At 44.1% G+C, this 71,430-nt stretch overlaps 5 protein-coding genes across 7 annotated transcripts in view; 3 read left to right on the plus strand and 2 right to left on the minus strand.

Annotated features, from left to right (window-relative positions):
• Window positions 1-2,642: 2,642 nt before the first annotated feature.
• Window positions 2,643-6,150, plus strand: si:dkey-8e10.3 (serine/threonine-protein kinase SBK2). 3 transcript variants are annotated; one of them, XM_060058533.1, is made up of 4 exons: window positions 2,643-2,986; window positions 3,381-3,548; window positions 4,137-4,339; window positions 4,953-6,150. In XM_060058533.1, exons 2-4 carry the CDS (start codon window positions 3,386-3,388, stop codon window positions 5,727-5,729), a joined length of 1,143 nt encoding a protein of 380 aa, XP_059914516.1. In that variant the 5' UTR covers window positions 2,643-2,986; window positions 3,381-3,385; the 3' UTR covers window positions 5,730-6,150. The 3 variants fall into 3 exon arrangements, with proteins under 3 accessions (XP_059914516.1, XP_059914525.1, XP_059914507.1); XM_060058542.1 differs by having other exon boundaries at window positions 3,384-3,548; XM_060058524.1 differs by having other exon boundaries at window positions 2,647-2,986; window positions 3,356-3,548.
• A 4,031-nt stretch (window positions 6,151-10,181) lies between these two features.
• LOC132463946 (scavenger receptor cysteine-rich type 1 protein M130) lies at window positions 10,182-26,576 on the minus strand (the record flags this gene model as incomplete). The annotated part of the gene is made up of 19 exons (XM_060060075.1): window positions 10,182-10,986; window positions 11,913-12,092; window positions 12,628-12,723; window positions 13,782-13,907; window positions 14,323-14,431; window positions 14,639-14,736; window positions 15,299-15,400; window positions 16,623-16,898; window positions 17,693-17,995; window positions 18,265-18,570; window positions 19,748-20,041; window positions 21,983-22,288; window positions 22,702-23,010; window positions 23,564-23,717; window positions 24,228-24,367; window positions 24,809-24,992; window positions 25,257-25,519; window positions 25,930-26,031; window positions 26,246-26,576. Coding segments are annotated over 19 exons (3,870 nt in total), but the record flags the coding sequence as incomplete, so codon positions are not given.
• Window positions 26,577-33,033: 6,457 nt separating this feature from the next.
• On the minus strand, window positions 33,034-37,091 carry LOC132462876 (insulin-like growth factor I, juvenile form). Its single transcript, XM_060058655.1, has 4 exons — window positions 36,917-37,091; window positions 35,580-35,724; window positions 34,305-34,582; window positions 33,034-33,805 (listed from the first exon to the last, which is right to left on the minus strand). The coding sequence occupies exons 1-4, from the start codon at window positions 36,968-36,970 to the stop codon at window positions 33,602-33,604; spliced, it is 681 nt and encodes a 226-aa protein (XP_059914638.1). The 5' UTR covers window positions 36,971-37,091; the 3' UTR covers window positions 33,034-33,601.
• Window positions 37,092-41,692: 4,601 nt separating this feature from the next.
• On the plus strand, window positions 41,693-59,318 carry LOC132462591 (DENN domain-containing protein 2D-like). Its single transcript, XM_060058180.1, has 14 exons — window positions 41,693-41,977; window positions 44,234-44,272; window positions 45,700-45,795; window positions 49,535-49,701; window positions 50,057-50,169; window positions 50,535-50,604; window positions 50,688-50,765; window positions 51,540-51,680; window positions 54,958-55,106; window positions 55,601-55,772; window positions 56,646-56,696; window positions 57,095-57,176; window positions 58,224-58,472; window positions 58,585-59,318. The coding sequence occupies exons 1-14, from the start codon at window positions 41,914-41,916 to the stop codon at window positions 58,647-58,649; spliced, it is 1,536 nt and encodes a 511-aa protein (XP_059914163.1). The 5' UTR covers window positions 41,693-41,913; the 3' UTR covers window positions 58,650-59,318.
• An 8,852-nt stretch (window positions 59,319-68,170) lies between these two features.
• The window catches only part of LOC132462573 (immunoglobulin superfamily member 21-like), a 12,764-nt gene continuing 9,504 nt past the window's right edge, over window positions 68,171-71,430 (plus strand). Inside the window, exon 1 of the mRNA XM_060058156.1 lies at window positions 68,171-69,005. Coding sequence (XP_059914139.1) covers window positions 68,927-69,005 — 79 coding nt within the window. The 5' untranslated portion in view covers window positions 68,171-68,926. The remainder of the gene's footprint in view (window positions 69,006-71,430) is intronic.

Below are 71,430 nucleotides of genomic sequence, written 5' to 3' on the forward strand. Positions count from 1 at the left end.
TCTCCATCATTGTTTTTTATATAAAAGTGGGTGAACAAAAAAGACGATAGGAGATGCGATCAACCAAAGGCATTTTCACAATAGTTATATGTTTCGACTCTGATTACATATATATTTTTAATTTTAATTTATCTTTTATTTCTGAGTCAGTAGTATTGCTATAGCAAATAATACAAATATGTTTGTGAATCCATATTTCCCCCCCATCCCTCGAATACATTATGATTCACACTCACAACGCACACCATGTGAGGGGTTGTGGGTTGTCATGGGGATATATTTTGAATTGGAAACCGTAGAGATGCACTGGCCCGATGCAGTCTAGTGCATTGTAGGGTCCTGTCAGGTCAACAATGTAGGAAATCTTTCATTGGGTATTATCTTGTTTGTAAAGCACCCGTGAAACCGTAGCTGTGATTAAGGGCTATACAAATGCATTCCCCTCGACTTGTAAACTCACCCCTCTATGAGAATGCTAATCCCAGAAGCATCTCAGAGTTTAAACTACCGCTGCCGCTGTTGAACGATGCGACACACTGGTGGCCAGGCTGTTTGTATATGTTTCTGGATAATCAGGATATAACCTTAAAGCTTTCACACACACACACACACACACACACACACACACACACACACACACACACACACACACACACACACAGCTGTTGGTGCTGTTGGTCGATCAGGGTTTGCTGATTGACATCTCATTAGCCCCGCCCTCCCCTGCGGCCAGTGCTGCGTCCCATTCACCAGGGTATCCGTTTCTTTGTATGGTCGCAGCGCTCGGAGATATCTAGCAAAGGTCATGTTGCAGCGAGAGAGAGTGCCCGCACACACAGACACGTGCACACACACACGCACGCGCGCGCCCGGGCACAGTTGCCGGCACACAAATACCCCCCCCCACACACACACACACACAAACACACAGGCACGGACGCATGCACTCATGCACATACCTACACACACACACACACACACACACACACACACACACACACACACACACACACACACACACACACACACACACACACATACCCCCCCCCCCCCACACACACACACACACAAATATCACAGCTTTCAGAAACACACATGCTTACATGTAAACACACACTCTCCACTGCACACACACACAGACACACCTAAAAACATACAATACACACTCATACATTCTCTAACATGTCTGCTCTGAACACACACCATAAATGCACGCACACACATACACTGACAACACCACATTTGGACCTGTCTTAGACCACACGGCCCCCCTAAGAGAGTTGTCGATACGTGCGCCCGGCTGTTAGTTTAAACAACACCCCCCCCCCCCCCGGTGGTCGTCATGATGTGATCACATGATCTGATTCCCCTCCCGCCAAGTCACACCACCGGTTGCCCACGGCAACCTTTGGGCGGCCTGGCTGCAGTATTTAGACTAAACACCATAAAAGCATCTTTAAATAGGACATGTGTTTACCAGCGCGATACGATACGCTGAATGATGTGCAACGCGTATATGTTTATCAGTGTGTTTGTGTGTGCGTGTGTGTGTGTGTTTGTAGCTATTCAGACAACGTAATGGTGAACAGTGGGGGGGGGGGGGGGGGGGGGGGTTAATGTGACACCCCGTCACATTATGTTAGTGAAGCAACGATGTAAGTGAGCACTGATGTAAGCGATCACTAGTGCAGATGGGAATGCCCTGGCAATAAAAACCCAGCCTTTTTTGTTTTTGCAACCGAGTGAACCTGATGGAAACAACTTCAGACAGACTCACATGGTGGGAAAGTAAATAGACGACAATAGATCTTGGCGTCAGTAGTGGAAAAAACATTTACTGGGATTTACGAGGAGCTATAAAATGTCTTACTGATTCGGAATTTAATAGAAATGTGTGTCTCTGTGTGTGTGTGTGTGTGTGTGTGTGTGTGTGTGTGTGTGTGTGTGTGTGTGTGTGTGTGTGTGTGTGTGTGTGTGTGTGTGTGTGTGTGTGTGTGTGTGTGTGTGTGTGTGTGAGGCGATGCAAAGCTAATGAGAACGTTGATGCTAATGCTTACGACAAAATACTATCTGAGAGAGTGTCGGAGAGGCTAATCTAATCTGGCCGTCAGTCTCGTATGCTGAAGATCAGCACTTCTGTAGAAAACCGACTCGGGCAGGGAAGTGTAGGGTGACAAATCATTTTCCACATCAAATCCATCACTGTGAGACTGATGAGAACAGACTGGTGCCAACGTATCAAATCCCAATTAATAGTGAAGCTGAGACTGCAGCATGTGAGACTGATGGATTTGTGGGTATTCTGTGAACACACTGTGCAGTTTAGTTTCAACCAGTCTTTTTTTATGACATGTCCGTCTGTCTCTCTGTCCGTCCGTCCGTCCGTCTGTCCGTCCATCCGTCCGTCCGTCCGTCTGTCCGTCCGTCTGTCCGTCTGTCTGTCTTTCTTTCCGTCTGTCTGTCTGTGTGTCTTTCTGTTTGTCTTACTGTGTTGGCTACATGCTCTTTGAAATGTACTCTTTCTCTCTTCTCTTCTCCCCCGCCCTCTCTTTTTAGTCATTGCATCCCTGCCTTCCTCCCTCCCTCCCTCCTTCCCTCCCTCCCTCTATCGCTCTAACTCCCTCTCTCCTGTACTCTCTCTCCCTTCTTTCCTCAACCACTCTCTCCCTCTCTCCCTCCCCCCACCTCTATCTCTCTTTATCTCTCAGTCCATCTCTCCCTCCCTCCCTCCCTCCCTCCCACACTCTATCTCTCTGGCCCCACATGTTGTTCCAGCAGCAGTAGCAGCACCAGTAGCTAAGCTGGTTCAAAGCACATTGTCCAGAGCCTACTTGAGACTAGTGTTGCTTGTTGTGAACCAGCGTGGTTCAAGAGAGGCTCACAGTAACCACTAGCAACTACTGAGTCAGTACAGGCTGAGTGGGTGGTGTTGTTCTCAGCTGCCGTGTCGCCTGGACGAGGAGCAGAGCATAAAACATTTTAAGAGGTGAGATTTAAATGGCTTTTGAATGAAGTAACGGTAATAGAAGTGATAAGGGTGATGTAATGATGATTAGCTAGGTGGATAGCTTTGTTGGATAATTTGCGCTGTTAGTAGTTGAGGTATATATTATATATAATATTATATATTCTAGTTTTTTCGTTGTAAGAGATTCATGTTCAAGTACATTTAACTTTAACTTTTTTGTAATTGCCTAAAAATAGATGTTTGTTTTGAGATAAAAACATAAAATTGAGAAAGAAATTACTTGATGATTTATGCAAAACATAAAATGATTTCCACACAAGAGTCGATAAACCGAACGAAACTTAATTTGACCCAACTCTTATTTTGAAAATATCAATTCCTACGCAGGACTCTTACTTTGAAAATCCTCCAGCAGCGATGATTGAGCTGGGCCCCTCGGACGGCAGCCAGATTGACGAGCTGATGGAGCTGACCGCCCAGAGCCTAAGCCAGCTGGAGATCAAGGAGCACTTCAATGTCATCAAGGAGATCGGCCGCGGGAAGTACGGCCGAGTGCTGCTGGTCACCCACCGTTGCAGAGGTCAGGGGTCGTCTCCCTCCACCACGTTCACATTGTACACACACCGCGGAGTCGCTCACACTCGGGAGGCTCCATGTGATTCACACCAGGGAACCCCCAGGATCATGGGTTCCAGATCAGAACTGCACTGCTGAGTGTTGATGTATTTTGGTGTAGTTGAAGGATAAGGTAGTGCAGTCAAGGGGTTTTACTCCCAAAACAAAACTTCATGGGTTTGAAACCCAGTGACTTTAAAGGCATCCTTGAGCAAGATGCCCAACCCCTACCTGATGATAGATGACATGTATCTGACGTTTATTGTATGTTGCTTTCTATAAAAGCAGCCGCAACATTTTTTGTACTCCTTAATAGTGAGTTTTTCTGTCGCTGTTAGCAACGATAACATCATTCAAAGTTGATGGATAAGTCACACTAGCAATTGCTCTCTCACACAACACAGTTCACAACAAGAATCAGTGAAGAGACAACAGAAACGATCGCTGAAACCCACTAATTGTTCCCAAAAGTAACATCGTCCACGACCGTATAAAAACCAAACACAAATCCACCGGGTACACCCCCCTGACCGCCTCCCTCGCTGATCTCCAGGCACTCCCATGGCCCTCAAGGTGATGCCCAAGTCCTCCACCAAGCTGCAGGGGTTCCTGCGCGAGTACTGCATCTCCCTGCACCTGTCCCGCCACCCCTGCATCGTGGGGCTCTTCGGCATCGCCTTCCAGTCCGCCGACCACTACGGCTTCGCCCAGGAGCTGGTCATCGGCCGAGACCTGTTCGCTGTCATCAAGCCAAAGGTTGGCTATGCCGGAGCACCGTTGCGCTAATTATAGCCGGGGAGCCAGAGGTGTGAAGGGCTTACAGCGCACCGCCCCTATAAGCCCTGCTTAAGCGGCTGGCCGTCTTGATGCATGGAGAAACGCAGGGTGGAGGGGGGGGTCCAGGGTTAGGGTTAGCTCAATGTTGTTATCGTTGTTGTTGTTGTTGTTGTTTTCGGTCTTACTTTCAGTAGGGTGTCAAGGCGTGAATAAATCGAGGTAGCGTGATACCTAGTTCTGCTTTTTAGGGTGTGAAGTATTCACCAAATTTGAGGTTGAAAACGACAGAGAACAAAAACAGTGAAATAAGAAGATTTGTTTTAGGCTGACCATCATATCTGAAATTTTCTGGAAATGTAAATGCTATGTTCCGGCACAGCCATTTGAATTCTTAAACATATTATCTATGTTACCGATATGCATTGATATCAGGTAAATGTCTCAAATATTATTGGTATTGCCGCCCATCGGCCTGTCCTACTTTAAAACAAGAACGAACTAGAAACACCGCCCCGATTGCGTTTTGTTCGTTAATCAAGACGCATGCCCCGTTTGACGTTCCTCCGTGCCCGTACTTCCTGTGCTCCCCCAGGTGGGCATCCCCGAGGCCTCGGTGAAGCGCTGCGTGGTGCAGGTGGCCAGCGCCCTGGAGTTCATCCACAGCCACGGCCTGGTGCACCGCGACGTCAAGCCCGAGAACATCCTGCTGCTGGACTCCAGCTGCAGCCGGGTCAAGCTGGCCGACTTCGGCCTGGCCCAGAAGAGAGGCACCCTGATACGCTACATCACGGGCACCCTGCCCTACATGTCCCCGGAGCTGTGCTCCCGGGTCCTACCGGAGGGCCAGGGGGAGGAGGACGAGGCCACGGCCCCCCCGCTCAGCGTGGAGCCCAGCCTGGACACCTGGGCGTTCGGGGTGCTCATCTTCTGCATACTCACCGGCTACTTCCCCTGGGAACGCTGCACGGACACCGACGAATTCTACCAGGACTTCGCCGACTGGTGCCACGTAAAGGAGGAGGAGCGGAAAAAGGAGAATGATGGGGAGAAGGTTCGGCAGGAGGGTGGGGAGGAGGAAGAGGGCGAGGAGCTCAATGCCCTGGAGTATGAGGGAGAGGAGGTGGAGGAGGAGCAGGTACCACCGCTGTGGAGAAAGTTCACCCCGGAGGCCATGGAGATGTTCGGGAAGCTGATGACCCCCGAGGCGGGGAGCAGGTTCACCGTGGGGGAGGTGAGGGCGTACGTGGAAAAGGACTGGCTCAAGGAACAACCACAGGCCCCGGAGAAGGACAAGGTCAACCCCAATGCCAGCGCCAACTCCAACGAGGCCAGGGTGATAGAGGACAGGGAGAAACCCAACAAGACTTAACGCCGCACATCAGGGGCTGGGACTTTAGAATCGAAGCGGTGATTGACTGAACCAAGTATGTGTAACCATGCGAGGACTCTGTCTTGGTATGTTGGTGCAAGCCGGAGATACAGGGAACTGGAACTTGTGGTCGACACATGGTCGGGGTATGCCTGGTGTGATCCAGCCTGGATTCTGGTACCGTGGAGTTAAATTAGATTTAAGTTGTCGTTGTTTTGCATTGCTGCTAGATCGTATGACGAGAGGACTGAATGTAAACAGCAACAGGAATTTGAGTTGCACAGTCGGTGGGCGATCATATTAGGAGAACTGCTACGGATGGGAGGCATTTGTTAGGCCACATGTATCAGCTTTTCGTGAGCTAAACTGTGCTTCGATCAGTGTGAGCCCATAATATTTCTACATTGAAACGAAAAGGCAGGTCAGCCTTTTTGTTATATATCATAAAGCGGGTAAATATAATGCTAATAAGAAAAATGCAGGATATTCAATGACATTGAATATAGTAACAACGATTAATGGTTTAATATTCTGCAGTGATATGATTGCATTATTGTATATGTTTGACAACGGTAGCCATGGAAATGTCTCTGTGTACAATAATCACAATGTATTAAATATTAATATTGAATACAACCTTTTTATTAAATACCTATTGAAATCCTCCATTACTGAAGAGCACCATTCTCACTGCCAAACTACACAACTGATCTATACAAAAAACATACAAATCATGTATAGAGCACGACTACCCTACCACACTCGGTACAACTATCCTCAAGGACCCCACAAAGTATGTAGGAGCTAGGGTCCACAAGATTGCCTGGGAAATTAAATAAAATGCTTGGTTCTGATTGGCCCAAACCAGACACTCATTTGACATCCCTAGAAAACACACAAGTAAACACAAATACTACTTATGAATCAAATAATGACAAAAAAATAAAATAAAATGCTTCCCTCTTTTTCTCACTGACACTCGCTACGTTTCTCCCTCTCACTCACTCATTGACGTACATTCACTCGTTGACTCATTCACCTACTCACTCATTTGCTTAATCATGAATTCATGAGTTCATGAATTCACTCTCTGCCTACTAACCCTTGTGGTTAGCACGCATGCATGTTGTCTCCGGTATCGGCCAGAGTTCAGTTGTTGTGTTGTTTACCTCAGTCTGGTTATGTCGTCCAGTGCTGGCCGCTTTAAATCAGTTTTTGCTGCGTTGCTTATTGTTGCGTTGTGTGGTTTTGTCTATATTGCGTCATCCGTTTCAGCGTTGTGTATTTATGACCGTGGTGAACCCCGTGAAGCCCTTCTGATGATCACATGACCCTCCCTGAAACGACAGCATACATGATTCTTACTTCAATCGTTCTGTGTTTTCCTCCTCCGGTCTCCTCCCTGCTGACCGCCCCCCTCGGTCAACCCTCTGGGCATCGACTGCAGCTGGCCCCGTGGTGACGGACATCCTGCTCAGCTAGGCTTACGGGGGACACTGGAGGGCCCGTGTATCTCTCTGAACCGAACACCCAGGAATACAGGGGGTGGGGGTGGGGGGCGTGGGGGGTGAGCCAACCCTGGCCCCTGGAGTCCTGGGTGTTCGGTTCAGAGAGATAGAGAGAGACACGGGCCCTCCAGTGTCCCCCGTAAGCCTAGCTGAGCAGGATGTCCGTCAGCCCCCCCCCCCCCCCCCCCGATCCCCCATCATGCTTTACAACGTGTTTAGCACATTACGCTAACCGGGGTCATCTTTCAGCTAACCTCTTGGTTTTGCGTCCAAGATCCCGCTGACAGAGAGGGCTGCGGGTTGGCCCACACCGACCTCCTAGCTATCCCTCCTGTGGAGGCAGGGGGACAGGCTGGTCAGATGCGGTTCAGGGCGCTGGCTTATATTGAAGGCTTTATTATGGATCCACATCCACGCAACGCAAGGACCACGCAGACGCTTCGACGCATTCGTGAACCAGGACCAATCACAGCCCTTGCTGTATGTCGCCTCGAAGCAAGGTTAATTTTTTTTAGGAGGCGCACGTCAGGCCCTTGCGGTGGACGCAAGGAGGGTCCGCAAAGACATAATGGGTTCGTAAGCCCCCTTGCGTTTTGTCGACGTGGAGCCATAACTAAGCCTTTAGACTCTTCAATAGATGTGTCCACCATCCATAAGCATTGGGATCCAGGCTGAAAAGTGGTAGACCTACTCAGGAACTACCCCCCCTAGCAGGGTCACACACTTCATATACCTAGCTGGTTAGCATGCTAGCTAGAATGCTAGTTAGCATATGACATAACATTGTTCACAAGGACGTAGCTCTGAGTCAAGCTATTCAGCAAATACAGTTAGCTGAATAGCTAACTGTATTTGTTTACAAATAGCTAACTGTATTTGCTTACAGCATACCACAGGCTAGTTACCTTATGGCATGTAATGTTTCAAGTTGTTGCAAAGATGTTGCAGTGATTTCAATTGCTTAGCATGCAAGTTAGCTCATGTTATAGCATGGGTCACATGATTCCAGCAGTTTTTTTACAGACCACTCCATTAATCAAACCCCCTGCCAACCGATTGCCAACAGATCGTTTTTCAGGAAACCGCATCTCCAGACTGATCAAAAGTCTATCATCGCTTGGGAGATGAATCAGATGTCTGAAATAATATCCACAGATTTATTTCCCTAGATCCTGCCACGTCTTCTGGTTGAAGTCTGGTAGAACGTGGAGGTATTTTAGAAATGTACACGATGCAAAGACTCCATCTAGTTCATCTTATTTATTGGAGTGCTTTCAAATGCATATTAAAATATATGCATCAAAGACCCTGTATAGCCCCTAGAAATAAACATGCCACTGACAAGAAGAAACATGGGATGTTCCTGATCACTGAGGCGGGCTGAGACGGCTTATCGGTTGGTCATTTAAGGATGAACACCAATAACATCTTGTGAAGATGGTCTAGTATTGAGTGAGAATGCTGCAGCCGGAACCCGGGAAACGGGGCTGCACTGTAATGCTCTGTTTTGGGCAATGGCACCCCATCAATGTAGGTCCTCTGGGTCTGGTTTTGGGCCCAGATTATACTTGGTTTATAATTTAACACTAAGAAAAGGATCCCTAGAGAATGCTACTTTTCATTACCTTCAGCTGTTTGTTATTGTGTCCGTCCGAGTCTCCCCAGAGTTGAGTGGTCTCAGAAGGAGAACGGTGCAGACGAGATGAGTGAGAGCTTGGGAGGGGAGAGTGTGTTGTGTTGGACTAAAGGCTTAGTTATGGTTCCACATTTACCCAACGCAAGGGGCTTTACGGACCCCTTACGTCCTTGCGAACCTTCCTTGCGTCCACCGCAAGAGCCCGACGTACGGCTCCCAAAAATGTTAACCTTGCTGGCCTTGATTGGTCCGCTCACTTAAACCCGACGCAGAACCAAAACAGGTTCACGACTGCGTCGAAGTGTCTGTGTGGTCATTGCGTTGCGTCAACGTGGGACCATAGCTAAGCCTTAAAGGAAGTGTTATCTAATAAACGTGGGAGAAGGAGAGTTGATATCATAATGACAATAGAACAATTCCCTTCAAGAACACAACAACAACATTTCCGAGCGAGACTTCGGCTTTGACCCTGGCTCCTACTCAGTCCGTCTAAGTAGGGTATGGCAATAGCGGCTGCCATGTTTACATATGATCCCACGACCCCCACACTCAAATGAGTCCCTTTGGGGGTATATATCGCTGTGCCGTCGGACCCTGGCCCCCTAGATACCTCAGAGGGGGAAACATTTGAGGCTAGACAGTCTGTCTGTCCGTCAACCTTTCAGAATCCATCCGCCTGTCTGTCCATGTTTGTCACACAACAGTTCTTGTGAAGCGATCATAGCAACCAGCTGTTGTCTTATAGATCTCGTGGTCATTGCTTGAGTGGGGGGGGGGGGGGGGGGGGACACATTGCACATTGGATTGGTAGTTAAGAAGATCCACATAGGATATGAAGTGATGGTTGTGTGTTTTTGTGTTTTTAAGGAAAGGCTCTTTGTGCTGTGGATCAAACTATACTGGACCAATACACACATACAGTTTGAACCTCAGCATCAGAGCCATTCCTTGAGGGCATCTCGGAGGAACACTCCAGTGTATCAGACCCAGTAGAGAGGTGCTGGTTCGTCTCCTGGTGATGTCTTTGGGCAAAGCGCCTCCGGCCCCCCTTGATAAGCCATATACTGGTGGTCGTCTGCGTGCGGCATTGATGGTAAAGTGCTTCGGGAGGGATGAGTTATATAATTGCACAATGTATTTGCTGATTATAAATACAATCATATTTTCCTTTTTTGAAACAAAGGAAAAAGGCTGAAGACTTGAATGAGTATATATTTAAAGGTAACTGAACATTACGCCAATTTGATCGCACAACTAAGAGGTCCACTTATTTAAGTAATAAAAAAAATTGAAAGCACACTTTTTTTTTGCATTCTTTTTTTTAATGAATAAAATGTATGTGGCTAATTGACGGTCAATGATAATCTTCAAATGACCGAAATCACAGAATCCATTTTAATCCTTTTAATCCATGCCATATTGAACAGGAGTATTGTTTTGAGTAAAGTCATTTTGATGAGTTTCTAAACACACATTTTTTTCACTGCTTTACAGTTATACAAGGCTTAATAGCTGCATTTGAAAGCAAAAAAGGCTAAGCATGCGTAAACATATTTGGTTAAAAGCTAAAATATTTCTATATGTATTTTAAGCGATTTGACGGCATACAAGTTTGAAAGTTTGAGGACAGTGGCAGGCCACTCATTGTAACTCATTTCAACAGAGAAAGGAAACTTATCCTACTTATTCTTTATTACTTATTTAGTAAAGTTCCTATTACAGCGTATCAGTAAAAACATTTAAAAACGGGTTAAATATTCACATTATTACTAACTTACCGAAGAGTGAAGCTTTAGCTTCAAGCAAGATGAGCCTTGAGTTTCCCCAGCATAATTTTGAAGTTTCAATTAAACATACATTTCTCCTCCAACCAAGAAAGACAACCTCGTTTCTCTCTCACTCTACAATGGAGTGGGCGTGTCTCACCCCAGCGGATCCTGCTCCAGATATTCATGGTCTCCCTCCATGTCGTCCGGGGGCACCTCTGGAAGCTCTCTGTGCGGGGTTCTCAGCCCGCTGTCAGCCTCCGCGGCCGTCCCCGCGATCTTGGGTCCAGGCTCCAACACGTCGTCGTTATCCTCCAGGATGTCAACCCCGTGGCTACCGCTGTCTGCTAAACACAACCCAAAGCACGAGGCAGATATAGCATGACATATGAACACGTATAGGCTACCTCTGTCTGCTTAACACAACCTATAGCATTATAGTAGTAAAGCATAGCATATGAACACGTATATTATACCTCTGTCTGCTTAACACAACCTATAGCATTATAGCAGTAAAGCATAGCATATGAACACATATATTATACCTCTGTCTGCTTAACACAACCTATAGCATTATAGCAGTAAAGCATAGCATATGAACACATATATTATACCTCTGTCTGCTTAACACAACCTATAGCATTATAGCAGTAAAGCATAGCATATGAACACATATATTATACCTCTGTCTGCTTAACACAACCTATAGCATTATAGCAGTAAAGCATAGCATATGAACATGTATATTATACCTCTGTCTGCTTAACAAAACCCATAGCATTGGGGAGAAATAGCATAGCATATGAACAGATATATTAAACCTCTTAGCTGGCGGCTAAACACAACCTATAGCATTATAGCAGTAAAGCATAGGATATGTACACGTATATTATACCTCTTAGCTGATGCTGTCAGCTAAACATAACTCTTAGCATTATATCAACCCATAGCTTAGCATAGCATTAAAACACATGTATGTCAATATTTATATTTTATATTGAGATGTATTTATATTGTGGTATTGGGTAAGTTATTGTAGTGGGATGTATATTATTCTAGTAGTGTAATAAATGGCAAATATATCTCTTCATGTTGTCTCCTTTAAGCGGTAACTAGGCATAACTCAGCCGAGGAATCTGATAATGGTTGAGCTGATTATTAGTAGTATTGGATATTAATTAAGTAGGACAACACGATTAACATTAAGTCTTCACTTTTGGATTGCATTTTTGACCAGTGAGTCAACATGGCTTCCTTGGTTCGAAAGCCTGACCTGCTTTTGAGCTGGGAACGACGTCACTGTACGACGTCACCTCCGGGGTCTCCTCTTCGGGGGCCTCCCCCTTCATCAGGGACAATGTCTCGCCGGGGCCCTCCTCAGCAATGTCATCGTATGACTGCGAGGCCTCGTCCGAGTCGTTCCATTGGACTTCAGCAGGGAGCGACCTGGAGTCTGGAAGGAAACCATGAGCGGTCGAACCTGTCAACCTTGCATCCGATTCCTTCCTTGTGCACAATGACGCTTATTGGGTTCCTGTGACACACTACAGGACGCAGGAGCACACATAGATTGGTTCAGAGCTAACTGAGGGAGCATAAAGTCAATCCAAAATGGGTGGTAAATGGAGTGCATTTATTTGTGCTTTTCTGACCAGTGGCCACTCAAAGCGTTTTACATTTTTGCCTAACATTCACCCCTCGCAAACTGATGGCGGTGTCAACCATTCAAGGCTAGAGCCAGCTCGTCTGGAGCAGTTAGGGTTTGGGTGTCTCACTCAGGGACACCTCGACTGTCAGCTAGGAGGTGCCGGGGATCGAACTAGCAACCTTCTGGTTGCCAGCCAACCCGCTTTACCTCCTGAGCCACATGCCCCTCTCGCCCCGATGGAACAAAATGAGGAGCAAATGGGGAAAGAATTGAACCCATCAGTTAGGCCACTCAGGCCTCAGGATAGGCCTAGTCCTGCTGGCACCATGAGCTCACTCACCCATGCGGCTTAAGCTGCCCTTCCCGTTGACACTGCTGCCAACATCGTCATAGTCGCTGGTTTCAACCTCCATGTCCCGGCGCTTGGGGATACCCGCTGTGCTCAGAGCAAGACATGTTGGATTCGCACTCACATGAACACACAACACACATGTAGGCCTGCTCAAAAGTACAGTGTCCTATGCAAAACACAAACCCGCACACGCACAAGCAGATCCTTCCTTTATACTTAATTATTTAAACTTGAATTTAGCATAAAATTATTTATTCAGATATCAATTACATTTTGTTTTCAATTTTTAACGAAAGTTTGAAGTGCTGTAAGTTCTGAGCGCCGGACGGAGATGTGTAAATTGCCCAATTAAAACACATGTGCATGAAGGCTGACCTCTAGTGGCGTGATTGTGTCATTACGACCCCTGCATAAGTATAACTGGACCAGAGGGAGAAAGTTAGACAACTGCTTCCTAACAATGGGGCAGAGGACTACATTTGAACCCTTTTATGGATATGGGGTCATGGGAGGTTGTGGATTTATAAGCTATATTTGTTGAGAAAATTATGGAAATGATTGAAAAGGTTTGTCTCGCTGAAGGTCAGTTTATGTACAAACAGACCCACTGAACAATTTGTAGCCAGATACTAAAAACTGCATATATTCATGGTGGCATTGTCGGACTGATGTTGATTGGAATCAAGCGTGTGTGTGTGAGACTGTGAGTGAGTGAGTGAGTGAGTGAGTGAGTGAGTGAGTGAGTGAGTGAGTGAGTGAGTGAGTGAGTGAGTGAGTGAGTGAGTGAGTGAGTGAGTGAGTGAGTGAGTGAGAGAGAGAGAGAGAGAGAGAGAGAGAGAGAGAGAGAGAGAGAGAGAGAGAGAGAGAGAGAGAGAGAGACAGAGAGAGAGAGACAGAGAGAGAGAGAGACAGAGAGAGAGAGAGACAGAGAGACAGAGAGAGAGAGAGGGAGAGAGAGAGAGAGAGAGAGAGAGACAGAGACAGAGACAGAGACAGAGGGAGAGGGAGAGGGAGAGAGAGTGTGTGATTGAGTGAGTGTGTGCGTTTTTGTATGTTAAAGAAGGGGGTCAGTTGGGGGTCACAAAAAAAAGTAATTCCCCACATCTCCTCGGACCGAAGTTATCGTCCGTCTGGATACTCACTCCTGAGGATGTGACGCCTCAGCAGGAAGAAGACCCCCACGGTCAGCAGCAGAGCCACCGTTCCCGCGGCAACGCCTACCGGGAGTTGCAGGTCGGTCTCCTCGGGGGGGAGCTGGGCCACGTAACCTGGGAACAGTCACACGGCCACACATCTGTACGGCAGCAACGCTCAGCCATGCTTAGTCTACGAATCAATTATTAGATATTTTCACACACACGCTCACAGTTGGACATTTGCTGTTGATAAAATACTGACAATTTGATTTGGTCGATAAGCTTATCGACCAAAGAATGTATCAAATCTAATATTTAGTATTTTATCACCAGCGAATGTCAACTTTGAGCGTGTGTGTGGATGATGGATGGTCCAATCGGCCTGACTTTGGCCAGGTGAGGCTGTGTGAACCAGCCATCATCCACACACACTCCCACACATGCATTTGTTTAAATGCATGGTGACGGGATTTATATCCATACAGCGGTGAGGTTGCGGATCATAAGCACAACGTTGGAGCAACGAAGTTTGCCTGACTTGACTCACCTTTACAGTAGATCTCCGCCGCTTTGAACCCGTTGCAGGAATCATTGCGCACGCAGTAACTGATTGCGACGTGTTCTTGAGTACAATTCAAGCTCATTTTAAGATCACCCTACAAAAGACCATTACAAAGTGAGCCCTTCAGTGTTCAAAAGTATTCCAAATGTTTAAAATGTCTAGCCCAGAAAATATCCTTTATTCCTTGCTGAGGTTTATTGGAATATATAACAACATCAACAAAAACACATATTTAATGAGTTGATTTCATGTTTCATTCACAACGTTATTGTACAGTGTGGTGTACGGAGAATGTGTTGACCTGCTTCTCTTCCTGTGCTGGGATCAGAGGTGACTCTGGGGGGATGCTGATTGGCTTGCCACAATTCAGCAGGTCACACAGGTTTTGCTTCCCTTTGTCTGTGAGGGGAAACATGGGGCAGAGATATGGGTTAGTCTCCCCTCATCACTCTGTCCCCGTCTTCAGACTCCCTCGGGCAGGTGGATGGGACATCACGGGTATGTGGAGGGGATAGTGTCAACTGTTGGCTTCACATTCTGCATTCCTCTAGTCAAAACCGAATTAGGGTAGTTACGGAGATGATGACATTGTTTCCGACATTAGTTCTGTGTTGTTGAAAAAGGAATACTACATGACGTTAGCAATTTATCCCCTATGAGTCAGTAGAACTTTACCATGTAGGCCTACCCCATTCCTTGTGCAACACCAGAGATCAAATGAAAGACTTTATTTATTTTTATGCAATGCTTGGGTCAAAATACTATGAAGACCCTATGCTTAGGATGTGTTGTACCAACAGTAAATATATATTATAAACATACTGCTTTGTTGCCTTATGCGCCTTTCTGGATAGCATCGTAACATTAAACACATGGGCTTGAACACAGCTCCAAAAAACCTGCAAACCGCCTGCTGGGCGTAGGTTTCCTCTGAGACTGCCGACCCCTGGTGGTCACTCACCGTATAACGTCCCATGGAGACACATCGTCTGCCATTCCCCCTCTGGATACTGCACTTTTACCCGGCCTCCGCACTTCTCCGTGGTGTTGAATTTAAAGGCTTCTGAGAGATCACAGCAAGCGAGAGAGAGCAATGAATAACATGAGCGCTACAAAATGTACCCCTGGTGATTACTTCTGCTGGAGAGAGGACAAAAGAGAGGCATTCAAATGGAGACGTTAGTTTAGAAGTTAAGAAGATTGATAGAGTTGCACTCACTTTTCAAGCCAAAATTATAAATAGGTTTTGTATATAATACAGATCAGATCAGTGTATCGCCAACTCCAGCCCTCCTCCACCTCCTACTGCACCATCACCTCTACAACCACCCTCTCTACCTCCACCACCACCTCCACCAACCCCTAATGCACCACCCCTATCACCAGCTCCAGCACCTCCACCACCTCCACCTCCCCCTCCACCTCCACCACCCCCGCCATCATCACCACCCACTTCACCACCTCCCCCTCCAACACCTCCTCCACCACCCCCTCCACCTCAAACACCACCACCTTCTTCACCTCCAACACCACGTCCTCTACCTCCACCACCCCCTCCAACACCACCAACTCCGGCACCTCCCCCTTAACCTCCAACACCCCCACCAACCCCTCCACCACCACCACCTCCACCTCCACCTCCACCTCCACCACCACCACCTCCACCTCCACCACCACCTCCTCCACCTCCCCCTTAACCTCCAACACCCCCACCAACCCCTCCACCACCTCCACCTCCACCTCCTCCACCTCTCCCTTAACCCCCAACACCACCACCACCTCCACCTCCGCCTCCTCCACCTCTCCCTTAACCCCCAACACCACCACCACCACCACCTCCACCTCCGCCTCCTCCACCTCTCCCTTAACCCCCAACACCACCACCACCACCACCTCCACCTCCGCCTCCTCCACCTCTCCCTTAACCCCCAACACCACCACCACCTCCACCTCCGCCTCCGCCTCCTCCACCTCTCCCTTAACCCCCAACACCACCACCACCACCACCTCCACCTCCTCCACCTCTCCCTTAACGTCCAACACCACCTCCACCTCCACCTCCGCCTCCTCCACCTCTCCCTTAACCCCCAACACCACCACCACCTCCACCTCCGCCTCCTCCACCTCCTCCACCTCTCCCTTAACGTCCAACACCACCACCTCCTCCACCTCCGCCTCCTCCACCTCTCCCTTAACCCCCAACACCACCACCACCTCCTCCACCTCTCCCTTAACCTCCAGCAGCACCACCACCACCCACCACCTCACCCCCTTTGCCCACTCACTTCTGCAGAAGACCGACACCGTCTGGCCGCCGGGCGCCACCTCGGAGGTCATGCAATGGCCCAGCCGATCCTCGGGGCCCAGGCAGCTGACCTGTAGGGCGCGGTCCGCCGCCTTTCCTCCGCTGGACTCCTGTCCTTCGAAGGCATCGCCACAGTCGTGGTTCTCCTTACAGACGCGGTTGGCGTTTGCCTTCGTCCAGCCATGGGTGGCGACGGGCATCTTGTTGAGCGACACATCGCCCCTGCAGTGCTTGGACAGCGTGGCATTACGGTGGCCTGCAGGGAGATCAGCCATCGTGTTAACCAGACACCAACGAACCCCCGGACATGGGGAGCCAGTGTGCCCCACCCGTCGATGGCGGCCGGCGGAGTTTCTTGCCTACTTCAGCCAGCGTCCTGCGTTGGCTGGGCGTTTGCTCGGAGCAGAGTACCTTTGACGGGCCCTTGTGTGTAGTGCTGACGATTAATCAAATTGAAATATATGTATACTTTTTTTTTGCTTGGGATTTGTTGCTGTTACCGACTGGAGATCAGTAAGATTCATATTTATTTTTATTTTACAATTCAATAGTCAGTCCAAATAAAGATATTATAATATCAATTCATGCATCAACTCATCTCAACACATAGGCCTGGCCTAAAGGACGGAGCAGTTTATATGTTGACTGCTTCCAGTATTGTGTTGGTCATACTATAGAATGATCTATTGCTTGTTTAGTTAATAATAGAGAACAAATGGAAAGAATAAATAAAATAAAAAATCACAAATCTAAATCTGATTGCTAAATCGCAATTGCAATGTTGGTCTCAGTGATCGCAATTAGATTATATCCCCAAATCGTTCAACCCTACTTGTGTGGAGTCTTAGGCCCAATCCCATTTCTACCCCTTACCCCTTCCCCTTACCCCTCCCCCTTGTTTTGAAGGGGTAAGGGGAAGGGGTAAGGGGTAGGGGGAAGGGGAAGGGGGAAGGGGTAGAAATGGGCTTGGGCCTTGTTCTTGCGTTGTGTCTCACGGGTCCTAAAGCATGGTTACCTCTGTGCAAAAGGTTGTCCTTACTGAAACCTTACCTTTGCAGGTGAGGTACAGCCGCTTAAGTGTTTCGCTCCCAGCCGGCGACTCGCTCCGGAGGCAGTCCCAGATGTTCTTGGGCGTGTCCACGCCGGAGCAGTTGAAGATCCCCCACAGGGGCTGATCGCAGGGGTAATCCGTGTGGTTCTTGTACCCTGCGCAGCCCAGGTCCCTGCAGAGACGCTCGCCCTCAGCCTCCGTCCAACCCTGGCTGGAGACCGCCACCGGAGGGTCCTGAGAGTACTTAAACACCAATCCCTCGCAGGCCCCTGCTTCGCCCTTCAGGACCAATCGCCTCCAGCCTGGAGAGGGTCGGGGGGGTGGGGGGGGGGAGGGGGGGATATCCAATCAGGCCTTAGATATATAGAGATATAGAACATTATTTTTTACCATATATTGTAGTGCATCGGATAATAATATAAGTAAGCAGCCTTGTATTAGCGCTGTAAATATTACAGCACAGTCAGTGAGATAAAGATGCTTACAGCGCTTCCGTTGGTTTTAAACAAGAATCGTTCATATCAAAACCCTCCGGGAGTCAAACCCTGGACCCTAGGATGAGAGAACGTACCAGAACACCTGAGTCTTCCCTCGGAGCAGTCCATCTTCTTTAAAGAGGGTATACAGTTCGCCATGGACTTGTTGGCCGCGGGACAGTCGAACGCGACCACGGATAACGCATTCCTGCCGCGGTCGGGCGACCACGGCAGGGACTCCAGTGACTCGCTTTCCCCGCAGTCCAGCTCATTGCAAATGGATCCCTGAACCATCGTGGTCAGAGAGTCATTGCAGATGGAATACGGCTTGCTGTTGGAGTACAGCTTCACGATCCCAGAGCAGTAGTCCCTGGACGGGGCCATTTCGGCCTTCAGGCTGCCTGCAGTGGAATTACATTTCTGTTTTTGTCTGATCTGTTTATTAAGGTCTCTCCACAGATTGCATAGCATGATCCTAGAGGTTAGACGCATTGGGAAGCGTAGTGGTTCAGTATCGAGTGTGTCCGCAATCCCCTGTGTGGGAACCTATCTACGGTTGATCTGAAAGTCAACGTGGTCAATCGTTGGAAAGAGTTAGAGGGGTGCATTGAAATTGAAATACGTCATGTAATAACACTGCGTGACACACTGAATGTCTTAGCATGATGCTCACCTGAGCAAGCGACCACGCACTCTCAGGATGTTGTGTTAATCTCTCACCCTCTCATCCACTCACTCGTTGTCACCCTCCCCAGATGTCTCTTTCTCTCACTCACTGATGATCGATTAATGTCTTTCACTCACTCTCTCAGGATGAAGGGTTAACGTCACTCTCTCACTCACTCTGATGATGGGTCAATGTCTTTCACTCACTCTCTCAGGATGATGGGTTAACGTCACTCTCTCACTCACTCTGATGATGGGTCAATGTCTTTCACTCACTCTCTCAGGATGAAGGGTTAATGTCACTCTCTCACTCACTGATGATGGATTAATGTCTTTCACTCACTCTCTCAGGATGAAGGGTTAACGTCACTCTCTCACTCACTAATGATGGGTCAATGTCTTTCACTCACTCTCTCAGGATGAAGGGTTAACGTCACTCTCTCACTCACTCTGATGACGGGTCAATGTCTTTCACTCACTCTCTCAGGATGAAGGGTTAACGTCACTCTCTCACTCACTAATGATGGATTAATGTCTTTCACTCACTCTCTCAGGATGAAGGGTTAACGTCACTCTCTCACTCACTCTGATGATGGGTCAATGTCTTTCACTCACTCTCTCAGGATGAAGGGTTAACGTCACTCTCTCACTCACTCTGATGATGGGTCAATGTCTTTCACTCACTCTCTCAGGATGAAGGGTTAACGTCACTCTCTCACTCACTCTGATGATGGGTCAATGTCTTTCACTCACTCTCTCAGGATGAAGGGTTAACGTCACTCTCTCACTCACTCTGATGACGGGTTAATGTCGGGGAGTTCCAATCAGGCCTTGGAAAAGTCCTATATTATTCCAGCAGCCACTTTTGAGATGATTAAAATGACCTGAAAAAAAAGTCTTGGGTTTGCTCACCTGAGCAGGTGACCACGGCGGCACTGCCCGTGCAGACGCGGCCCTCGTTCATCACCAGGCTCTTCCCGAACACTGGGTGGAAGTGCAGGCTCTTCACGATAGGGGGAATGCTTTGCCTGGACTCCCCTGGGCCAACCAGGTCGCTGATGTAGTGCCCGCAGCCGTCCACGCTCTCGCACAGCTCCTTGGACTTGGCGTCGGACCACGAGTCCAAACACACACCTCCACAGGTGTTGTTGACACACACCTCCACATCACCTGAGCAGTGGCTCTTCAGCCGCAGAGTGATTTGGCCTGCCAGGGGGTAGGGGTCAGAGGGGTTAGGGTGAGGGGGTTTGGGTTAGGGTGGTTTAGGGTGAGGGGTTTGGGTTAGGGTGGTTTAGGGTTAAGGGGTTTGGGTTAGGGTGGTTTAGGGTTAAGGGGTTTGGGTTAGGGTGGTTTAGGGTTAAGGGGTTTGGGTTAGGGTGGTTTAGGGTTAAGGGGTTTGGGTTAGGGTGGTTTAGGGTTAAGGGGTTTGGGTTAGGGTGGTTTAGGGTGAGGGGGTTTGGGTTAGGGTGGTTTAGGGTGAGGGGGTTTGGGTTAGGGTGGTTTAGGGTTAAGGGGTTTGGGTTAGGGTGGTTTAGGGTTAAGGGGTTTGGGTTAGGGTGGTTTAGGGTGAGGGGGTTTGGGTTAGGGTGGTTTAGGGTGAGGGGGTTTGGGTTAGGGTGGTTTAGGGTTAAGGGGTTTGGGTTAGGGTGGTTTAGGGTTAAGGGGTTTGGGTTAGGGTGGTTTAGGGTTAAGGGGTTTGGGTTAGGGTGGTTTAGGGTTAAGGGGTTTGGGTTAGGGTGGTTTAGGGTTCAGGGGTTTGGGTTAGGGTGGTTTAGGGTTAAGGGGTTTGGGTTAGGGTGGTTTAGGGTGAGGGGGTTTGGGTTAGGGTGGTTTAGGGTTAAGGGGTTTGGGTTAGGGTGGTTTAGGGTTAAGGGGTTTGGGTTAGGGTGGTTTAGGGTGAGGGGGTTTGGGTTAGGGTGGTTTAGGGTGAGGGGGTTTGGGTTAGGGTGGTTTAGGGTTAAGGGGTTTGGGTTAGGGTGGTTTAGGGTTAAGGGGTTTGGGTTAGGGTGGTTTAGGGTGAGGGGGTTTGGGTTAGGGTGGTTTAGGGTTAAGGGGTTTGGGTTAGGGTGGTTTAGGGTTAAGGGGTTTGGGTTAGGGTGGTTTAGGGTTAAGGGGTTTGGGTTAGGGTGGTTTAGGGTTAAGGGGTTTGGGTTAGGGTGGTTTAGGGTGAGGGGGTTTGGGTTAGGGTGGTTTAGGGTTAAGGGGTTTGGGTTAGGGTGGTTTAGGGTTAAGGGGTTTGGGTTAGGGTGGTTTAGGGTTAAGGGGTTTGGGTTAGGGTGGTTTAGGGTTAAGGGGTTTGGGTTAGGGTGGTTTAGGGTTAAGGGGTTTGGGTTAGGGTGGTTTAGGGTTAGGGTGGTTTAGAGTTAAGGGGTTAGGGTTAGAGTGGTTTAGGGTTAGGGGGTTAGAGTTATTGTTAGGGTGGTTTAGGGTTAGGGTTAGAGTGGTTTAGGGTTAGGGGGTTAGAGTTATTGTTAGAGTGGTTTAGGGTTAGGGTTAGAGTGGTTTAGGGTTAGGGGGTTAGAGTTATTGTTAGGGTGGTTTAGGGTTAGGGTTAGAGTGGTTTAGGGTTAGGGGGTTAGAGTTATTGTTAGGGTGGTTTAGGGTTAGGGTTAGAGTGGTTTAGGGTTAGGGGGTTAGAGTTATTGTTAGGGTGGTTTAGGGTTAGGGTTAGAGTGGTTTATGGTTAGGGGGTTAGAGTTATTGTTAGGGTGGTTTAGGGTTAGGGTTAGGGTGGTTTAGGGTTAGGGGGTTAGAGTTATTGTTAGGGTGGTTTAGGGTTAGGGTTAGAGTGGTTTAGGGTTAGGGGGTTAGAGTAGGTGTTAGGGTGGTTTATGGTTAGGGTTGGGGTGGTTTAGGGATAGGGTTGGTGAGGATTAGGGTGGTTTAGGGGTGGCATACGTTAGGGTTAAGATTAGGGTTTAGGGGATGTTGGCAACACAGCAGGCCCTTAAATGCTGTGCGACGTTTAACTGCCAGTTGCTGCCATCCTGGTCACAATAACACACACCACACATACACACGTGCAATCTCACAAACATACAAACACGTGCACTCAGGCACACACACAGACACACACACATACACACACAGACACCAAACTACCAACCCCAAACACACAGGTACAAAAACACTTTTAAACACACCCACCTGCACATCTCACAAAGGCGATGGTGGAATTGTCAGTTTGTTTGGACGAGGGGCAATCGAAGAGAGACTTCTCCTTGGAAGAACACTTGTACTCCCTTGGCCAAAGGTTCGTGCCCGGAATCTCGGAGGAATCCCGCGAGTCGTGGTCTTTGGCGCTCCCACAATGCATCTGTTGGCACACTAGATCGGCGGCCGCTTGGGTCCAAGTGGCATTGGACCCCGACAGCCAGAAGGAGTTGTCATGTTGCCGGACCCCAACCAGGCCCTCGCACCAACTGCTGCCGTTCAAAAACACCTCCAGGTGGTCTGCAGAGGTCATATGGGGACACCCAGAGGTCAAAGTTCAGACAAAAGGGTAGTTGGTTACAAGCGTCTGACGAATTGCTCAATATCAAAAGGTTGTGCCGGAGCCTATGTTTTAGTACGACTTAGGTTTTGCACAAAACACAGAAAACATACTTCCGCATGCTACACATAGAGAGAGGCTACTGGTGTGTTTGACTCCAAGCCAGAAGGTTGTGGATTCAAAACCCCACGGCAATGTGCCTAGGCCATATCTATGACCCTGATGACGTAACATAAAGTCTATCTCACGTGTTTAGTAATCCGGTACCATCTACTATGAATGAAGGCACATGCTTAATTAATTAATAATAAAATACGACAAAGTATTCTACAAGAAGCAATGGCGCGCATTAGAGAGGAGGAAGCAGGCACACCTTCGCAAACCAGCATCGTCAGTTGTGGATTCTGTTGTTTGCTTTCAGAGGCCACCGCCGGACAAGTGGACAGTTTATCGGATGTTTTTCCACACGCAAACAACTTATCCAAATAGGGCAGGGATCCCTGGGAGATCTTGTCCAGAGTCTTGCCGAGGAGGGCCTTTCCACAGCGCAGCTCCTTGCAGACCACGTGAGAGTTGTCCTCGCTCCACTGTTGCGCCACCCGGAACCAGTCACCCCCCAGCTTCATCTCCAACCGCCCCGCACACCTCCCCGGCCCGTCCGCAAGCCTCCCCTCGAGGCTAGCTGTGGTACAGGAACACAAAGTAGAGAGAGGGAGAGGTATGTTGTTATTGTCATGACAAAAAAAGAGTGATTATCGCACACTTCTCGAGGTGTTGTTGGATGTGCTGTTGAATTCAAATGTGGCCTGTTCCATTGAAAAAACAATGACGGATGTGGCCATGCATTTAACTTTTTGAAAAAATGTATAAAAATGTCCAATGATACTTTTGGCCCGCTGCCAATGTCGGTAGCTAGCCATAGCCTAGCTTGCAACATGCACACAACCAACAGCATGTCAGCATTTAGCTTCAGCTATCTATATAAAGGTTAGACAAACGAGGAGAATAATAATAATAATAATAATAATATCATTATTATTATTATTATTATTATTGTTAATATAGTATACATGAAAGGCCCTTCCCCCTAACTTTGCTGAATTCATAACTGTCTATGCTAACTTTGTCTCATAATGTATAGTGAGTTAACGCAAACTAATTTAATAATTGAATTAAATGTGTTATTTTTGTTGTGATCTTAAGTGAGAGAAATCAGAAATGTTGTTTTTTTTCACCTCCACAGATGACCGAGGTGACATTATTACACGGTTGGGGTTTGCCCTTGGAGTACTCGGCCGTGCAGTCCCACAGCGACTCCTCATCCCCAGAGCATGTCACTTTATCCAGTATCGCCTCGGTTCTCCCAATCGTAAACGAAGTGTCAATTACCTGGAAACAAACAGCGATAAAGTTTAGAAAACACAAACTTTTTATTTTATTTATAATGAGAGGGGTTATACCCATTAAGTTTACTATTTTTATTATGCATTATGTATATTATTATTATATATTATTATAATTATAATCAGAATTACAATTAATAATAATAATAATAATAATAATAATAATTATTATTATTATTATTATTATTATTATTATTATTATTATTATTATTATTATTATTATTATTATTATTATCATCATTTAAATATAGGCCTAACTGAATAATGAGTTCAGAAATGAGCAAACCTTCTGTAAAATGCTGTGTCAACCATAATACTCCCAAACAAAAAGGTCAGTCAAATAACTTTCATCGTTTCATCGTTAGTTCAAGTTATCAAGTTATCATTAGGTAATATCTCACATCCGATGACGTTAACGTATGCAATGTCCAAAATAAATCTGCATCTTAGGTTGTCTATTATCTATTAAATTGATAGATTACGAACACGCTCTGACCTCTCCAAAGCCCAGCTCCTTGCAGACCACCTTGCTGTTCACGTGCTTCCATTCGGAGGCGCAGACGGGCATCTTCCCCATAGGGCCGTCCACTAGGATCTTGCCGAAAGTCACGTTCGCCAGGACAATTTTAATCTTGTCTATTGGAATGAAACGGAAAAATGGAGACGATTTGCCCCGGATTATAATCGATGGACTATTTTGATGATGAAGATAATGATGATGATGATGATGATGATTATGATGATGATGATGATGACAATGTTATTAATTATATTATTATTAATAATAATAATAATAATTATACTATATTAAGGCTAATAATTATTGATAATTAATCTTAATTATTATTATTATTATTATTATCATTATTATTATGGGTATTAGGGCTACAATAGTTTAACGCCAATAAATTAAAAAATCCCTGTTATATGCTCTCATGATATCTTCCGTTTGGATGCACTTTTTTTTTTTTATCCAAAAAAGTAATCAGGCCATCGATGTGACTGAGAAACGAGACAGAGAGACCTACTGTCTGTCATTAATACCAAACCATAACCGAAACGGGAAAACAAAATTACCCGAGCAGGTGAGCATGTGGCGTTTCTTGTCGCACGTGCTGCTGTTGAAGTCTCCGCAGCGCATCTCCTCGCAGGTCGAGTTGTTCACCACCATGTTGCAATTCACCAGCGTCCCGTTCCGCCAGACCATGGTCCCGCTGCAGCGGTCCTTCCCGCCCTTGATCCGAAACACGTGATGATCTGGTCAGATAAATAATGAAAAAACAAAAAGTATTATAATATTATGATTATTAATTAGGATAAGTAATATATAAACTACATATGAATACAGATGTTTTTGTTTTCCGTCCTTTCTCGCACATTCACAAACAACACATCATTGTTCTTATGTGTGAAACTGCAGAAAGTGTGTTTATAAAAATAATGCCTAGGCCTATTAGCTTTTAGATGCATTTTATGACTTCCGTTTCGGGGTAGGCTATTAACCGAAACAAGTGACCGTGAATCAGAAGAACAACTCAATGAACGAGAATGAGCAGTAGGCTATATGCATGCCTTGGCAGACGACGATTGCGGGACGGTTGCATCTCTCCTCCTTAGGGTTGCACTGCCAGGCGTGGGTCTCCTCCTTTGTGCCAGTGCACTTCGTGCTGACCTGCCGGTATTCGGGCGGAAGGACGGGCTTGGTGAAGATCCGCACGTCGGCATTCTTTTTCATCCCGCTGCAATTGAGTTTCTGGCACAGTTTGTCGGTAAAGTGGTCCCCTCGGTCTGCGATGGGGTGGAGCGGTTTGTAACGGTTTGTTAACCTGAACCGCTTTTATGGGATGAACCCCCTTGTTTTTTTTTCACGTGGTTAGCCATACTCAAAACTAACTGCATTAAATCAAAACAAAATATTTTAATGCAGTTTTTGAACAGGTATTGCCAAAGTATGGCACCAATTAATTAGAAATAATTAATTCTATGTGTAGCCAATTGTCCAAGTGTCTCTAAGGGTTTTCTGTGGGTTGCTTATTACTTGCTTATTTAGATGTCCAGAATAATCACACACATTTAAAGAAGCTTAGCCCATTGACAGTTGATATGCTAGATGCTATTATATGCAAATCATTCAGTAACATTTCTTAAGAATACGATATTTGAAAGTAATTCGCAGGTAGGCTCAGTGCAGGCCTTACCCCAGTTGTCACAAAAATAGGTTTCTTTGTTTTCATTCTTCTTGTAGTAGTAGTAGACTGCCCCAGCGCATCTATAACCCTTCAGCCCGAGTTCGACCTCTTCTGCAGGATAATAGCACCAAGAACCGGCACATTAATAAAATAATAAACAAAATGGAAAACACAATAGTCATCATTGTATCATACCCGATAATGTCATTACTAGTGCTGCTTCTGCTGATTTAACTCTCGTTAAATATTTTTCTGCACACTTCGGATATGACTTAAGTCTCATTTGGCTCAAATAATTTAAAACATATAGCATTGCGGGTTTCACCTGAGCATGTGATCCTCTTCACCATGTCGCCATCGTACTCGCCGACGCCCAAGCCAGGTGTCCCGGGACAATCCCACAGGTGCGCTTCCGTCCCGTTGCATTTGATCTTGTTCAGCCAAACCTTACCCATGGCTTTCACCGTTAGCGGAATGTCGGCGGAGCGCAGGGAGGTACCGCAGCCGATGCTCTTGCACACCACGTCTTCGTTGGTTTTGGTCCAGCCGTCGCTCCCCACCGACCCCCACTGGCCCTTTATGTAGAGCCTCACGTAGCCCTCGCAAGGGTGCTTTCCACCGTGCAGCATCAGCCTGTTCTGTTCTGCATTCACTGTTCATCCGTTCATCGCCATTCGCATGCGTTCACAGCCATTCGTTTTCGTTCGTATCCATGCGTCCATCCAGCCAGCCAGTCAGCCCGCCAGCCGTTTGTTCATTCAGCCATTTATTCATTCATTCATGAATCCACCAAGCATCCGTTCATATCCATTCGTCCATCCATTCACCCACCAGTCAGACCAATCATTCATATTCATCCAGCCATCCATCAAGTCATTCATCACCCCGCATCCATCCGTCCATTATTCACACATTAGTTTGAATCTCAGCAAGATGTTGACACACAGCGTGATGATAAATGAATAGGTCACTATGTACCAGTGTTAAGTGGAACTTTTGATTGTGTGATGTTTAAAGAATGTTACCATGGTCCGTATACCAGGTTTCACGTGGAACCAAGAGTTGAGTGGCACAATATGTATATGCCTAATGTTAATCATTTGATCATCAGATCAGCATAGTATCTGTGAAATCTATTTGATTCGTTCAATCTGTATTGATGTAGGCCTATTCATTATTTTGTACTGCGCTTCATAAGTATCTTGGTCTCAATACTAGTAATGTGGTCATCTTTATGAGTTACAGGTAAGCACATTGTAACTCATACACATTTTTTCAAAATTCGAAAGATAAAACAGCAATTTGAAAAGTCAATCATTGTTAAGCAGTGAATGTGACTCAATTAATTTTTATATTGACTATGTGATATTGCCAATATCCAAATGTTGATACTTTACCAATACCATATTGGAAAAAGTATATACATCCTAGTCCTGCATAAACTCCACTCTCCAACTCTCTATTGAGATTAATTGCCAAGTAATTCACAATTAAAATAATGAGTAATTTGTTGTGCTGTTGCAGAATATAGAGTATTGATATGACAACTGTTGCGTTAAGTGTTAAAAAAAAAAAAAAAACTAATAAAACACGCTCAACATTAATCTAAGACCTGATGAAGTGTTAAGGAATTCCTTAAACAAGGCCCCTCTGTCTTTAGTAAGAGAAGCTTTCCACTTGCCTTGGGAGAAGACGGTTCGGGAGGCTAAGGAGATGAGGATTGGCAGGAGAGTCCACATGCTCACTCTGGACCCGACTACGCACTGAGCCAGGTGGGGGTCCAACACACCTTTTAAGCTGGGGTTGCACACTCCATAGAGAGTTGTGATAGGACGGACTTATTTCATTTCCTGCAGTTACCGATCAAGGAGATGACGACAAACTAACAGCTTAATAACAACTGGATAACAACTAATAATTTAATTGTTTTTACCAATATTTTTTATTTGAATAGTTTTTCTAGTTAAATTACAACTGAATAGTTCAATCAAATTAATTAACAATCAACACGATACAATTTAAAATATAACATATATAATAATCTATGAATAAAAAACATGCGATGTAAGTGTTTTATTAACTGAACCTGAACACCTCAATCTCCCAAACAGAATTGTCAAAAATAAAATGAGAATTCTGTCATTTTATTAAACGATTAAAAAAAAGAAATAAACAAATTGAAGAAACTGAAAAGCAGCTGAAAAAAGAAAAAAAGCAACTGAAAAAACTAAAAGCAGGTGCTGTAGCACCGTGTGTGACCAGAAAGCAGATCAGCTACTCGATACCTGTGGTTACAGGCCGGATGTGAAGCTTTGAGAAGCTCAGAACACTTCGACCGATCTCAACGTGAACCTCTAATGAAAATCTGACATGTATTTGTTTATCCTGCTGTAAACCACCCAAAGTAAATGGTAGGCTAAATGGACTGCGTTTATAGAACGCTTTACAATATCGCCTGACATTCACCCATTCATGCACACATTCACACACCGACGGCGGAGTCAACCCAGCCAGCTCTTCGGAAGCAGTTAGGGTTAGGTGCCTTGCTCAGGGACACCTCGGCACTCCGGGGATCGGAGTGTCGAGCCGGGGAGCGGAGTGTCGAGCCAGGGATCGGACTAGCGACCTTGCGGTTACCAGCCAACCCGCTTTAACTCCTGAGCTACTGCTGCCCCAAAGTACTATTTGTTCTGAAGTCGACACTGTCAATAACCACATTTCTACTGTATTGTCATTAATGGGCGTGTTGGGGTTTAGTGGCTCTCTTGAAGGCCTTCAAGGAGACGGCAGCAGTTGGGGTTTCGAACCCAGAACCTTCCGGCTGGGAGTCGGGCGCCCTGAACACCTCTAGACGATCCTGCCTATGCTCCACGCTGGTGCTGGTGATACATGAAGAGAGTCAACATTTCTTACACATTGAACCGTTGCTAGCCACGAGTTATCTGTGTTCACATGCCTTGTGTGTCCTGAGAGCGGCACGTACTAAGCTAATATTTATCTCCGAAGGGATCAGAGATTAAACCTCTCAGAAAAACTGCTGCCGTCGTCTGCTTGTGAGAGGCAGACGCCACACGCCGCAAACCGCCATCCTCCATCCAAACAGGAAGCAACCGTCTCCAGGAAACGATGGCAATCTCTGAAGTAGAAGCTCTAGAAAATGAAGTACCCTAGCACACAGTACTGTGCACTTCCCATGTATTATATACATCCATCCCAGAAAAACATTTAAAAACAATGCTTTTAAAAATAAACAAAAATAAACAAACACCTACACCTTGCCCTACGTTTTCTCCTTTTTTAATTGTTCGTCTTGCTCTTCTGTTATATCGATCAACGTAGACTAATTATTTGTTCATGCATTCCAATTTTATTGTGGTGCACTCGCTTCCTCAAAAGGCCGCATGCACCCTCGACTTCACCTCGAAATCCACCAGGAAAATAATCAAGACCAGACCACTCTGCTTGGACAACAGAGCATAAATCAGATGTGTAATTAAAAAAATTATAAAATACAAGTTGTGACCCAATAAGAGAGAAAAACAAGAGGGAGAGCAGGTGGCTAAAGGTAGGACACATTTATTCCCAAACTGGGTTTCAACAGGATTGATAAGAGACAAAAAAAAAAAAAAAACAGTCGCAGCTGCGGAGCATAGACACGACACAGCGAGGTTAGGAACGCAATGTTAAATCCAATCAAATCATGGGCTTCAAACGGACAACAACACTCATGATTATGGTTTTACCCCCCCCCCCCCCCCCAACACACGACCCAATGTGTGTAACAACACACAACCCTACTAACCTACATTTTATAAACGCGTTTATCTCCCACGAGTTGAGTGGTTTTGCCGGCTGGTCCGTCTTCGGGGAGGCCTGTGGATTCATGGGGGGACGTTTGCGTTATTTAAAATGCATTGATGCTAAGAACCACAACCTTCGGTGGAAAGTTCCTTCCTGTCCCTTTATGACGCATCCATATTTAAAAGAAAACATAACAACTCTGGTCAATACGATAATTATCACGTCATTGAGAGGATTATAAACATATTTTATCACTACTATGAATATTACTCCTATGATTATAATGTGTCCCGTCGGATGGAAGATTTGATTGCAACCAATTGCATGCACTTAAGCATGAATAACCCCCCCCCCCCCCATCAGGATGGCATCAGTGCTGCTCTCTCAGTGATGACCAAGCTGTTGTTTGGCATGGGCAGGCTTTTCCACCAGGCCTGACCCTGGTAATGAACCCTGGCCCATCCAGCCTCGGGTGGCCCCCAGTGTTTGATACACACAGAGGAGGAGGCACGGCCCACCCAGCAACCTTGACGCTGAGATAAAACGTACCCGATAACACGGTGTTTACCAGAGGTACGCACACAAGCTGGTCGGAGAGCAGCCTCTCTCCAAGACGTTTCGGTTCAGGCGGTGGTGCGCTGGGTACGATTCGAGAGTGGTTAAAGAGAGGAATCAGGAAGGAGCAAGAGAGAGACAGATTTTGAAACTCAACAATCCAACGATGGGTTCCTCGACCCAATCACAGAAGAGAACAACGAAATCGGCTGGGACAGAGGCAGGCACTTTAGCAGATATTCTCACAGCATATTTCACTCCTTGGTACCTGGTAGAGGGCTATGATATTTTGTATAAAACTACATTCAAATCTCTTTAATCTTACCTACAGCACATTGAATGAAGGTATACTATGAGGGCATTCATTACCAACTTGTATTTGTAAATGATCATGGCTTTGTGTGATACTTATCATCAGTGGATGAACTGGATATAACTGGTTCACCATTTGCAGGGTCCAGGACTGGGATAGAACCCTTATTGGTAGTACTAATCGTTTGTTTTATAGTGAGTGCATGAATTTGCAGTTAATTTCCCTCAAGGTTCGCTCTGCGTGCCCAAGTTGTTGAGTAAAAGGTTAGGAACAAAAGTGTTAACCTCTTTAATCTATCTCTGTCTTACTGTCTTTCTGTCTCTCTCACTCTCACTCTCTCTGTCTCTGTCTCTGTCTCTCTCCCTCTCTCTCATTCTCTCTCTCTGTCTGTCTCACGCTCTCTGTCTCTCTGTCTGTCTCTCTCTCTCTCTCTCTCTCTCTCTCTCTCTCTCTCTCTCTCTCTCTCTCTCTCTCTCTCTCACTCTGTCTCTCTCACTGTCACTGTCAGTCTCTCTCTGTCTCTCTGTGTGTCTTCTCTCTCACCGTCATTCTCTCTCTGTCTCTCTTTCTGTCTCTCACTCTCTCTCTCTCAATGTCAATGTCTCTCCCTCTCCCTCACCAGCTCTCTCTCTCTCTCTCTCTGTCTGTCTTCCTCTATCTCCCACACACCCAAGGTAAAGGGAGAGTACAGGAGTTTATCTGCACTATCTGAAAGAATGACGCAGGCAGCTGCAAAAAAAAAAAAAGCAGATGCATCTTATCTTTAATTCCCCTCCCAGCAACTGCAAAAGACTTATTTATCCGGCCCACGTAAAAAAATGTATCAATTGTACTGTGGTTGGTCTGGTGGCCCACACACACACATCAGGTGTGAGCACTACAGTGGTTACATGTGGTAGGGATAACGTTTTTCCAAAGGGTACAGTTTCGGAAGGTCACAAGGTCTCCTCCACCAACACGAAGCAGCGTTGTGCAGTTAGCTACGGCTGGCTAGCGCCCAGCGTGCTATCTTGAGCAACCTTTGCAGTTGTATTGCTAGCATACCCACCATCCGTGAAAGAATGACCCTGGTGGGCTGAAAGCAGAGTGCACCCCTGGGATGTGAAGTCCAAGCGGTCACTCCGTCACCCCCTGGTTTCAAGGAAGCGTTTTGCCTTTTACATTGAAAGTTGACATGAAAGTTAGGTTTGTACTGTTCCTATCATGTGTTCTGATATCTGACACTGGTATGGCTCAGAGTAATTGAAGTAGATCACAATTTTGAAAATATGGCAAAAGCAAAGGAAAAGTAACTGGTACAAGACTGTGTACCTTATCACATCAAACAAACACAAACCCCTGTTCACAGGGAGAAATCTAAACTCTACCCTAGCTTTCGGTTGATTTACACGGTCGAATCTGGACGTTTGTTGAAGTAAAATAGCTAGGATGCAGTGTTTTGAACCAGAATGTAATCAGACCCCTCTGCTTTCCACATCTGTTTGACTTCTGTGTCGCTTACCCATCACTTTCCCATGTCGCTGTTACCACGATAAGCAACGGTTGGCTGTTGTGAATCTGCAAAAGTCGATTGTTGTGCTCTATTGGGATTGGTCGAGAATGAAGGAGGCTCAAAGTGTAGTCGATAACATGGCAACGAGTAAACGTAAGTGCATATTCTCCGAAATGAAGGACGCTTTCAAATGGGACTTTACATGGGAGGAATCCCAGTGCCTACACCTCGAAGACTCCTTTATCTATGTGGGGATAATGTCCCTTTAATATCTGTAAATACTTTAATAACAGTGCAATGTGTCTGTCTTGGTTTTCACGGTTAAGGGTGTCAGGTGAGAAAGTGATCCTAGAAAAAGAAAACATTCATCCTTTTGCGTTATGACCCTAATATTTCCAGCCAGCCGAAAGCACGCTCAGAAAAGCTCTGAGCACACCTGAATTGCTTTTCTTTTTCGTTAGGCTCACCGTTCAGGGTGTTCTAGGGGCCTGTACGATATAGGCTTTGACACACCTCCAACTGGATCCTGGCCCATTTTGGGGTCAGGACTCCAGACCCATAGTTTAAGAAATGCAGTGTAAAGCAATGTGGAGTACCTAGGGCTAGGCCAACCAAAACAAGATGAGCATCCCTCCACTCCCATCCGCAGGAGTGAAGGGGTCGTTGCCCTGGAGCTCAGAGTGATCCAGACAGCCCATGACTGGATCCACAAGCATGTGGGGAATTCTGTAAATATATCTCTGCCTTATTATTATTTTTTTCACTGGGCTTGACATTTGTGGTGGAATGTCAACTAAGTTTACAGAACTAGAATGCTATCTCGCCTATCTCAGCCCGAAGGACAGACGCAGATGCATTTTGTTCTGAAAAATAGAATATTTTACAGATTTATGTGGATGCAATATTTTGGTTTCTTCTTTGTGCTGGAAATATAGTGCACCCAAGGAAATGTTGTTTAGAAAAAGTTTTTAAGTAGTAATAAATAGTTACAAAACATTCTCATCCTTTACAATACATATATCACATCGAAACATTCAAGGGCAACAGTGTAGCTATAAAAATAATCCAGTACTTTGTGAATAAGATAAACCCTATAAAAAACGATATTAAATATTAACACAACAGTAAAAAAAAACATTAACATTTTGGGATAATACTGCAAACAATTTCAAGCATCACTTTGATATAACATTTTACGCTATAAAGAAAATGGAAAAATGGAAACATAAAAATAATACTGAAAGTATCGAAACAATCTGGATTCCATGTACTTTGACTATAGTATCTGAACCTGACATGATATAGATAGCATGCGTGCCTGAGAAGAAGTGCAGTGATAGATATGGATACAGGCCTAGAGACACAGACCAAATCAATACATATTTTGGAGTTTCATATTTCCACCGAGCAGGGGGAATCCCTGCCCGGTGGAAATATTAATTTATTAAAGTGCATTTAGAAAACAATGTTGCAGGCTCAGTCAAAATAAAATCTCCCTTCCCTCCCAAATATCACAGCGGTCACGAGAGTTTGGACTGCTGGGAGCCTGAGGCAAACTTGCTGGCAGGCTGTTGCCTGGCTGCTCCTTTGCGGGAGGTGGACGATACCTTCCTCCGCCTGGGGGAGCTGTGTGTTTTCCTCCGGGCGTTGGACCTCCTCTGGCTGTCGGGCGCTCCCAGGTGCTCCAGGAGCCTCTTCTGGAAGACGGCCTCGAACTGCAGCGCCTGGACAGCACAGCAAAGGAAAACGGGAACGACGTTGAATGTCGCGAGATGAGGATTTTTTGTGGCAATGCTTTTGGAAGAATAACGTTGGTTCCCTTGTTTGATAGTCAAGCATATTAAATAAATCAAGATAAAACAAAATATTGAGTGATATGCTACGTGGTTATACTAGATAAGATAGCACTTTATTAATCCCAGACGGGAATCCATCTTTTGAGAACATTGAGATATATAGCTATATCTTTTCGTCCACATTTCTATCAAACAAAAGTTTTTTATTCATATCTATAACTACATTTGATATAATTATATCTATAACCAAACAATATTATCAGGCACCCATGCATATCCATATCATTGTACGTACAGATACCATAGCAAAAGTACATGATGTCACAGCAAAAACGTCGTTAACATTATCGGCCTAACATTTTATTTGCACGATAAAACGCCTGTTTTGACCACGGGCGCTGGTGAGGGGTTGTCAGACCGGACGTACCACTGTGGCTGTGGAGGTGGGGGTGGAGGTGGCGGTAGACGTGGTGGCGGAGCTGTGGATGGAGCTGGGGATGGAGGTGGTGGAGGAGGTGGAGGTGGTGGTGGTGGTGGTGGAGGTGGTGGTGGTGGTGGTGGTGGTGGTGGTGGGAGGCTCGGGCTTCTTGGACTTGGCACAGTACATTTCCAGGTGACGGAGGTCACAGCCCGCAGAGTGACAGCACTGCTCCACGATGCCCTTGCCCCGGGGCCGTGAGCCATACCCAGACCAGCTGCCTCTTCCTGGGGAGGGAACCGGAGCACACTGGTTAAACCCCCCAGCCCATGTATGCAACAAAATATTGAACATTGTCACCAAGATATGTTGATTTGTGTTAACACACAAAAGGTGCCCGGCTATAAAACTATGAAAACATTGGGAGCACTTTACAATAAGTTGATATTAGTTCACCATTAGGCTACTTAACATTAGTTCATGCAGTCATAAGCATTGCTCGATAGCATCGTGATGGGGATTAGTGTTAGAGTTATTGGGTTAGGGTCAACACGAACCCTAACCCTAATCAATAATGTTTAAATGAATGCATTGGTTAAAATGAACTGCATTACCTTTGTTAACGTGAATAACATTAGTCAATAAATACTTGACCATTAATTAACTGTCAATGAACTGTTTGTTGATTGTTAGTGAAGGCTTATTACTGCAATAACGAATGAATGGTTCATTAATGTAGCCTTATCTTGTTATCGAAACATGGGCCTTCTGTGTTTGGTGTACACAGAGGCAGATGTGCTGGGGCGAGGAACTCACCTCCCTTGGCAGGCAGGGGAGATTATCGCCAGATGCCTGACCTTTCGTCAGATATTTCATTAAACCTTCAACAGTGGCACTTTGAAATCGAAAGGTTGGCATACAATGTCCATCCAACAAAATAGGCCACTCTTTTTGACTACTGTATTGTAATGTATAAGTGTTGAGCATTGCAAGTATTATATATTATAAAGTATCATGTATTATTAGTGTTATAGGGTTAGTATCTTTGAGCAGCGCCATAAGCAGAAATCGGCACTTTAATGAACCATATAAACTTTTGTGTTGATGTAAAGCTTCCGCACACAGAGACACGCACGCACGCGCGCACGCACGCACGCACACACACACACACACACACACACACACACACACACACACACACACACACACACACACACACACACACACACACACACACACACACACACACACACACACACACACACACACACACTTGTGTCCCACCTAAATAGATCCCACGATCGCCGCACACAAATATGAGGTCGGCGAGCAGGTCACTGCCGCAGCGGAGCCGCGAGGCGTCTGACGGTTGCCATAGCGACAGACACACGACGGAGTAGAGGGCAATCAGCCTCCACATACACCCGACCTGGGGAGACATCACACACGCTGTCAACGCAACAATAACAACAACAACAACAACTGACACCATGACGATCATAGCAATAGCATTGAGCTTGGTAGTCTAGTGGTTAAGTTGTTTCAGTCCCAGCCGAAAGGTCCCGAGTTCGAATCCCTTGATGTCCCCGGCCTTTATTGAGGTACGCCTACCCTTGAGCCAGTGCCTACCTGCTCATTAAAACTGTAAGTCGCCTTGGAGACGCTCAATGAACGAAAACCTAGTAATAGTAACACTAATATTGCAATACAAATACTGCTCCCCTGCATAGTTTGTACAGCTACATGAATTGACTGTACTTGCTACATTCATGTCTTGAAGAAGGCCTGGTTGGTTTTTGGATAGGTCCACCTCCATCACAATACTATTGTTCAGGTCACATGGTAGAGCATTGAGTTATAGAGTTATAGAAGACGGATGAATGTTAGAGAAATTATGAACTCAAAAGGACCTTCGTGCTGTACCAATACAAAAAAAACAAAATCTATCCCTCGAAGGAGGCAGCACTGTGTGTTATTGACCTTGAGATAAACCCTGGCTTGCTCACACACTGTTCCCTGGAAAACGGATGGGAGCTTATTATTCTCACAGCAGAATGAATCGTTTGTTCATCACATTAATACATTTACTAGTTTGTTTTTAAGAACTGCTTAAACGTAACCATTCAAGCTGCAACAACAGAGTTGTTGTGAATTGTTTTTCACCCTGCACAGCTTGGCATCTCAGTTCTTGTCATGCCAAAATACCAAAAAAGGGTTTATTTTTCCATTATTCCATTGTATAAACCCTTATTTGATAGCAGGATCGATTAACAGATGATGCCTCTATGCTCTTTGAGTGCCACTCAAAGATGTACATTTACATTAACCCCTACACAGAACAATCCAAATACAATAGTAGGCTACACACGGTTTGGATCAGAGCAAGTTCATTAACATGAGTTAATTTACAATGAACAAAAGCATTTCAACATTCTACCTGGTGGTCCCAACCAAATCAACAGACTGACCAAGTGGCCAAACCCCTTACCTTTCAATTGTTCTAAAGAAAAAACATCCATTATCAAAATTAGGAAACAATAGGGTGCCAATCAGACCAAGAAGTGACCCAAACCTGCCCCAAGCCAAGAAGCACACAAGAGTCCGTTGTGAATGTGCCTTACCTTCTGTGTGTGTCCAGACAGAGTAAAGGAGTGTTGTGTGTGTCCAGAGGGCATGCTGGTAATGTTGTCTGGTTGGACGTTTTCTCCTGTCTGTCCACAGAAGTGGACCGGTATCCAAACTTTTCTTTTTATACTCTGTGAAGAGAAAGAGGGCAGGAGCTAGAGAGAGCCAGATTCCTACGCAGTGGGGGCAGTTCAGTTCTGCACTCACATAGGATACGCACTCTTCATGCAACGTGTGTGTGTGTGTGTGTGTGTGTGTGTGTGTGTGTGTGTGTGTGTGTGTGTGTGTGTGTGTGTGTGTGTGTGTGTGTGTGTGTGTGTGCGTGTGTGTGTGTGTGTGTCTCTCTCTCTCTCTCTCTCTCTCTCTCTCTCTCTCTCTCTCTCTCTCTCTCTCTCTCGCTCGCTCTCTCTCTCTCTCTCTCTCTCTCTCTCTCTCTCCCTCTCTCAATTTTACGTGAATTATAAAAAAAATCATGGAGGACAATATGAATATGGAGGACAATATGAAAATCTATAATTTGAAAGGTAACGTTACTGATTAATACTATGCCTGCAGTAAACACATAAACATGTCCAACTAGATGTCATTACTGTGTCACTGCTGGACTTACATATCGGTTTTGATTTAATTTTGCAAGGGGATACCAAATGTGTACTTTCTTTCTCGACACAAGTATACTTTTCATTGTATTAATTGAGAAGGATGATTGCATCAATCTAAACTGCTGCAGTCGGGCCAAAGGTTAAGAATGGGAGATAGCTTGAAAAAGATATGGCTAAAGATGGCTACAAACAAAACAAAACAACATAAAGTATCCCTGACAATGAAGTTTTACAGACTGCAGTAATAGGCACGAGTGGGAAGACCCCCTGGCATGGCCGAGACTGATTTGAAGCCCTTACTAAAGACTACAAACCTGACTCTAATGGATAGAACTGGTTCATTGTGCATACATCTCAAAATGATTGTGTTGGATGTTTCATATTTATCCCTGATATCAACCAGTGGACCACTACGGCTAAGATGAGTTGAAGGCAAGGATACATTTTGATCAAAGATAGGCAGAATAAGTCGAAATATGATAACAGGGTTGTTGCCCCAGATACTTCTTTATTCAGTGTTTAAAATGGCGTTCTATCTGATTTTGCTCTCACTCAACGTTATTTGTTTAATTTCAGCAATGAAGTTGATCTATAATCTTTATTTTTTTACATTAATTGAAAATCAACTCTTATACTACTGGTCTTTGGTTTATCACCCTATGTCTGTGTGTGTTTGTGTGTGTGTGTGTGTGTGTGTGTGTGTGTGTGTGTGTGTGTGTGTGTGTGTGTGTGTGTGTGTGTGTGTGTGTGTGTGTGTGTGTGTGTGTGTGTGTGTGTGTGTGTGCGTGTGTGTGTGTGTGTGTGTGTGTGTGTGTGTATGCATGTGAATGTGTGTGTGTGTGTGTGTGTGTGTGTGTGTGTGTGTGTGTGTGTGCGTGTGTGTGTGTGTGTGTGCGTGTGTGTTTATTTGCAGCATAGCAGAGCAGATAGTATGGTTTACACAAAATGGTCTTATTTATGGTTATCATTAGTGTCTGATTAGTGGTTTCTGTGGTTCTCGGCTCAAGATTGCATTTGACGGACCAATCCTCTTCCTGGGGACTGATAACCATTTCATGGTAAATGTCAAACTCTTACCCAAACATATATTGATAATACATTAAATACATAGCATGTGTCACAGCATTTATTTTTCAGCTAATTGCTCATTAGTCAGAGTAAGTTGTTATAACTATAAACTTTGATGTACTTCATTCCAACTGACATATCATTTGATGAACAGTATATGTCACATTTATTGGCAACAATCGTCTGCGTACTCCAATCAGCAACATAGTTTTTCTTCATTGACGACTTATGAGATAACTAGCATCCAGTACCATCCTTACCTCAATGACGTCATAGGCTGTTTCCTGAAAGCACGTGTGTTTCTTTAACTTCAAAGTATATAAAAGGATGTGTTAATATGTGTCTGAAGTGTTCGTGTAATTCCGATTTTTTTAACTTTCTCAAACGTGTATTGTTTACTTAGCTTCATTGTCTTCCTGGTAGTATCGTCTTAAAAAGTTTCAATAAAAAGTCAGACGCAAAATAACCCAAAATGTATAGCTATAATCTAAGAACATGTGATATGATATTTAGGTCAGGAACATCTCCTTGTCAGTTCTAGTTCACAATGTTAAGACTGAAAACTAGATTAAATTTCACTTAAATACAGATGCTGGACGTGCTGGTCCACGGATAAATTAAAGAAGATAGTAAGCATAAACTGTATGTATATATATGCATATACATACAGGGGTTATCATGGATTCAGATTTACATTTTGACAGTCACATCAAATCAGTTACAAAATCGGCCTATTATCACCTTAAAAATTTAGCAAGACTTAGAGGGCTCATGTCCACCGAAGACTTACAAAAACTTGTACATGCCTTTATCACTAGTAAGCTTGATTACTGCAATGGTCTCCTTACAGGTCTCCCAAAACAAACTCATTGAGGAAGCTTCAGCTTGTTCAGAATGCTGCTGCTAGAGTTCTAACAAAGACCAAAAGATTTGATCATATTACACCAATTCTGAAATCGTTACATTGGCTTCCTGTAAGTCAGAGAATTGATTTTAAAATCATGTTGCTTACCTATAAATCCCTACATGGTTTAGGCCCAAAATATTTAACTGATATGCTTCCACTACATCAGCCTTTTAGACCCCTAAGAAGCTCCGAGACCAATCTGTTAATTATCCCCAGAGTAAACACAATACATGGGAAAGCAGGATTTAGTTACTACGCAACAAATAGCTGGAATAAACTCCCAGAGGATTTAAGACTTGCCCCAACTCAGAGCACCTTTAAAACAAGACTGAAGACTTTTATGTTTGCTATAGCTTTCTGCTAAACAACTTTGCCTTTATTTTCTATTTTAGTACTAAAATGCCTTTTTAACTTTCTATTTTTGCATATGTTTTTCTTTTACTTGCCTATTATTTTATTTCATTGTATGACACTGTTTATATGTGAAGCACTTTGAGTCTGCCTTGTGTATGAAAAGTGCTATATAAATAAAGTTGCCTTGCCTTGCCTATATATATATATATATATATATATATATATATATATATATATATATATATATATATATATATATATATATATATATATATATTTATACATATACTTACAGTTTATGCTTACTATCTTCTTTAATTTATCCATGTGTATATTTATTAATATATAGATGTGTATATAAATGTAAATACATATATATGCACATTTATCTATTAATATATATATATATATATATATATATATATATATATATATACACATATATATGCATACAAATATATATATACATACATACATACATACATACATACATACATACATACATACATACATACATACATAAATACACACATACATACATAAATATATATATAAAAAAAAAATATATATATATATATTTATTTATTTATTTATTTATTTATTGAGCAATTTTCTTGTGGCTATTCTGTGATGTTTTTCAACTAACATGTCAATATATTTTTACCTGTTTTTAACGTGAAAGAAAATCATGTTCAATATTAACCCATAAGTGTGAAGCAGTTGATCATGTTGATTCCTGCAGGTTTTGGGGCTTAATCTTCATCGTTGAATGCATTTACTGTAAGTCGCTTTGCATTAAAGCACCTGCTAAATAAATGTAGTGTGATGTATTGTAATTTAGACCTAATGGTAGGCTGGTAAGGGAGTGTCGTTAGTACCGCATATATCCAGCAGGTGGTGCAAACAGCGCTAGAAGGACACTTGTAGCGACTCATTCAACCAACCAAGCCATGTCTTCTATCTAAAGATAAACCTTTTTGATTGATTCCTATAAGCGTGCCAAATAAATGGCAGTTGATTAGTTGCAGATACAACCAACTAGATCAATAAGCTCGCATTTTAATGGAACAATTCATTATTAATTATTCAGGCTACATTTAGAAATCAACCATTCCAAAATAGGATTCTGGCTAATTTGCATATGATTTAAGCTATAGCTTTTATCTAAGATCGGCGTACATTTGAACATCAACAGACTAATATAATGAATTACATATTACTTGAATGGGTTTGGTATCACTATCCATCTGCACAAATGTCCAGTTAATAAATAACCAAGTAGACACAATAACACAAATTATTTTGTACTTTGCCCCTTGATTTCGTTTCCTGCAAAAAAGGCTCAAAGATAGGATTACAAACATTTCCTACTGAGTGAAATTAGACTTTGCCGGGAGATATCATAGGGATATCATTGGCTGGATAATAATAATGTAGCCATCCATGTACAACCGGCTTTATAGTGAATGTTTAAAAAAAGGGTTAGGGTTAGGGTTACACAACGCCTAACACAAAGAACAACCACAATACAACACTATGACCAGAGATTTAATGACTAGTCTGAATTTATTATTCCTAAATAATTCACATACGGGCGAGAAAAAAATAAAGGACAATACTAGCCTGCTAGAAATATCACTTGGTAGATAGGCCTGCTATAATACAATTTAAATAATTATTTTAAATGTTTACAATGTATAGAAGAGTCTTTGCTACTCATAATCGAGCCCTTTTGATTAGATCAATGGATCGTATTTAATCAGAGTGAAATAAAGTAACACTTTCATTTGAATTACATCTACCTCGAATTTAATGCGTGCTACTCGCAGTCTACTCTTTTTAGACGGTCCCTAACAGACTCCACTGGTGAGCGTCGTGCTTCGCGGAGTGAAAGCAAGAGCCGCGTTTTCCCTAATGTGATCGAGTTGTCAAGGATTCACGTTTCCAACACTGTGGAAGGACGGCCGAACTTCTGTCTTCAAAATAAGTTCAATCTGATGGGAGACTGGTCGCCTTTCTACGAGACATTGCGTTTGGAAAACGAAAGTGGTGGAGGGTGAAAATGAGTGAAGATGTGAAGCGGAGAGCTCCGAAAGAACACACGACTGATCCTCACAGCCGATTGAGTGAGTATAGAAATAAACCCAATAGCCTACCATTATACTTTTACATCTATGTTTTCTGATGGGGTCTGTTTTCGAGGTTGTATGGTGAACGCACTACACGGACTCTAGTGGGCAACCAAGTTGACAAAGTTTTACTTTGCACTATCTCCTATTTTGCCTGAGTAGGCAATCTTGGGACAAGTGCACCGCGGACAAGTTGACCCCTTCCACACACGCCGAGCATAGAGCTCTCCCGTAAACCTGTTTTCCGTGAACGTGAACCCAAACTTTTTTTGGGGGGGGGGGGGGGGGGGGGGGGGGGATAGCTCACTTTTTGTGTTGATTTTTGTATCTGTAATGAGAGTGTTTGACGCACAGGTTTGACAGGAAGGTCACCGTTCACAATCAATAGTGGCCCACGTGAGGCGGCCCCTGATGCACCCACTGTTTACACGGCGGATACCCTCAAAATTATCGATTAGTGTATTGGCTCGACCTTTTTTTTTTAGTTGTGTGTTAAGATAAGATGGGTATGTATGCATGTAAATAAAAAGAACCCTCTTCAAAACAAGGTTTACAAAGTGCTTTACAATGTAGAAAAGCAGAAGAAAACCAGCGATTAAACACCAGCATAACTTAAAAGCCAGTTTATGAAAAACGTTTCCTTTAAGAGAGACGTAAATGTCTGGTTGTAGGACATTTCTGGTATCTATTCATGGAGGGCTGAGCAGCCGACCGTCTCTAGTATCTAGGCCACATTATGCCTCATTGGACCGTGGAATGTTGCAGCTTAATACACACCGGAGGAAAACCCCAACCTTTGCTCCACTGTCACAAAGCAACAGGCCTTCTTAAAACATCAACCGTTCGAACAAAACCCTGTTCTTTCTACCACCGAACGTAACAACGTAGAAAGCGCTACTTATTTCAGAAGCCTACGTTTCTAGAAGGCAGGGAGAAACGGTGAGGCTGCTGCCAGAGATTTAGGAGACACCGCTGCCAGAGATGTTGTAACATGTTTTATAGCCCCGGGGAGAGCTGACGTTCACTATGGGTCCTAGTGAGGCAACGAGCGCAGTGTTCACAGCCGATAAATATTTAAATGAGCTAACCACGATTCATGAAACATTTAGGTAGTATTCTATCAGATAGATATGTGTCCGGGGAAGGTAATCAATCGAGGTATATTTTGTATGAATATTAGGTTCTCTAGACTTCGACACACACACACACACACACACACACACACACACACACACACACACACACACACACACACACACACACACACACACACACACACACACACACACACACACACACACACACACACTTTAATAAGTCGACAGGCTGCAACCCCCCCCCATGAGAACAAAGTAAACAAGGTTCTTGTGTTGTGAACGGCTGCTCATGGATCCTGGTGCAGGCTGACTCACTCGGTTGTATCACAAAGTTCTTGCAGATGTTTCAGCCACTATTTTCAGCCTGTTAAGCCCCAATGCTCCCCTGAGGAGGTCTGAGGAGGCAATAGGAGGATATTGAAGGAAAAGTTTATGTGTGTGTATATATATATATATATATATATATATATATACTTACAGTTTATGCTTATTATCTTCTTTGATTTATCCGTGTGTCTATATATTAATATATAAATGTGTATATAAATGTAAATACATATATATGCACATTTATATATGTAACCCCCCCCCCCCCCCCCCCCCCCCAGGAGGAAGAATCGGGAACAGCTGTGAATGTTAATATTCTCACCGTCTTGTTTTGGTTTAGTGGTTCTGACTTCAGGAATCTTCATGTCGCAATTCAGCACCAGGATGTAAATCCAGGCAGCGCAATGAGCAGTCAAGAACGGTCGATCCGCCGAGTCACGTTAAAGGCATCTGGTTGAGTCAATTGGGAATCAAACGCCGGACCTTACGTTGTGAGTCAGGTGGTGGCCTCCTCTGGGACCCTGAACGGGCCTGGCACTTCTTCTCTTTCTTTGGAGAGAAGAGAGGAGGTTTAACAATAAAAGACGGATCTTGGAACTGGGCTGTAAAACAATTCTTCGATTTTCCTGCCTTTCTCTGTAAAAACTCGGAAGACTTTGGGGGTAATGATTCACTCTGGTGTACACAGCAGCACACTTGGTGCACAATGAGATTATTAGATGATATATTATGATACATTTATGATGTCATTTTAAAGAATGCATCATATATATATTCAGCTTTCCCATTATCTGCCGCCAACTTCCCTGAACCCCTCTGTTGTTTCCAGGTGTGCAGCCCAAGATGCAGCTGATGGATCACGGGGATGGTAAGGAGACCTCACTGTGATATCGTTCAGTAGAAAAGTTCAGTTTTATCCCAAAGCCTAGACCTGTATCCCAAAGACACAGGTCTTTAAGGATCTTGTGGGGAGACAGTCTCTCCGTCCTGTCTCCCCACACTGTCTTTTATGTTTCTTGGACGGAATGTAACTGGTAATTTCGTTGCACTGTAACATGTGCAATGACAACAATAAATTCTATTCTATTCCATCTTAGGAGCAGTGTGGAGTTAGGCCATGAACTTGCTCAAGGGCGCCCATAGGTAGACTGCGGACATTCGGGTTCAAACTCTTAACCTTTTTTGGCTGGGAGCCAAACAGCCTGACCGCTCTAGACTATCCTGGCCCTCGGTAAACAATAAACCTGTTTCACAGGATACCAGTCGTACACTAAATCCTCCTGGCCAGTTCAGAAAGTGAAAGCGGATCAGTGGTGAGGAGAAAGCCGTTTCAATTCCTCTAAACCCAGCAGGCTGGCTGATAAATGATATCTATCAGCTATCTACACATTTTAAACTCGGGCCAAGATAAGTACACTCCTCACCCAACCAAACTAACTGTGACCGGAGGTCTGTGTTAGAAGTTTAAAAGTTTCCAAAAGCCAAGTGCAGTGCCATGGTATTTTTCACCCCCATTGCCACCATTAACCATTATTATATCTCACTAACAAGACCGTTACAATATTCTAAAAACAGTGTTATGTGTTTTGGTTTGAACAAGTTGGATTTGGATAATGTTTTGGTTCAGCGCTCGCTCTGTTTACTGTTGTTTACGCAGACGAATAGGTTACTGGCAGCGTCTTCGACAGAGCTGGGTTGCTATGAGCCGGTTGCTATGAAGTGTGTTGCGTTTGACATTTAAAACACCCCAACAACAGTGAAATTTGACACTATACCTATATGGGTTATTTCTATTCGTTATCGTTTCCATTGTGTACCAACTGGATTATATGTGATTATTTGCTGGAGGGTTATTTTTAGGTATAATGTTTTTGGCAGGTTGAGTTAAACCTCCATTATTAGGTCAGAGATGGTTCGATATAGGTCAAGGTTTGGTGTGTCCTGGTGCAGTTCAGAGGGGGGGGGGGGGGGGGGGAGGAGGAGTCTTTATAAATCAACCATTCAGAGATATCGGAAAATGTGAAAGGATATGAAACTACTCAAATATCTGAATGAGCCTCAGACGGGAAGGTAAAATGTTGTTTAAAGTGTACACAAATATAGCATAGAAGTTGAATTAAATCAAAGAATAATCTCATCATGAAAATTCTAGGGCCATTAATTCATCACTTCCTTATCGGGGAAGTTTAAATAATAAGATGAGTGAACTCAGCAGTTCTGGAGCTAAACCCTGACGGGGCTTCTACTTCATCAACCTTTTGTTGAGCCGGGCGTGTTGTTGCTCTGTCTTTACAGGAAGTCATTCATCCCACGATGAACCCGCCGCAGAGAGAAGCGGCATGAAGCGACTCAGCACTCTGTGGTCCTCCTTCCGGCACGGCAAGAAAGACCGTGAGTAACACCACAGCTAGCCAGACGCTGGCCAGTGGCTAGCCCTTAAATGGTAAATGGACTGCATTTATATAGCGCTTTTTCTGTAACCAGTGGCCACCCAAAGCGCTTCACAATACTGCCTCACAATCACCCGTTCGTACACACACCGATGGCGGAGTCAGCCATGCAAAGTTGACAGCCAGCTCGTCGGGATTGAACTAGCAACCTTGCGGTTACCAGCCAACCCGCTCTACGTCCTCAGCCGCCCCAAACACCTGTCTGCGATGACCAGATTAGCATTCGCATGGAGGCAGAGCTTCCTCTTTCACAAAGGAATCATGACGATGTCAATTATAATATTATTGATATTAATTGGAATAATAATACTGTCTATAGCACTTTTTAGCATTTCTTTCACTATTATTAATAATTATGTGTAGCACTTTTTAGCACATTTTCAAAGTGCTTTAAAAGACGATACAATTCCGATACAAAGACCTAAAAACTGATGGATAAAGACATTATTACATCGTGGTGGGGAAGGACAAGCCATTTCGGTTACACAATTTCACTGGTCTACAAGTCAAAGTAGTCCAAAATAACTTGCGAAAGACAGTTAAAAAGAGGAAGAGAAGAGTAATCAGATGTAATATAAATGCATAAAATATAAATGAAAAAATTATAAAGATACGCCCTCAGATGAAAGCGAGAAGGTGAAAAAGATTTATAAGAAGTGTTTCAAAGGGTGCTCAGTACTTAAATGTTTTTATTCCATTGGTTGGCAGGCATTTGTATACCAACATGCAGTCATACCAAGGACAGCAGCAGTAAAAACTGGTTGAATGTATGTTGTTAAAAGGGCTCTTTCTGTTGGTTTCTCTTCCTCTTTTGCATCAGCTGTTGTCATTCCTGGCCTGAACCCCTCCCTTTCTCTTTACCGTGTAGGGATTACGGGGGAAAACCCTAACCCAGTTTAACATGTGTTTCAATTAATTAAATAAATAATGATTTAAAACATGGGCATAGCATACTTTTCTCATGACAGTCGGTAGGGATGGGAATCACAAGAGGTCTCACAATATTATATTATCACAATACTTATCGGTAAACGTTATTATTGCAATAAAATAAAAAAGATTGTATTGCAAAACGTGTGTAGACTACTGTGCTGTTGTAGTACTATTTATATTCAACATGTACTCTTAAATTCAAACAAATAGAATGTGGTACTGTTTGCTGCTGGAACAGAGTACTCTTAAACAACAGATTGACTGACTGATCTGATCAAAACTGCTAATCAATACGCTGCGAGTGCTCCTTTGTGGGGTGGCCATGTTTGCTGTAACGCTATTACCGGGGGTACAAAATGTCTCTTTGGGCCAGGAAAGGATGTCCGTCACGTGTTCTCCACCAGCTTGGTGGGTCTTCTGTGAGCACCAGTGGTGTGAATTCCTTTCATAGGCTCCTCTCCTCCTCAGCTATGGCAGATAATGTTCCACCAGGAGTCCGACCGGGCACGCACACTAGCCCACATGACCTCCTCAGCTTGGCAGGGGATTCCGAATCCTTCGGCCGAAGCTACCGGCCGATTCCTCCTGGCGTTCCTGGTCTTGTGCGAGATGTTCTGCTGCATCGGTTCCTCCTTCCTTCCCTTCTTCGACGTTCTACAGCTGTACGAGCTCGCGGTGCTACAAGTGACAGAGCGGGACTCCTCCTCACACATCACCTTGGGGCGCCACTTTCCTTGACTTTAAGGAACAGACCGTTTCCTTCGCCGTTCCCAATATCCGTCTCGTTCAGGGTGTGTGGATATCTCAGGATGTCCGCGCATCCTTATAAAGTCTTAAAAAGTCTTAAATTCATGTTTCTAAATGTAAGGCCTTAAAAAGTCTTAAATTCGTTACAAATGTCTTATGCTGGTCTTAAATACTGTAACTCAAGGTCTTAATTGGTCAGGGCAGGACTATTTTTATTTTATTTTTTTCTCGTGGGACTTTTTAGGAAGGACATGTAGAGAGGCTTCTTTCTTGCTAGCTGCATACATAAACGATTATCTGCGTGCTTGCTAGCTAGTCTGCGACAATGGGTAGGTAGCAAATTCAAGGACAGTTGGCTGGAAAGCGTCCGTTTCCGAAGTTGGCTCGCGTCTGTTGCCAACCCCCACCATCGCGTGCTTTAGGTCTTAAATTTCATTCAAGGTGGTATTAATAAGGTCTTAAAAAGGACTTAAATTTGACATGCTGAAACCCTTTATCTGCGCTCCTCACTTCGGGAGAGAGCAGCGCTGCGCTGATGGCAGTTGCTCGGGGGACCGCTGGGGCGTCTCGTGTGCAGTGTCCCGTGTCGCGCTGACGTATTTAAGTCTTGAGCTTGTGGGCGGGAGCATCAACATCTTCTGCTTGGTCTCCCAAGCGTGGTTTGGAGACCGTGCTTGGAGACCGAGAAAGCCAGTTCGGTGCCGCACTCTGCGCAAATATCCTGATATTGCTGGATCTATTTTTATTTTATTCGTTTCTTTATTTTTCCAACCCATACCGTCGGCCTGCTGCCTAAACTGCATCAATCACACAGGGTATGCTGTATTGAAGAAATGCACAAGTAATTTAGCATAGCACGTGTCTATGCACTATGCTATATGTGGTTTGGACTATTTACTAGTTAGCCATTTAGCAGATGCTTTTATCAGGTGGACTGTGTGCGGAAACACCCTAGTCCCTAAAACAGGGCTCTAGTGTGGACTGGTGTTGCATGTGTGTACTGCTGGAGTACACACTCATTTGTTATGCCCAACAACGTTGTGTTTAATTTTTCTTATTTTTGTATTCTGTTTTCATCTTGAGGGTGCGATGATACACACTTTGACACTGAACAACCACCATAGAAAGTGACACAGCTTCACCAATCCACGTTACATGAACCCCCTTAACGCCTAGCCCTCCAAAACCGAGACAAGAGAAACCTGGAGAAGTGACACAGAAGACGGATCCCTCCTTCCAGGAAGGGCTAGGAGGGTGATGGGTACTGAAATGGGCTTGCATGATAACGGCAGTGTTGTGTCTCTCGTCTGCCGTTGGATCACTCCACGCTTGCGATACCCGCCGGCCCCATTGCAGGGCCACCGCCGAGCTGCCGAGCGGAAACATGTCGGTCTTGTTGGTTAAAATGTTGAAACCTGCAAGCATTGACGAGTTTACCACACTTAAAAACACGTTCAGAGGAAGAGGAAGTTACCATTTGAATGTTTTGAGATTGTATATGTGTGCGGGTGCAAGTCAAAAGGTCAAAAGTCAAAGTTAATGTAATGTAAATGTATTTGTAAAGCACATTTAAAAAAACTAACAATTGACCAAAGTGCTATAAAAAACCAAGATAAAACAAAAAACATAAAACAATAAAAGAAGTACCAATCATACATTTGAGACTACGTTAATAATGGCAACCATATTATTGTTAATAATAATAAAAGTAATAACAACGATAATGTAGGCTAGAAGTTGCCACAATGCAATGAATCGATGTGCAATCAGGATCAAAGTACTTAAGGAGGCTAAAGTCAGCTCTATTGTCATTTACACAAATATATACAAGGTTCAAATAAAGGAAGTATAAAGGATAAAATATTGGTCAAATGAAATTAAAAAGTAATGTTTACAGTAAAGAAGAAGTTCTCAGGCAGAAGTTGGGCGCCTGCTTGACTGACGGCTCCCCCCCTTCCCCTCCTCCCCCCCTCCTCCCCCTCCTCCCCCTCCTCCCCCAGGGTTAAAAGACGTGCCGGAGTCCCCGGTGGAGCCGGGCCCCGCGGAGCCCCAGGAGCGTGAGCCCCGCGTCATCCGGGGCCAGTACTTCTTCGAGTACCTGGTGGTGGTCAGCCTGGTGAAGAGCGGCGGCGGCTACGAGCCCCAGATCTCCTACCAGTTCCCCAAGGTCAGGGGGGAGGGGGGAGAGAGAGGGGGGAGGAGGGGGAGAGGGCAGGAGGGGGGAGAGGGGAGATATGGGGAGGGGGGAGAGGGGAGAGGGGGGAGATGGGAAGGGGGGTAGGAGATGGAAGAGGGCAGGAGGGGGGAGGGGGGTAGGAGATGGAAGAGGGCAGGAGGGGGGAGGGGGGCAGGAGGGGGGAGAGGGGCAGGAGGGGGAATACCACTGTAGAAACCCCCTCGTTACAATCCCCTGACGAAACAGAAACCAAGAAGTAACTCTCCACACTTTCCGTTGTTCATGAATCCATCGGTAATAATGATCCTCAGAACAATGAACGTGCGTCTGTCCTCCCTCCCTCCAGAGAGACGGAATGGGGAGGTCTCAGAAGGAAGAGGAGGAGAAGATCCTGAAAGCCATCACTCTGTTCTGCTTCCCTGAGGGTATTGACTGGGCCCCCATGACAGAGTACCAGAGGTGGGCCACGACTCATTCTGTTGCCACTGCATGCCCTGGTTTTCTCACCTTCTGCACTCTCTCGCTCGGCGCATCCTGCTGATCGTGCGGTACCTGTGGTCACGTGAATGTGTAACAATCTGTGCTTTTCACACTAAAAGCGCCCCTTGTGGTGTTGCGTTGTTGTGCTCGTTTGCAGCGAGACGTTCTCATTCGTTCTGGCTGAAACTTGGTTTCTGGGTTTATCACGTACTGCAAGCTCTCGCTCTGCGCATCCTGCTGTTCGTATTGTACCTGTGTTCCTGTGAACGTGCTGCGTGTAACAATCTGTGCTTTTCACACTAAAAGCGCCCCTTGTGGTGTTGTGTTGTTGTGCTCGTTTGCAGCGAGACGTTCTCGTTCGTTCTGACCGAGGTGGACGGCAGCAGGAAGAACGGATACTGCCGGAGGTTATTGGTGAGCATGTTTATGATGCTAGAGGTGTATGGGGTATATAGTGTACCTTGTAGATCATTGACTACCTTTCCTTCATATTTCAGCCCAAAGGTAACAAAGCGTGCCCGCCAGAGGCTTACTGCATCATCAGCAAACTGGCCTGTTTTGGTCTCTTTTCCAAGGTACCGTCAACAAAGTGACATCATCCATGAAAACAATGGACTACCTATGATTTTAAAAAAGTCGTTCAGAATAATAAACAAAATCATTACATTACAAATCATTATGTTTCGAAGATTTGAAAAATAATTACAATAATAATGTAATTCTATTTGTTTTATGAAATTTTCTTTTCTCCATTGTTTACTCTGTTCTCCGCTTATACAGCTACTTCACAAATAATGTGTAATAGATGTGCCCTAAATATGTTCTAGGAATGTGTAACAAAGTGTAAAATCATTTGGTCTGTCCTGCAACTCGATGATCAAAACGGCTCCCTGCTCCATTCTGCCTGCCCTGAAATCCAGTTTTACCTGATCTGTAACACAATGTGGCAAACAAGACACTTTGAAGGTGGTTTTACATTGTCACGAAACGTTGCCGAGAGCTGTGTCACGTTCAAGCTATTGTTGAGAACGCTTCCTGTAATGTCTTGAATTTATTGAAGTACGCACAACAAATAGACGCACACATACTTTTTAATGTAATTTATTTATAACTATACTATTTTCAAATGTGTACATACACACCAACACGGGTACAAAGATAGATCCCTCTACTTGGGCCACAACAGTTCCAAAAAATGTAAGTCTGTGTTTTCCTTTCTTTTTTTAATTAGTCGTGTTTCTCTTTGGACATCCGAAAGAACACTTGAGAACCGTGCAAAGACCAAATGAGCGCCTAAAGATGCAAAGCGTAACCGTCCTTCCTCGGCTTCGCTCTCTTCTCGGCTGCAGATCTTCGACGAGGTGGAGAAGCGCCGGCAGAAGTCCATGGCCATGATCTACCCCTTCATGCAGAAGCTGAGGGAGTCCCCGTTCCCTGCCCCCGGGAACAGCGTGGAGATCAAGAGCCACATCCCAGAGTCCGGAACCGAGGTAAGGCTCACACCTCAACTCCGCACTTTGTTATGGCTCCACGTCGACGCAACGCAAGAGGGTTTACGGACCCCTTACGTCCTTGCGGACCCTCCTTGCGTCGTGCACCTCCCAGAGACGTGTAATCATTCGTCGAGGCAACGCAGCAGCAAGGGCTGTGATTGGTCCGCTCACTAAAACCCGACGCAGAACCATAAAGTTATGCTTTGAATTATTGTCGTTTTTTGTATTCTGTATCCCTGGTTGTCCGAATGTGTGGTATTTTTTTATAGTGGTTCGGTTATGGCGGTGTAAGGCGTCTTCGCCGGAGTTATTGTAAATGAGGATTGGCTTTATTTTCATTTAGCAGCCACTTGAATCCATAGTGACAGTGATTAAGGAGGGCACTATTAATGCTGCCAACTGTCTGCACACCTCTATTTGATGTTTGTCTGTAAACATTACAGTGTGTGTTCGTGCCTGCGTGATAGTGAAGGTCAAAGGTTACATTTAAACGTGATAGGACCAAGGGAGAGCTTTCATGGCCCGGACACGATTAAGACCTACTTTACGTTAGAACCCATGATTGCCTCAATCTCCCTGCAATAACACCATGTCCAGTTTACAGCCCTATGAGACGACATCAAATAAACACCAAGGACTTAGTGATACGTTCAGCGATTCTCAATCAGATAGGCTTCCACGCAGCCCGTCGAAATCTCGCTCTCATTGCGTGATAAAAACGATTTAAAAAAATAAACAATATCATCATTAGATGTCACTTCCCAAAACACACACACGCACACGCACACACACGCGCACCCTTGGGTGGCATATTTTTAGCAGGGCAAAGCAACGCCTCCCTGAGTGGCTGTACTAAAGTGTAACACGATAATACAGGTCTATCCTGTAGTTGGCGATGGGCGGTGACCTCAGAGAGGTTGGCTAATGGAGGACGTGCTCAGACACGTCTGAGAGCAGGCGCGCCGTGCTGCACTCGCACACTCAGCAAAACTGGCATCGCAAGCCATGCAGCCTGATCTGCAGCTTCTGTTGGTTTTCTTTTCCGTAACTTGAGATCTCTCGGGGATCAGGGATAGGCAGAGAATGGCCTGATCCTACCTGCCGTTGCCATTTCCAAGCAAAAACTAAGGAGACATGGTTTGATTTAAAGGCTTTCTTCAGTTGACTTAAAGCGAACGTAATGGGCCTAAATCATCAATGAAATGGAAGGTGCTATTTAAAAAGGGGACATTTTAGTCGTTGCAATACAATATAGTAAGGTCATTTCAGGCCCAAATCCGAAGAGTCACACATGTTCTGAAATAAGTCTGACCTCTTGTCGATCTAAAATTCCCCGGAATGTCAGGTTCCGACAAGGTCCATGAACGCGCCGGTCTCTGTTTCTTTGACGCCGGCGGCTGCCTACCTGAGCCTCTCCTGATACGGGATAAGGGGCCTGTACGCGGACCTCGCCACACCTTCACTATTCAAACAGCGACACTCTCTTATCAACCCGTTTAACAGTGAAGACAAGGGCAAACTCTTTGTTTAATGGGTAAGCCTAAAGGGCTTGTGATTGCCTCGGCCCACAGGTCGCGTTCTGGTTTATCTTCTTTGCAAGAAACTTTCGGTTTACTATAATGTACTCTGCCATCAACATTTGGCCTGTCCCCATACTGAAAGGATTTTCCTGTTGTGGACTTTCCCTGTCGTTATTTCCATATCTGAGGATCGTTGGTCATGGGGGAAGTAACAGGAAGAACGGGTCAATAGGTGTACAGGAGGACAATAGGGTTTGATGCGCGGAGGCGGAGGCCGACCTGTTATAGTGCAGCGCGAGCGCAGTTAATCAGCGAGACTGTGAGAAGCATCATAAGGATCCGAACAGGATCTGATTGTGTTACGCGTAGTGTTGACACGACAGTAGTGACGTGATCTGTTGATTTGAGGCGTAATCACCCTAGGAAACGTGGCTTGTTTGTTTAATCCTTCGGTGTTGACGTTCATAAAACAGTGGAGTACAGCCGACATCCTTTCGGCTTATTCACACCACTTTTCTTTGAACGACATACAAAAACATACTTTATTTATTTTCATTTAAATTCATTGAGGGCAAAGCCCTCATTTGCAATGATGTTGAGTGAAATACAAAGTACAAAGGAAATACAAAGGATTCATAGATTTGGAAATTTCACAGAAATAAAAGAGGACAAAAAAATGTAAGAGCAGAAAGAAAAACACAAAGAGACAATTAAAACATAATAAATAAATAATAAAGGTTGAATGGATCCACGGTGTTAATACCTAGCTCATGCTGCAGGGTGTTCCAGGCTGGTGGGGCATAAAAAACTAAAAGCAGTTTTCCCTAGCTCAGTACGGACTTGAGGGATCTTTAATGGCAACCTGACAGTCCGTGTCTGGTAGGGGCTTGAACACCAGTCAATCAATGATGCGATATAGGCAGGAAGCTTCCCTAAAAACGCTTTTTATAAATAAATACAAATGCGAATCGTGCCTTGTGGATAGATGTATACAATTGTGGGTGCAGTGTGCACATCCCCAAATCAGTCATACTCACCCAAAATGGGGAGTCCTAGAACCGGTGTTGGCTAGTATAGAGCTTTCTCTGTTGTGATGGGTCAACACTTTCCTTGTTGGTTAGCTTTTGGCTACCTGCTAACTGTATGTTTGAGCCATTCGGTAACTCTGTTTCATGTCTAGTTTACATGGATGTCTGGTGTACAGTTTGCTGGATGTCTGGTTTCTAGTTTGCTGGATGTCTAGTTAGCTGGATGTCTAGTTAGCTGGATGTCTAGTTTGCTGGATGTCTAGTTTCTAGTTTGCTGGATGTCTAGTTCGCTGGATGTCTAGTACGCTGGATGTCTGGTTTCTAGTTAGCTGGATGTCTAGTTAGCTGGATGTCTAGTTAGCTGGATGTCTAGTTAGCTGGATTTCTAGTTAGCTGGTTGGCTGGTGTCCAGTTAGCTGGATGTATTGGGTATAGTTAGCTTGATGTCTAGTTAGCTGGATGTCTAGTTAGCTGGATGTATTGGGTCTAGTTAGCTTGATGTCTAGTTAGCTGGATGTCTAGTTAGCTGGATGTATTGGGTCTAGTTAGCTTGATGTCTAGTTAGCTGGATGTCTAGTTAGTTGGATGTATTGGGTCTAGTTAGCTGGATGTCTCTGGTGACGGGGAGGTCTCCGGTCTGGTGTCATGGAAGCCTCTTCATTTAAGGTGTCCGGAGACCTTACGACGGTGTCTCCCTCCCCCCCCCCCCCCCCCCCCCCCTCCCAGATCATCAAGTTGACGCGCCCGCTGGACTCCTGGCTGGAGCACGTGAACTTCGCCACGCTGTGCGGCTGTCTGAGCAACCAAGAGATCCTGCTGGTGTTCGCCGCCGCCGTCCTGGAGAGGAGGATCGTCTTCATCGCCGAAGAGCTGGGGTAGGAGAACACGTCCGTCTCCGGAGGAACGACCTCTGTGCGCAACGCGTGTCTGGAGCCGTTTTGTTATTGCTTTCTTACCGTGGTTGGAATGCGTAGTATTCTTTTTTTCGAGCCATCTGTTTAGCTAAAAGCAAAATCGGATCACTCAAAAGGACATTTTTTTTTGATCAATCAGATTGCTCGAAATGTTTACCTTTTTCGATCAATCACATCGCTCCAAAAAGAATAATCGTATCGGATCAAGGGGAAAATGTGGGGGTTGAATCATAACCTCCATTTTTTTTGCCTATAAAATAACAATAGTTTAGCGCTGCATGCGGCACTCGCCTAATAATCACTGTGTGTGTGTGTGTGTGTGTGTGTGTGTGTGTGTGTGTGTGTGTGTGTGTGTGTGTGTGTGTGTGTGTGTGTGTGTGTGTGTGTGTGTGTGTGTGTGTGTGTGTGTGTGTGTGTGTGTGTGTGTGTGTGTGTGTGTGTGTGTGTGTCTTCAGAACGTTGTCCCAGGTGGCCCATGCTGTCTCGGCCCTGCTGTACCCCTTCACCTGGCAGCACACCCTAATCTCCATCGTGCCCAGCATCCTCATCGACGTTGTCATGGCGCCCACGCCCTACCTGCTGGGGGTCCAGAAGAAGATGGTGGATTTGATCGACGACAAGTGCGACGTGAGTTTCTCCCGTAGGAGAAGAAACTCTCCAGAGTCATGCTTCTCGTGCAGGAACTTGTTCTGCATGAAGTCATCGGTTTGGCAGATGTTACGAACCAAAGAGACTTAGAAGTGAGGCTGAGAACGGGTGAAAGTGTTCAATAAATAGGTGCAGAGGAGCTAAATCGGACCCAGAGCTTTTATTTAGTATTATTATATCAAAGTTTACCTCAACAGTGAGCTAGAACAAGTTGCGTTACTTTTCTTTTCCATCAGGGATCTCCAGATTTAGACTTCCAAACAAAAGATAACCCAGTTGAATCTTGACCTTCATAGAGGGACTCCGCACACGATGAAGGAGCGGAATGCATGCTTATGGTGCTATCCATTAGTATGGTACGCCAGTACGTTCTAGTCGTAAATTGTAAATCTCCCAGCTTTCTTGCAGCATTTCCCAGAGGAACACCCCCTTTTGGTCGGTCCCACTCGCTATTCTTGACAACAAAAATGGCTGCGCCAGTAAAGAGATTTATTTTCTTTGTATTTTGTACCACGTTCGTCATTATATTGATTTGAAATGCTCTTACACATTTGATTGCAATCCTACTTTATTCCGATCACCAATTTATGCATTGCTGTGCGTGCAATACAATGTAAAGTTGCGTTGTTTGTTTTCGAGCTGGTTTGCTAAAGAGGCTAACACAGCTAACAATAACAATGACTAGCCAATGTGAAACGGGAACGCTAGAAGTGCTGCAATACAGGAAATTACGTCACGTTCTCGCTAGAGCAGGTCGGACGTACCGGTGTACCATACAAATGGATAGCAACATTACTATTCCTTCTCCCCCTGTGTGTATTCAGTCCCTTGTGACTCTGCTGCTCCACACAGATGCTGCTGGTTGACTTGTCGGAGAACAGGACAGAGACGTTCATCGCTTCAGTAAGACGGCCGTCTGTTTAGTAACATCAAAATGTCATTCAGGAAGCAACATCGAAATGTGATCTCTGAACACTTTTATCTGATTGTGTAGTGTTGACACGACAGTAGTGACGTCATCTGTTGATTGAGGTGTCATCACCCTATGAAACGTGGCTCGTGTGTTTATCCTAATCCGTTAATCAACAGAGGAGTATTGGCTAAGGGCCAATCAGCCGACATCCTTTCAGCCTATTCACACCACTTTTTCTTTGAACGACATACGAAAACATGCTTGATTTACTTGATTAAACTCGAAAATTTTAATGGGATACCTAAAATTAGAGTTTCAGATCACACTTTGAGATGCCTCAAAAGGTAATCTTGGAGGAAATCCTCAAAATGCCGGTCATGTGTTTCAGATCGGCGATGAGAGATCCATCTTACCTCCAAAGCTGCATGACGAGATCCTGCTGGCCCTGGAGAACAAGAAGGAGAAAGCTAGTTAGTAAAGTGCTCACAACAACACACACGCATGCTGTGTTCCAATATCCATACTATCCGTACTTACTAGCCTTAGTTTGAGTACGTAGGGCGTTCCAATTCAGATCGGGCGAAAATAAGTGTACTGAAAGGACCCGGATAGTGTACTCAAAACAGTCAAATCGCGAAGTGTGGATCGACGTACACTTTGTGCTCTTTTGTAGTTTTTATAGCTTTTATAGCTGCTAGGCGTAAAGAGTTCACCATTCAAAGCGGGATGTTTATTGCGGGTGAGAAGCCGCGGCGGCAGTCGTGATCGTAATTTCCGGATAGTGCACCACGGAGTATTCAATTTGGAACAACGATGACATCTGAAAATTAGCGCACTTAGTGAGTGCAGATGGTGTACTACGTTTAAGTGTACTCATGGAAGTATGGATAGTGTAACACAGCAACAGGCTCACACACACACACACACACACACACACACACACACACACACACACACACACACACACACACACACACACACACACACACACACACACACACACACACACACACACACACACACACACACACACACACACACACACAGTTGCACGCAGTCTCACACGCAGGCAAAACAATCAAACGCACAGACAGTCAACACACACAGAAACATGCGCACACACATAGACGCACACACAGTCATACATACAGGCAAAAGTGAACATGCACGCACAGTGTCACACAAACAGTCCCGCGCACACATACACAGGCACGTACGCACACACAGTTTCAAACACCAACGGTCACACAGTCACACACACTAAATTGATAGCCTCTGAATGGAAACATGTCAGCTATAAAGTTAGTTAAAAAAAAAGCTAACTTTACACAAATCTCCCATCTGGGATCAATAAAGTTTAATCTTGTTCAAAGTAACGCGAGGTCTGATGCAGTGGGCCTAGATCTCTGCTGAAGGGGAAAAAATGATATCTATATTTTTCATTTTCTGTTATTGATGCTCTGTACTGGAAACATGAATACCGTGAGTTAATAATGTGTTTTATTTATTAACTCCAGCCGTGGAGGAGTGGAACCGGGTGGTGTCCGAGGCCTTCCTGGGCTTCTTTGTGAAGACGGTGGGCCACTACGCCTCGTATCTGACCTCGAGTGGCGGGGCGGAGGCGCCCAGGACGTTCCAGAGCCGGGCCTTCTACAAGTCCATCAAGAGCAACACCACCCGGCACTTTGTCAAGAAGTTCATGCAGACGCAGATGTTCGACATCTTCATCCAGGAGGCGGAGCAGCGACAGTCTGGGACGCATCAAGGTACGTCAGCGCGCACCTGCGTGCGATACTTTTCCAAATGTTGGGAAGATCAGGGATGTTTCCTGGAAAGCGTTGACTGACAAACTGTGTTTTTGTGTTTTTATCACCCCAGGAATTTTCCATCAGAAGATTCAGGAATACCAGAATAATAGGAAAGCGGAGAAGAAGAAGCGGTGAATCCTACGGCCCACAGAGTTGAAGGCATATTAAATAATTTAACATCGCCTCCGGAACAGTTTATTCCATAGGTAGGTCCTGGAATAAAGGAACATGGACCAGACCCAAGGAAACGATGCATACTCCCAATATAAGCTGTGTACATCTGGGACAAACAGTTAAATTAAGTCCATTATTGTTGCCTGTAAATACGATTCATTGATTTTGTATGTCTCCTATGAACGCGTTTGTAGCGCTGTATCTTTTAATTGTATTTTTATGAATCTAGAAAAAGTGATAATTGAGCTGCTATTTTACCATTGATTTTAATCTAGAGTCAGAGGGGCGGTTAATTTTAAAAGAAGGAATGAACCTGTCGACCCATCGTTGGATCAGACCACTTTGTGTATGATGTGACTGTTGCGTTGCCCCGGTTAGCTTTTGTTAGCGGTGAGCGCTAACACAAGAACAGCTCATAGGATTAGCTTGCGCTCTTTCCTGTCTTAAAGGTACAATTACATGGGAAAAGTAGTGTTCATTTTTAAGAATTCAACTCATTTTATTGGTTTTTTTTCTCCAAAGACCGAACTGACGCCGGGTAGCACTTCTGTCAGGTTTGATATTGTCGTATCACTGTATCGCATGGGGACAAGCCACTGTCGTCAGTCATGAATAAACATGTTTGATTTATATGGGACATTTTTGATTGGCATATTTGGGTGTCGTAGACTCAGGCTGGGCATTTAAATTAGTTTGCTTGCAAAGAAGAGCCTCAAGAATGATAAATGACACATTTGACCGAGTGTTGGCGACCAGGCTTGCAAAGAAGTGTTATTGTCTGGTAAAAATAGTTTCAGCTATCCAACTTAAATACATGGCAATATTGATGATTAGGCATAAATGGATTCACTTTAGTATTTGGCACGAGGCATAAATGTAGCTTGTTTATCAACAGTATTAATGAACAATAAGGCCAGCATGGGAGACTGGCTAAATGTGTATCATCTGTCATTAAGATAAAGGGTCAGCTTCTCCTACTAGATGGATTTAGCACTAACAGTAGCCAAAGGGCAACAATCGGGCTGGATCACTTAAGTATCTTGAAAAAGAAACGGTTGTAATTTTTCTCAAGATTGGATTTAAGAAAGTTAAGAAAACTTGCTGATCGCCAAAAGACATCTTAAGAATACTCATATTTTCTTGGATAATTTATTGTTTTATTTTTAAATCGGAAACTAATACTATAATCTTACGTTTCTTCTTGAATAATTATATTCTTAATTTTAACTAATACCATCCTCTTACGTTATTGATAAATGTAGCCTTTTTCATTGGTAGGCTACTACCGATTTTATATATTATTATTAAAATGTCATCTCATTGTAATTTGTTGGTACTCAGTAAGGAAAATGTGGTATATTATTTGAATAATATAGAAAAGGCTAAGGTCAAGGCTATATACGCTATGCTAAAGACACAATGTGTTGATCACTTCTCCTATTTTTCTAACTACAGAGATTGGAGGTGATTGAACGCTTGGCGCAAAAGTGAGACTACTTAAAAATAAATAAAAGAATGGAATGAAACAACTTCTAATGGCTGGTGAATAGCCTAAATGTAAGAAATTATTTAAAAAAAAATATATATATTATAGGCAACGGAGACATTGAGGAATGAGTCTTCATCTTCCTCTATGAAGGAGCTTGGTAGAATTCCTTCCTCGGTAATTTCCTAAGAATTATCTAAATTGCAGGGACGTGGGAAGTCAGTCCGAGGGGGGGGTGCTGAGAGAGAGTCTATATAATGACGTCATAATAAATGCTGCGCAACATCCATTGTTTACAGAGACGAGATGACGGGTGACGTCACATTCAGGGATCCGCTCTGATAAACACTCTACTGGTGTGTAAAAAGAGTTCTGCCAACTAGCCACTGTTATTCACAAACGTTAGCAAGTAAACAATGTGGAAATTAGAGTCAACTCGGCTGATACTGTGCTGAATTTCACACACTAACAACATGACGACAAGCTGTTGCGGTCCGGGATTATACACAGCGTTATGACAAGGATTCAGGAGGTTATTTCTAAAGGTTTAAAAGGAAAGTGAAAATAACAGAAAGCCTTCATTTTCATCCAGAGTTACGAGTTGTCTGATATGAGGAAAGTGACGTGGTTTCTCCGTCAAGTGAACCGCCCGTCTTTGCTCTTTTTTTGCCAACCAGTTTACGTGCGGGATTCCAGAATCAAAACGATAACATTCAACGTGTCTATTTTGTGACCAGTTTTAGAATGTTCACTACAACAGATGTTGAACACCAACATGCTTATGTAAAATCAGCATAGTACCGATAGTATGATAAATATCGTAAAAAGGGTGGATGTCAATAATTTAATGAAAAATCATGTTGTATGATAAAATTATGCAAAAAGATAAAAAAGTATTGATTTGTTCAGAAAACTTTCTCACTTACAGTTACAGCCAGGGGCCGCTGCAGCACCCTATGCACCCCCACTTCCCGCGTCCCTGGGTAACACTGTTGTTTTTTATTGGTCGGCATGAAAAAAAACATAAGGGGTAACACTGTTGTTTTTTATTGGTCGTCATGAAAAAAACCATAAGGGGTAACACTGTTGTTTTTTATTGGTCGTCATGAAAAAAACCATAAGGGGTAACACTGTTGTTTTTTATTGGTCGTCATGAAAAAAAACATAAGGGGTAACACTGTTTTTTTTTATTGGTCGTCATGAAAAAAACATAAGGGGTAACACTGTCGATATTTATCAATTAAAACATAGGGGGCAAAACTGTTGTTTTTCTTTGGTCGTCATGAAAAATCATGTTGTATGATAAAATTATGCAAAAAGATAAAAAAGTATTGATTTGTTCAGAAAACTTTCTCACTTGCAGTTACAGCCAGGGGCCGCTGCAGCACCCTATGCACCCCCACTTCCCGCGTCCCTGGGTAACACTGTTGTTTTTTATTGGTCGGCATGAAAAAAAACATAAGGGGTAACACTGTTGTTTTTTATTGGTCGTCATGAAAAAAACATAAGGGGTAACACTGTCGATATTTATCAATTAAAACATAGGGGGCAAAACTGTTGTTTTTCTTTGGTCGTCATGAAAAAAAAACACAAAAGGTAACACTGTCGTTTTTATCAAATTAACCATTAGGGGTAACACTGTTGTTTTTTATTGGTCGTCATGAAAAAAAACATAAGGGGTAACACTGTTTTTTTTTATTGGTCGTCATGAAAAAAACATAAGGGGTAACACTGTCGATATTTATCAATTAAAAAATAGGGGGCAAAACGGTTGTTTTTCTTTGGTCGTCATGAAAAAAAAACACAAAAGGTAACACTGTCGTTTTTATCAAATGAAACATTAGGGGTAACAATGTCGTTTTTTATCGGTCGTCATGAAAAAAAACATATGGGGTAACACTGTTGTTTTTTATTGGTCGTCATGAAAAAAAAAACATAAGGGGTAACACTGTCGTTTTTTATTGGTCGTCATGAAAAAAAACATAAGGGAAATAATAGAAATACACACATACATTTTAATGTCATGTATATCCTCTTTTTTGACGATTGATTATTATGTATTGTCATCGCCTCAGTGGTGCAGTGGAGTTTACTCTTAACCCCCTGGAGACCGGGGTTCAAGTCCGGTTGATGTCATCTGTTGGAAGACTCTTATCTCTATTTCATGCAAATTATAAAGTCAAGTATAACCTTTGTGATGACATTATCCGGTGAATTCATGGTGCATTGTTAAGTTCAGAGGTTACCACTCTAAATAGCTCATGTTCGGATCCCTGCAAAAACATAACACTGTCGATGTTTATCAAATAAAACATAGGGGGTGACACTGTTGATTTTCTTTGGTCTTCATGAAAAAAAACACTGTCGATCTTTATCAAATAAAACATAGGGGGTAACACTGTCGTTTTTATCGAATGAAACATGAGGGGTGACACTGTCGTTTTTCTTTGGTAGTCACGAAAAAAACATAAGGGGTAACACTGTTCCTTTTTTTATTGGTCGTCATGAAAAAAAACAGAAGGGGTAACACTGTTGTTTTTTATTGGTTGTCATGAATAAAAACATAAGGGGTAACACTGTTGTTTTTTATTGCTCGTCATGAAAAAAAACATAAGGGGTAACACTGTTGTTTTTTTTATTGGTCGTCATGACAAAAAACATAAGGGGTAACACTGTTCCTTTTTTTATTGGTCGTCATGAAAAAAAACATAAGGGATAACACTGTTGTTTTTTATTGGTTGTCATGAATAAAAACATAAGGGGTAACACTGTTGTTTTTTATTGCTCGTCATGAAAAAAAACATAAGGGGTAACACTGTTGTTTTTTTTATTGGTCGTCATGACAAAAAACATAAGGGGCAACACTGTTCCTTTTTTTATTGGTCGTCATGAAAAAAAACATAAGGGGTAAGACTGCTGTTTTTTATTGGTCGTCATGAAAGAAAACATAAGGGGTAACACTGTTGTTTTTTATTGGTCGTCATGAAAAAAAACATAAGGGGTAACACTGTTGTTTTTTATTGCTCGTCATGAAAAAAAACATAAGGGGTAACACTGTTGTTTTTTATTGGTCGTCATGACAAAAAACATAATGGGTAACACTGTTGTTTTTTATTGGTCGTCATGAAAAACAACATAAGGGGTAACACTGTTGTTTTAAATTGGTCATCATGAAAAAAAACATAAGAGAAATAATAGAAATACACACATACATTTTAATGTCATGTATATCCTGTTTTTTGACGATTGATTATTATGTATTTTCATCGCCTCAGTGGTGCAGTGGAGTTTACTCTGCCTAACCCCCTGGAGACCGGGGTTCAAGTCCGGTTGATGTCATCTGTTGGAAGACTCTTATCTCTATTTCATGCAAATTATAAAGTCAAGTATAACCTTTGTGATGACGTTATCCGGTGAATTCATGGTGCATTGTTAAGTTCTGAGGTTAACACTCTAAATAGCTCATGTTCAGATCCCTGCAAAAACATAACACTGTCGATATTTATCAATTAAAACATAGGGGGTGACACTGTTGTTTTTCTTTGGACTTCATGAAAAAAAACACTGTCGATCTTTATCAAATAAAACATAGGGGGTAACACTGTCGTTTTTATCAAATGAAACATGAGGGGTGACACTGTCGTTTTTCTTTGGTAGTCACGAAAAAAACATAAGGGGTAACACTGTTCCTTTTTTTATTGGTCGTCACGAAAAAAACATAAGGGGTAACACTGTTCCTTTTTTTATTGGTCGTCATGAAAAAAAACAGAAGGGGTAACACTGTTGTTTTTTATTGGTTGTCATGAATAAAAACATAAGGGGTAACACTGTTGTTTTTTATTGCTCGTCATGAAAAAAAACATAAGGGGTAACACTGTTGTTTTTTTTATTGGTCGTCATGACAAAAAAACATGAGGGGTAACACTGTTCCTTTTTTTATTGGTCGTCATGAAAAGAAACATAAGGGGTAAGACTGCTGTTTTTTATTGGTCGTCATGAAAAAAAACATAAGGGGTAAGACTGTTGTTTTTTATTGGTCGTCATGACAAAAAACATAATGGGTAACACTGTTGTTTTTTATTGGTCGTCATGAAAAACAACATAAGGGGTAACACTGTTGTTTTTTATTGGTCATCATGAAAAAAAACATAAGAGAAATAATAGAAATACACATACATTTTAATGTCATGTATATCCTCTTTTTTGATGATTGATTATTATGTATTGTCATCGCCTCAGTGGTGCAGTGGAGTTTACTCTGCCTAACCCCCGGGAGACCGGGGTTCAAGTCCGGTTGATGTCATCTGTTGGAAGACTCTTATCTCAATTTCATGCAAATTATAAAGTCAAGTATAACCTTTGTGATGACGTTATCCGGTGAATTCATGGTGCATTGTTAAGTTCGGAGGTTAACACTCTAAATAGCTCATGTTCGGATCCCTGCAAAAACATAACACTGTCGATATTTATCAATTAAAACATAGGGGGTGACTCTGTTGTTTTTCTTTGGACTTCATGAAAAAAAACACTGTCGATCTTTATCAAATAAAACATAGGGGGTAACACTGTCGTTTTTATCAAATGAAACATGAGGGGTGACACTGTCGTTTTTCTTTGGTAGTCACGAAAAAAACATAAGGGGTAACACTGTTCCTTTTTTTATTGGTCGTCATGACAAAAAACATAAGGGGTAACACTGTTCCTTTTTTTATTGGTCGTCATGAAAAAAAACATAAGGGGTAAGACTGCTGTTTTTTATTGGTCGTCATGAAAAAAAACATAAGGGGTAACACTGTTGTTTTTTATTGGTCGTCATGAAAAAAAACATAAGGGGTAACAATGTTCCTTTTTTTATTGGTCGTCATGAAAAAAAACATAAGGGGTAACACTGTTGTTTTTTATTGGTCGTCATGAAAAAAAACATAAGGGGTAACAATGTTCCTTTTTTTATTGGTCGTCATGAAAAAAAACATAAGGGGTAACACTGTTGTTTTTTATTGCTCGTCATGAAAAAAAACATAAGGGGTAACACTGTTGTTTTTTATTGGTCGTCATGACAAAAAACATAATGGGTAACACTGTTGTTTTTTATTGGTCGTCATGAAAAACAACATAAGGGGTAACACTGTTTTTTTTTATTGGTCATCATGAAAAAAAACATAAGGGGTAACACTGTCGTTTTTTATTGCTCGTCATGAAAAAAAACTTAAGGGGTAACACTGTTGTTTTTTATTGGTCGTCATGACAAAAAACATAATGGGTAACACTGTTGTTTTTTATTGGTCGTCATGAAAAACAACATGAGGGGTAACACTGTCGTTTTTTATTGGTCGTCATGAAAAAAAAACATAAGGGAAATAATAGAAATACACACATACATTTTAATGTCATGTATATCCTCTTTGTTGACGATTGATTATTGTGTATTGTCATTGCCTCAGTGGTGCAGTGGAGTTTACTCTGCCTAACCCCCAGGAGACCGGGTTTCAAGTCCGGTGGATGTCATCTGTTAGTAGACTCTTCGCTCTATTTCATGCGAAATATAATGTCAAGTATAACCTTTGTGATGACGTTATCCAGTGTCTTGATGGTGCATTGTTAAGTTCTGAGGTTAACACTCTAAATAGCTCATGTTCGGATCCCTGCAAAAACATAACACTGTCGATATTTATCAAATAAAACATAGGGGGTGACACTGTTGTTATTCTTTGGTCTTCATGAAAAAAAACACTTTCGATCTTTATCAAATAAAACATAGGGGGTAACACTGTCGTTTTTATCAAATGAAACATGAGGGGTGACACTGTCGTTTTTCTTTGGTAGTCACGAAAAAAACATAAGGGGTAACACTGTTGTTTTTTATTGGTCGTCATGAAAAAAAAAAAAGGGGTAACACTTGTTTTTTATTGCTCGTCATGAAAAAAAACATAGGGGGTAACACTGTTGTTTTTTGTTGGTCGTCATGACAAAAAACATAATGGGTAACACTGTTGTTTTTTATTGGTCGTCATGAAAAATAACATAGGCCTAAGGGGTAACACTGTTGTTTTTTATTGGTCATCATGAAAAAAAACATAAGGGGTAACACTGTCGTTTCTTATTGCTCGTCTTGAAAAAAAACATAAGGGGTAACACTGTTGTTTTTTATTGGTCGTCATGACAAAAAACATAATGGGTAACACTGTTGTTTTTTATTGGTCGTCATGAAAAACAACATAAGGGGTAACACTGTTGTTTTTTATTGGTCATCATGAAAAAAACATAAGGGGTAACACTGTCGTTTTTTATTGGTCGTCATGAAAAAAAAACATAAGGGAAATAATTTGAAATACACACATACATTTTAATGTCATGTATATCCTCTTTGTTGACGATTGATTATTGTGTATTGTCATTGCCTCAATGGTGCAGTGGAGTTTACTCTGCCTAACCCCCTGGAGACCGGGTTTCAAGTCCGGTGGATGTCATCTGTTGGTAGACTCTATTTCATGCGAATTATAAAGTCAAGTATGACCTTTGTGATGATGTTATCCGGTGTCTTGATGGTGCATTGTTAAGTTCAGAGGTTAACACTCTAAACAGCTCATGTTCGGATCCCCGCAATAACATAACACTGTTGATATTTATCAAATAAAACATAGGGGGTAACGCTGTTGTTTTTATCAAATGAAACATGAGGGGTTCCCTTTTTTATTGGTCGTCATGAATAAAAACATAAGGGGTAACACTGTTCCTTTTTTTATTGGTCGTCATGAAAAAAAACATAAGGGGTAACACTGTTGTTTTTTATTGGTCGTCATGAAAAAAAACACAAGGGGTAACACTGTTGTCTTTGTCAAATAAAATATAAGGGGTAACACTCTTGTTTTTCATCAGTCATCATGGGAAAAAACATGAGGGGTAACACTGTCGTTTTTATCAAATGAAACGTAAAAAAACTGTTGTTTTTTATCTGTCGTCATGTAAAACCCATAAGGGGTAACACTGTCGAAATGTATCGAATAAAACATAGGGGGTAACACGAGGGACGCGGGAAGTCAGTCCAAGGGGGGGGGGGGGGGCGGGTGCTGAGAGAGTCTATATAATGACGTCATAATAAATGCTGCGCAACATCCATTGTTTACAGAGACGAGATGACGGGTGACGTCACATTCAGGGCTCCGCTCTGATAAACACTACTGGTGTGTAAAAAGAGTTCTGATTCAGGGCTCCGCTCTGATAAACACTCTACTGGTGTGTAAAAAGAGTTCTGCCAACTAGCCACTGTTATTCACAAACGTCAGCAAGTAAACAATGTGGAAATTAGAGTAAACTCGGCTGATACTGTGCTGAATTTCACACACTAACAACATGCCGACAAGCTGTTATATATTATACACAGCGGATTATACACAGCGTTATAACAAGGATTCAGGAGGTTATTTCTAAAGGTTTAAAAGGAAAGTGACAATAAAAGAAAGCCTTCATTTTCATCCAGAGTTACGAGTTGTCTGATATGAGGAAAGTGACGGTTTCTCCGTCGGGTGAACCGTCCGTCTTTGCTCTTTTTTTGCCAACCAGTTTACGTGCGGGATTCCAGAATCATAACGATAACATTCAACGTGTCTATTAATACGGCAGCAACATTTTACATCAGTTTTAGAATGTTCACTACAACAGATGTTGAACACCAACATGCTTATGTAAATCAGCATAGTACGATATTCAGCTATCGGCAGTTCTGCGTTGTGCGTCATATCCTACGTCAGCCTACTCAGACAATGTTCTAAATAAAATGAAATGATAATATGATAAATATCATAAAAAGGGTGGATGTCAATAATTTAATGAAAAATCATGTTGCATGATAAAATTATAAAAAAAAAAGAAAAAAGCATTGATTTTTTTCAGAAAACCTTCTCACCTGCGGTTACAGCCAGAGGCCGCCAGGGGGGGGGGTGCTGCAGCACCCAAAGCACCCCCACTTCCCGCGTCCCTGCTTTAAGTTGTGTCCCCAGGGGACACGACAATCCCCTACTGTCGTTACTGTCCAGCGAGCCGCGGGTCAGACTGCAGTCCCCCACTCGACCTAGAGGGGCCGCCAGTGCACACTAACCTCGGTTCCTCCCTCTCCTGCCAGGTCGCTGTGTCCCCCGGCCACACCGACCTGGAGACGCCTACGCTTCTTGTTGGCTCCACATCGCGGTGGGTGTTTGGGTTATATTTAGTGTATCCACAGGGTGTCACCATAAAGGCTACTGATACGTTCAAATGTTGCAGCCACAAAATAGGACTTTTTATGTGGCGCCCGCGCACGAACCTGGAATTTAAATGTTTATTTGGAAATGTGATGTTTGTAAGGATTTCTCATCATAATTCTTCATCGTTTGTTACTCTTTTTTTTCTGGCTATGCTATTCAGAAAAACACACACCTCAAACTGAACTACTTATCATCCTTTACGCACATCATCATACGCACACACACACACACACACACACACACACACACACACACACACACACACACACACACACACACACACACACACACACACACACACACACACACACACACACACACACACACACACACACACACACACACACACACACACACACACACACAAGCCTACCTTGCTCCACATAATCGGCACACGCTGCGCGCTGTATGCGCCGTGGAGCCCGGAGGATGACGGCGGACGAGCCCGCTGCAGCACCCTGTGGTCCCCTGGCCGAGCCCGCCTCCCTGGGTCCCGCCGCAAGGAGCTAAGGATGAGGGGCGACCTGGTCCTGGCTCTGCGGCTCTGCCTCCTCCTCCTCCTCTCCGCCTCGTGTCTCCATCCCGCCGGAGGTAAGCGCAGCGCCGGTTCCAGGACGCGGTCCACCGTTGGAGACTATGGTCGTAAATGGGTTTCCTTGGTGGTTTTCTGCTTTAAATGGAGTTCCGTCCTTTTGCCGTTCAACACTTGTAAATCGGGTCAGATACGGGTGATGATGTTTGACTTCTAGACAACTTGTCACAGAGACTATATGATATTCATACAGAGATAGAAATGTATATAGTATACTATAGGCCTACATTTAAATTAGGTTAAACAAGTTAAACCCACCCTATAGGTTACGACTCCTACCGTGGAATAGCATAGGGTCATTTTTCACCGTTTAACCTCTATAGAAAGATACGAAACTGAAGCCACAGGGGGTCTAGATCATGTTTTGGATACGAGGTTTGTAGTCCAGGTCCATTTATAGCTCCGCTGGAGGACGTGGGCCATTCAACTAACCGCCATCTAATGACTTCTATTGGAGAAAGAAACGCTGCTTTGGACTTGCGCGATTATGTGCGTGAGTTTGGGAGTTTGCGCGTGAGTGTGATTGCGCATCGAACCGGACCTTTCTGGGTTTCTAAGCATGAGCGGGGATGTGTGTGGTCGCGATGGATGTTGCCCTGAATAAGCAGCGGATCTGTGATTAAACCAGGGAATTAAAATCGTTGGTCCATGTTATTGCACTTTAATATATAGCCTGCAGGCCAACATTTGTTTTAAATTATTCAGAAAGATACAGTGACCATTACTAGAGTGTCATGATCATTCAAGATCTAAATATCATTTTAATCAACATGTATGTGACCTCCCTCACCCGCTTCCCTGTTTTGAAACCCTTTGCCCATTTCTTTCTGTTCATCTGTGTGTGTGTGTGTGTGTGTGTGTGTGTGTGTGTGTGTGTGTGTGTGTGTGTGTGTGTCTGTGTGTGTGTGTGTGTGTGTGTGTCTGTGTGTGTGTGTATGTGTATACTACGCGTACGTGTGTGTTTGCGCATGGCAAAGCACTGCTTTGGTGAGTGGTGTTTGGATGAGAAAGTGAAGGAGGGATTAGAGTGTGCGTGTGTATGTGTGTATGTGTGTCTGTGTGTGTGTGTGTGTGTGTGTGTGTGTGTGTGTGTGTGTGTGTGTGTGTGTGTGTGTGTGTGTGTGTGTGTGTGTGTGTGTTGGGGGGTGGGGGAAGGGGGGGGGGAGTGCTTTGGAAAAAATTATAATCTGTATGCTGGATTACGTCATGCGGACAGAGCAGGAGCAGCGCTGGGGAGGAGGTGGGAGGACAGGGGGGAGAATGGGGGAGGAGCAGGGGGGAGGTGGGGGGAGAAGGGGGGAGGTGGGAGGAGCAGGGGGGAGGTTGGAGGAGCAGGGGGGAGGTTGGAGGAGCAGGGGGGGGGGGGGAGCAGGGGGGAGGTGGGAGGAGCAGGGGGGGGGGGAGGAGCAGGGGGGAGGTGGGAGGAGCAGGGGGGGGGGGGGAGCAGGGGGGAGGTGGGAGGAGCAGGGGGGGGGGGGAGGAGCAGGGGGGAGGTGGGAGGAACAGGGGGAGGTGGGAGGAGCAGGGGGGAGGTGGGAGGAGGTGTGAGTATCCATGACCAGAGAGGTCTTCAGGGGTCAATAAATATATGATTGATTATCACCTTTGATCTCTTACCTCTCTTTGTATTGACAGACGACCGTGTCCCCCAGGTTAAGGGGATCCATTCTGTACTCTTCCCACTCTGTTGCTCAGTGGCAGCTGAGCTTTAATGACTCCTACTGGGGGGGGTGGGGGGGGGTGATTCAGGGGCCATCAACGTTCACACTTAACTAAAGGCGCCTTGTGCTATATTAATATTAATCTGCCCAAAGGTTCACACTCCGGGACACTGGCATCAGGGTGTGAAGGGGCGTAGGGTTGCGCTAGATAGCTTGAGCCGGGAGTGTGTGTGTGGTTTTGTGTGTGTGTGTGTGTGTGTGTGTGTGTGTGTGTGTGTGTGTGTGTGTGTGTGTGTGTGTGTGTGTGTGTGTGTGTGTGTCTGTGTCTGGATGCTGGTTTGTGTGTGTGTGTGTGTGTGTGTGTGTGTGTGTGTGTGTGTGTGTGTTGTGGTGCGTTGGCCTGTGAGAGAAGGATTAACTTTAACCGTATAGACGGAGAGAGGGAGAGAGAGGGAGGGAGAGAGAGGGGGAGAGAGAGAGAAAGGGAGAGAAAGGGAGGGAAATCTTGTTGTAACCTACATTTTTGGCTTTGTTCAAGCTGTCACGTTTGCTCACCCTTACAGAGGAACACACCCCCACCCACACACCCGCACACACCAACAAACACACACACACACACACACACACATACACCCACCGACAAACATCCACACCCACACACACACACACACACGAAAAACACCCACACACATACACACACACGACAAACTCCCACACACACCCACCGACAAACACCCACCCCCACACACACACCCACACACAA

The sequence above is a fragment of the Gadus macrocephalus genome, chromosome 1 (genome assembly GCF_031168955.1).
Source record: "Gadus macrocephalus chromosome 1, ASM3116895v1".
Lineage (NCBI taxonomy): Eukaryota > Metazoa > Chordata > Actinopteri > Gadiformes > Gadidae > Gadus > Gadus macrocephalus.

Excerpts from the sequence above, each read along its gene's own strand:
- si:dkey-8e10.3 (XM_060058533.1), top strand. The coding sequence starts at position 3,386 with ATGATTGAGCTGGGCCCCTCGGACGGCAGCCAGATTGACGAGCTGATG. Across the intron at positions 3,549-4,136 it reads GGTCACCCACCGTTGCAGAG|GCACTCCCATGGCCCTCAAG; the intron begins GTCAGGGGTCGT and ends GCTGATCTCCAG. Across the intron at positions 4,340-4,952 it reads TCGCTGTCATCAAGCCAAAG|GTGGGCATCCCCGAGGCCTC; the intron begins GTTGGCTATGCC and ends GTGCTCCCCCAG.
- LOC132462876 (XM_060058655.1), bottom strand. The coding sequence starts at position 36,970 with ATGCCCTCTGGACACACACAACACTCCTTTACTCTGTCTGGACACACA. Across the intron at positions 35,725-36,916 it reads TGTCTGGACACACACAGAAG|GTCGGGTGTATGTGGAGGCT; the intron begins GTAAGGCACATT and ends ATGTCTCCCCAG. Across the intron at positions 33,806-34,304 it reads CCACCTCCACAGCCACAGTG|GCGCTGCAGTTCGAGGCCGT; the intron begins GTACGTCCGGTC and ends TGTGCTGTCCAG.
- LOC132462591 (XM_060058180.1), top strand. The coding sequence starts at position 41,914 with ATGAGTGAAGATGTGAAGCGGAGAGCTCCGAAAGAACACACGACTGAT. Across the intron at positions 41,978-44,233 it reads TGATCCTCACAGCCGATTGA|GTGTGCAGCCCAAGATGCAG; the intron begins GTGAGTATAGAA and ends TGTTGTTTCCAG. Across the intron at positions 49,702-50,056 it reads TCTCCTACCAGTTCCCCAAG|AGAGACGGAATGGGGAGGTC; the intron begins GTCAGGGGGGAG and ends CCCTCCCTCCAG.